Genomic DNA, 66937 nt, shown 5'->3' with positions numbered 1-66937 from the left:
TCTGACCCCTTGTCCTATTTTTACTACCCTCACACCCCACACAAAGAAAGTAACTAAGTAACTTTTACTTAAAGTACATTTCAAATGAACTACTTTTTACTTTTACTTGAGTACATTTTCAGATGAGTACTTTTACTTCTACTTGAGTAATATTTCATCAAAGTATTGGTACTTTTACTTGAATACAAAATTTTTGTACTTTTTCCACCTCTGTAACTAGTTAATTACTGAACTTTACAGTTTTGGAGGGTGGATTTTGTTGCCTTCAGTGTTTATGCTAAGCTAAGCTAACCAACTGACGTCTGTAGCGTCATATTCGCTGGACAGACGTGGGACAGGTATCAATCTTCTCATCTGACTCTCTGCAAGAAAGCAAGTAAGTGCTTTTCTCAAAATGTCACATCACAATTTCCTACAGCCAAATGTGACATTAATAACAGTCCAGTAGCTAAAGATTTATTAAATTTACAATGAAATAAAAAAAAAAGAGAAACAATGACAATACTCACATTTGAGAAGCTTCAAGCAGCAAATGTTTAGCATTATATCATATATCCCTTAAATGCTAGTTGGTTACTAATACTAATGTTGATTAATTTACTGTGAATCAGTTACATGATTGAAGTGGCAGTTGTTCTGCAAGCTGTAAAGCTCTTCACATAACAGATGTTGTTGAGCTGTAACTGCCTGTTTCAAAACTTTTGGAGTGCGTTGACTTCTCTCCAGATCAATTTCTAGACTAACAATTTACCACACAACTACACCAAAGTAGGTCAAGGCACAGGTAATGCTTTTATTTTATTGTGAATCAATGTACAAATGTGCTCCCTTCTTACCAGAAAATAAACACTATTAAAACTGTGGAGAACATAGTTATGAAATACAGCAGTTGAAAAGATATTGCTGCCTCAGTAAACAAAAAACAATATTGTGCTTTATTCCTCTGAGCTTTCCCCAAAACTTGTCCTAACTCATTTTTTCTCCCAGCTTTAAATAGCAGGTAGCTGGCTTCCTTTCCCTTTCCTTGGTCTCTTCCTCTTTTCTCCTCCTCCTCCTCCTCCTCCTTCCTCCTCCACCTGCCGCAGGCACAGAACACCCAGCAGACTGGATTTAAAGGGAATTTGCGACTGTTAGTCAAAACATTAGAACAGCCACACCTTCCTTTTAAGATCTTGCCTGCTGCTCTATCTCACTGCTTCCACTCCTGACTTTCTACTGATGCTTGATGCTTCCACTGCTTTTCCCTTTTACTCTCTACGGATCCTGGGCGAGGGAGGACACAGTGCTGAGGTTATATAAGTCTTTCCTCATACTTATTCATGCTGGAAGGTATCTTCAAAAAAGAACGAGAAGCAGAGTGAGAGGAAGTCTGAATGTGCATAACTCTGAACATCTAGAGTGGGTTCGCATTTGTGCATGCAGTTTTCTTTTTGTCTGTTTTATGTGTTTTGGTCAATGTGTAGGCATGTGCCAGGACAGTTTGGGAGTGTCTTGCCCCCCATGTTTTCAGTAACAGATCCATGTGGCGGCATAGAGAGGATTTATCAGTCCCAACAGAATCTGCTCCACTACAGAAATTCAGCTATCAATCACTCAGCATCCTCCCTCCTCTGCTCACAGCCTGGGTCCCTCTGCTGCCTCTTTCTCTCTCCGTGTAGCTGTGAGACTCACTCACTCACAAATACAAAGACTTTTGCCATCTCTCCATCTCATCCCCTTTCAAAGATCTAAATCTCTTTGTCTTCATCTGCTCTCTCCATACTTCTGTCACCACACTCAGTTTATAACAAAATCCTCTGCTGCCTTTGATTTTATTTTTCTCTTTCTCATCTTCTACTTGTTATCTGCCAGTGTTTTGTGCCAGGACCCACCAAAAGCACTTCACTTCACAGCCATTTTACCCCTTTTCACTTTGGATTAGAGGCTGAACTTTGCTGTGTAAGAGGTAATGGTGATGTGAAATCAAGGTTAAGGTGTGGAGAAAGAGAGCATTATTCATATAAATACTACTGTGCTGCACTGTACTGTTTGTCAAGCAATCGGCCATTTGATTGTAGAGACTTGGTTTGGGTTGTTGTTGCAGTGAGCTGAATCCAGACACATAATTGGCAAGTGCAGGATCTCCATATACACCACATCAAGCACAGACTACACGGTCTACACAGCCCTGTATAAACTATTTAGTGTGCTCAAATATCCAAATGCTATTTGTAATAGTTCTTATGTATGTCATGATCATGTCATGATTCCACAATTTCACTTTCTGTATATAATAAAATTAAGCATATCCTATAATAATTGACTGTTTTCTAAGCCCCAAACCCTTGATTACTGTTGCTATGCCTGTCAAGCTTTCCCTTTGCAGATGGCACAAAAGCAGCTGACAGTGATAACAGTGGCAAATTTACCATCAATATTCTCTGTAATTTAAAAAAAATTAGTGACTGATTTCAGTGGTAGATAAAAGAAACTTGTCATTTGTGGCCAGCATTCAACAATTTTGCCAGCTGAAATGACAACTGTTGCTGGCAGATTTTATGAATTATAATTAGCTAGCTAGGTAAGCTAATGTTAGCTCCAAGAGTTGGTTGAAAATTCCATCTCGGCCTCACTTTTAAATGTGTCTAGCTAAATTGTTTTAAAGCAAGAACCCTGCATTGTTCTTGTGTTGCTGTAGAACCAGCTAGTCCACATATTAAAACTATGATAAGGAAAAATACAAAACCAGACTGTTATTTTGTTATTTGGTTCCTTTTTACGTGACCTAAACTCAAACTAATTGCCTTAAGCATTCTTACTGCACTCTCAATTTGGTATAGTAATTCAACATGTAAATGTTCATGAGATTTGACATTTGGATTCTTAGAAATGTATAAAATGAATTCTACTTACACTACTAGCAGCAGCTTCACTATGACACTATGTGCTTTAGTTGCTGATGTAAAAGAAAAATATATATTTTCTGATATATTAATGACAAAGTTAAAGAACTGTGCCGTCTGTGCCGAGGCATATACTCACTGGGTGTTTTCCTGTATTAACAGAAAAATATGGTATAAGTGATTCACGGTTAAAGTTATTAAAGTAAAATACTTGAGTAAAGAGGAGAGAGTAAGGAGAGTAAAGTATGTGACAGCATTAACAAATATTATTAAACATTAACAGTGTTTTTCTCACATTAAATCATTTCTGTGAAGATGTGAAGGGCAGGGGACTGTGTATGACAGTGGCTGATTATTCCTGATATTTTATTATAACAACTGGATGTGCTACTCTTATACCAGCTAACGATTATTATCTGTTTTAAGTAATAGCTGGTTTCTGTGTGTCCTCAGTCTACTGCCTTAAGCTTTTCTCTGAGCTGAGCTCTGAGACTGCCAAGAAGAGATATGATCTAATGACTCAGATGATCCTCTGCGTGGACAGGACAGTCACCTCTCCAAACACTTATCCATAAACCTGCAAGCACACAGACCCATCAAAGCATGCACATGCATAACATTTGGGTTTAAACAGCAAAAACATAGTGAGTTGTTGGAGTAATGAGTGTTGATTGACACTTTGTTTTATTGTCTCATTAGACTGGATCGCAGCTGCCAGCCAGGGTGATAGGAGAAAGGCAAAACTGGGGCATGGTGGATTGCCAGGTTATTTTTGGTGGCATTTGATGTTCTGATGTGCTCGTATGTCTTCAGATATGCACACACACACACGTATGCCTGTAAGTGTGTGTTTATGTGTGCGTGTGCGTGGGAGGACAGGCACTGACAGGAGTTGTGTTGAACACTGATAATAGCGCTGATGTGCTGCTGCTGACGTAGTGTCGACAAAAACGGCTTTCATCCCTGTGGCAATAAGGTTGCCTGATTTGCCACAGTACATTTGTCTTGTGCCGGAGATAAAACTGCACTTGTTGTAACGGCTTTGTGAAAAATATGTGACTGCAGGAAACTCATTATACATAATTGCAGCTTTTGCATTGAGCATTTATGTTGCCATCGATCTGGAAATTAAAACAACAGGCACTAACATGGCCTGCCAGAGAGCAATGCAGTCACTGCCACTCAGGCAGAATTAAAAGAAAATAACTTGAGTGCAACCAGTCAGACTATCAAAATTTTTTATTTTACTCATAAGAACAAATAATCTAATAAATGTGGATGTACAGAAATTAATAGTTTAGACAGATATTTGTGTCGCAACTGTTTCATCTATTGTCATCATCAGATCATTTTTAATTTACCCATTACTTTGCTTTATGACCAAACACCTGCAAAACCAATGACATTCCCATTAGCATCAGCTGTAATCTGTGCTTAATGCTAAGCAAATGATAGCAGACAGCACATTAAGTTAGGATGGTAAACATTATACCTGTTAAACATCAGCACGTTAGCTGTCACTGTGCCTACTTACACCCTCACAGAGGTCCTAGCATGGCTCTAAGTCTTGTTTAATTACAATATGTAGAATCAGTAATTTGACAAACACAGTAACACCACAGTCTCACAATGTAATACCATCAAAAGTCAATACATTATAATGCCAAAATATTTACCAGCCCTGTGTGTTTCATGAATGTTGGTGTCTCCTCCTGTTTCTATTGATAGATTTTCCATTTTGCCTTTGTTTAGAGTAGTTGTTCCGATACCGATGCGAGTATCAGAAATGCCTCTGATACTGACAGAAACACTGTATTGGGTATTGGTGAGTCTACACACAATCCGATACCATGTAATATATTGTTAAACTTCATAGTTTCACACCAAGATGAAAAGGCAGTTTCCTGGAAACCAATTCTTCTTCACCACTCTAAAACAGTACCCTACACAGGAAGTTGCACTGTGCAGCAACTGGCAACTGTTTTTGAGGGGCTGTTTTAAGTTCGAGGGATGGCACAAGTGTTAGGATACCTAGTGTAGGAACTGTTATTTATTCCTTCCTTTTTTTATGACTAACAGTCAAATTACACAATAAAACAGAGATGTATCTGTTCATGTATTACAATGGGGTTTAGCCTGAGCCATGCCATACAACGACAGTAATCGTATCACATCCGTACAGGGTTAGTAGTATACAGCTGTTGAAAATTTTTTTTTAACGCAATGGTATCGGATCAGTTCTCTGTATCAGCTGATGCACAAGTTCAGCTATTGGGATAGGTATCAGGAAGGAAAAAATGCTATCAAAGCATCTTTAGTTTAGAGACAGTAGAGTATGTTATGTGACTTGAGGCGTGGTTGGGAGTGGCTGGGCAGGTAACTGAGGATGGTTGCTGTACTGACTGAAGCTGGCACCTCCTCCCTCTCCCTCCTCTCCTGGCTCACAAATGCCGTCATCCATCCCCTGCCATGTACGACCTTATCATGGCCTCAACCTGCTTCTTGGACTTTATAATGTTAATACATGGTTGTTTAGGATGTTTAGCAGGTTAGCATTTTGTCAAACCAGGATGGGATAATTCTTGTTCTAATTCTGCATTTATATGAAAAATCAGCTTATGGTCATATTGCTTTTTAGTGTTTTTTAGCCATCGACAGAGCTTCAGTACTGATACTACTGCCCTATTGGCCCAGTCTCTCAGGGGTGTTGTCAGTGAGTTTAATCTCCACTCCTGAGCCTGACAACCACCATTCAGTGTGCACACAGAGAGTGTTATCCCAAGATAAGAACTGAGGAGCATTTATTTGATAAAAAAAATTGGATTCAGGGACATAAAAAACACCTGGGATAAGAAAAGAAAAAACAAAATGGACTTCCTGTCTCCAACTCACCCTCTTTTCTCTCTCTGGAGACAGAAAAGGTCATTCAGCTAGTTTAAGGGTGATACAGAACATTAGTGAGGTTGTAACCTACATGGGTGAGCATGTAACAGCCATCATGTCTGATATGCAGTAATGAGCATTACAGGTCAGTGGTGATGTGGACAAGCTTCTTTCCCCTTGTCGAATAATAGAAATGTGTATTTGTGTGTGTTTTTTCACTTATTCTATTCTGATTTCTGTGCAGGGTGCCAAGCTTCCTATGTCCATAATCATAGTTGGAGTGGGTCAGGCTGAGTTTGATGGTACGTAGACACATTTCTTTTTAACCACTGCATGGTCACAATTCTCAAATATTCTGATAATTGTATACTGCAGGCACATTTAAGATGTAATATTAAAAAAAAAGACATCTTCTAAATTTTCTGCTGTGTTATAATCAGATATTTCTTGATACCATCTACATTAATAAAGTCAGTAAAACATATTAATACATGACCCAGTTATTAACATTGTAATTCATACTCACACTCGCTTACAGCTAGTACTTACCTCTGTAGCACTAATTCAGAGAAATACCCAAGAGAAAATTACTGTACAAACTCATTTGAGTCGGTAGAGAGGTGATTGCGTAGGTGGATGCAGGCATAATTGTAGAAGAAATGGCTGAGGTTAATTGCTGGGTTTGCAGTGTTTAGTGCGATGATTCTAAATTGCACAGAGAAGATAACAAAGGACTTATTAGTCGATTAGACATGCAATGAAGACAGATTACAGCTGCACAGCTCAACAGCCTTTCTGTTTTACTGATGCTAAAGCTAAAAGGTATGGCATTAATATGATACACTGTATAATATCGGTTCCCCTTGCTTGGTTATCATACTGTGTGTGTGTGTGTGTGTGTGTGTGTGTGTGTGTGTGTGTGTGTCTGTGTGTCTGTGTCTGTGTCTGTGTGTGTGTGTGTGTGTGTGTGTGTGTGTGTGTGTGTGTGTGTGTGAACTTGTGCCTTGCAGCTATGGTGGAGCTGGATGGTGATGACATCAGGATCTCATCCCGAGGGAAACTGGCAGAAAGAGACATTGTTCAGGTGACTGCCCTTCACAGTTTGAAAGAGACTTTGACTGTATTCCCTGCAGATATTAAGGAAACAAGACCAGGGAAGTGTGGGGTTAAAGTTCACTGAATTTAAAGGAATAACTCAGACATCTCCACCAAAACCACATCCAGATACAGTACTGACAAGATATGTTCATCAAGCTATAATTTATCAAGTCATATACAGTATTTACTGTTTCACGTTATGTGTTTTACATTCATACTGTTATCTCAGTTGGGCTGGTACATTAAAGTGCCTGATTCTGACTAAGCACCATCTGTTAGCATTTGAAAATCTGACAGATTAGGACATCTGTGTGGTTCCTGCAAGACTAAAAAGTTTGTATTATGTGTCACTCTAGGAAACTTGATGTGTCTTATTCACAAAACCATCAAGCTGTTTCAACCAACTCATTACCTTTCTGTTTTTGTGGTGTCAAAACTCAAGAGTAAGTGAAAAAGCGATGTAGTGTTTTATAGTGGAAGTGGGCCTTTGCCAAATGTTTTGGCCATCATCTACTAATTAGATTGATTGCGAGATGAGATGTGTCAGGGTTTGGGTGGCTGCTTAACAATTCCTTGATGTGCTATGACAAATAATACAAACGACGTAAAAATTCAAAGAACTGAATTAGTGGGGATAAGTATGATTTATCTTTCCACTTGGGCTGATTTCTTTCCTCTCACTCCCAAGGGAAGCCAGAGCAAAGGATTAGTGACAGAGCAGCGTCCTAAAGCTGACAGGATCCGCAAATGTTGACTAACATTGGGGCTTAAACATGATCCCTTTGGATTTTTCCAATCAGTATACAACACTGCTCCTAAAACCTACTTGTGTACATTGTTAAAAAGTATTGTGAGCTTTCTATGAATCACAACAGTAGTCCAAAAATCCTAGATGTGTTGTGAAAGTATATGTGTCACAGTTTCACCTCTTTTCCCTCAGTTTGTTCCCTTCAGAGATTACATGGACCGGACAGGCAACCACGTGTTAAGCATGGCACGGCTCGCCAAAGACGTGCTAGCAGAGATCCCTGACCAGTTCATCTCCTACATGAAAAGCAGAGGGATCAAACCCAACCCGGCGCCACCTCCCTACACACCGCCCGGACACACACATCACCACACACAGATCTGAAGCCCACCCCCCACCCCCATCCCGCTGAGGACTGACAGCATGCAGCGGCCACTCAGAGTCCAGGGAGAACTCGCTACCTCCTGTTTTTTGGTGCAAACAGGAGACGAGGCACCAGGAAATGGGTGTTGAATTTTGTGCCGTATCCTCCCAGTGACAATTGGAGAAGCGTTTTGTTTGTTTGTTTTTTTTATTTTTTTTGTTTATCTGTGATATGTTCATTTGGCTGGTTTCTCTTGAGGAGAGGCTGCAGTCTTTAAGGGACTCGTTGGTGAAAGCCTTTTAATCGACACTGAGGCAGTGACTGTTTCACATCTAATTCGACAGCAGGTTGGTTCAAAAAGGTCATGTTGTGGTTAAAACTTGTGCCTGTCTGTGGTTGTTTCTCTCTAAGTGTATCAGGACATGTGATCTTTGACCTAAGCCTTGCTCGTCAGTCATTTGTGTGGCCTAATGCAGTGATATTTTTTAGGCACCTTTTTCTCTTCTGGAATTAGTTTTTATACTTGGGGATTATCTACGTATCTGCTAATGCATCAGTTATGATGGAGGAAAAACTACAGGTGTGAAGTTTATAGTTTATTACGTCGAACATCAATCAGGCTTTTCATACCGTGAGGTATCACCTCCTATCTTCTTTATTATCTAAATGTTTATAAGAGCATGTTGTTTGAGAATTTAATTCCCCATATCCAGTATATTTATTCTCGAATGTTATTCAGAGTGGCATGGACATTTGATAGATCTGTTTTGAATACCATAAACTTTATCCATTTTGAAGTGGTCACCAATTATTTTTAAGTTATTGCATACAAGAAGCACAAACTGTCTTTACACTAACAGTTATGATGATGATACCAGGTTTATCATATTTAATCCCTTTGAGTGCTGCTATTCATTATACTTCTGAACAAGGTACTTAATTTATTCATGCAAGTCAACATAAAAATGATCGTTTGAGACAGGCATGTTTAGGGTCCTAATTCAATCCAGACGCATTCCCATCACAGGGGATGTTGCACAAATAGAGCATTAACTAATAAAACACTAGTAACACTTTTAACCTTTTAACCCCTTTAACCCTCTAAACATTGTATATTATTGATTTTGTTAAGTGAGGTAATACAAAATATATTACATCACTATAGCACAGTATAAACTGAAATAATAAGAGCCTGATGTTTTTTGCCATCTTGATGATCTGACCTGTCTGTAGTCAGTTATGTCAAAATCTAATACAATATAATACTGCTCTTATTTCAGGACAGATTATACATTTCTGTTAAATCAAAATATGACAGTCTAATCGACATACAGCAAACTTTGGGGAAGGGTGGCTTTACGATGTAGGAACACTGGTAAATGGGTTGGAAAAGTTGGTGAGGTGGCCAGTAATTTAAAGGGCTCATTGCTAATTTTTGCCCCATGGCCAAACACACACACACCACCTCAGCAAGCCAGAGACTTCCATGTCACTGGAAATCTGTGAGCCCCCAGCGGCCACACATCAGCAGCCACATAACCTCCGCTGTCATAAAGTTCACACTGTAAGTCTGTACCATCACAGCCAGTGCTCCTCTCAAGAATTCACTTAATACAGCTGCTGTCCTTGCCACAGTGTATTACAAGTCTCTGGTGAGAGACAGTTCCCACGTGGTCTCCAGAGCTTCACTGCATTCATTACAATAAGGATGTAAGTAATTCTTTCAAGTGTAAACACGTTAACAATCTGTCGATACCACCTTTTGTGCTAAACTTTGACTTTCTGCGGCCTCCCACCACCTGTGACGTCCGTTCAGTGTGAAGGGACAAAAGCGAAGTGGCTTCCACGTAGCAAATACAATTTTACTACGTAAGTAAAGAAGCTTTTGATACGAGATGTAGCTGTGCACAATGATAGCATATGACTCATGTGAAAGGAGCTCATCCTCTAGTTCAGTAAGGCCACAGGGTGCATACAGGATTGTAACAGCTACGAGGAGAGGTTTTGATAAAGTTAGAGAATACAATATACCACTCAGATCTCGTTACACTGTTTCTTCCCGTTTTGTTTTGTTTCTTGTTGTTTATATTGACATAGTACGTTACCTACATCAGTAGCCTTTCTACTCTAAGCTTTGGTTAAATTTAAGAGGAAAACTGAAAGCAGACACACGGCAGTGCATGAAATGGATTTCTGTCGGATGCAGATCCTTCATTTTCCACTTCCAGTTTATTCTAAAGCTGAAATATCTCAACAACTATTGGACAGATTGTTGCTAAATCTGATTCACACATTCATGGTTCCTATTGTGCTTGTGATTACATGCTTTCAAAACTAATGGCATGTTAACATGCTAAAGTAAGATGGTGAACATTACCTGCTAAATATCAGCACGTTGGCGTCATTATTGTGAGCATGTTAGCATGTTGATGAGTATTTAGCTCCACTTTTTCCATCGTTGTTGCTCTTTTGCCGCAGCCATTCTTCTTCTTTTAATTATTCCTGTTTCACTTGGTTTTGTTTACCTAACCTTCATGTTCCCCTCACTGGTGTATAGTAAATAAAAGATTGCTACAATGATGATAATGGACTGTAAAAGGTGTCCTTTCCTTTCAAACTGACAAAGTAAGGCAGAGGCAGAATTAGTCTGAGCTGAAAGGGTTCTAGTCAAATGTCTAATGTAGCAAACTAAAGGCCTTAATGACATGAAAGGCAGTCGCTCCATCTCATTTATTCCTGTATTGAGAAGCAGTTAAGGTGGACAAGTGTGGTTCTCGGGTGGAAGAGAGAAAATTAGTTGGTGTTAAATGGTGGTCAAAATGCCAAACAGCAATTTGCCTGAAGATCTTTATATAGTGTAAGAGAGGAAACAGTTCAGATTGAAAAGATAAGAGCGGGTTTCTGTTAGAATGAGAAGTGTAATGCTACCAACTGGTTTGCATAAAGATCCCATCAGCACTTTATCCTCATGAGGAGTGCTTCTTGTATATGTTGTATGCTATATTTTTGGGAATATCACTGTACTGAAGATATTTATTTATTTATGTATTTATTATTGGAGTGTGTCTGAATACGCCATCACTCCTGCTGTCCATGTCATTACGGTGACTTCATGCCCTCTTAAAGCCCCAGTTTATACTAGAGTGATGGATCGACTGCATGTTTTCTCGGGGTACAGTGAGAGTGTTTCACACACGGTGCCGCCATCTGTAAAATAGGAACCAGCCCAACCAGATTACATGCATGTCTGTGCCAAACATGGCAGTAAGCTCTGTGGACTGTTTGCTATTTCTTCTCTCTTGTGCCTGGTTCTTCCAACATTTCTTGTCTCACCAGTGGTTAAAAAACTGTAGCTAATTAGCATGTTACAGTTAACATATTTTTTACATTTATTTTTTGTCTAATCCCACAGTTTCTCTTTGTTGTTTATATCTCTTGGGTTCTGATTTGCATGACTCCCTATTTTCCTTTAAATGGGTTTTTATTGTACATGATTATTGTCATATGGTGGGTTGTGAAATGCTTTGTATTGGATTGCCTTAAATGAAAATTAATTAAAAAATGATTACTTTTATAAAAGTTCTTGGAGCCTTATACTTTGATTTCAGTGGGCAGTGTTGTTTTAATTTGTGACTCAGAAGCAGCAATGAGGAGGTTAATTTAAAAAAAAAAACGGACTCAGGCTGTCGGTTGCTGATTAGCTGAGAGGGGCTGAGTGCGAACAGCTCGAGGGAAACTCCTCAAAAATATTCACATTATTATCACTTTGATATCACATTCCCACAAAGTAAGAAGAAAAACTGGATACACAACAGTCTGTACTGTGTTTGTGTTGCATATTGTGTTTCACATTTATTGATATCTTTCCAGCATCAGTGGAGTTGAATTTCTGCAAAACCACATGGGAGAGAGCTCAAACACTAGAAAAGCTCAAATCAGTGTAATCCAGAATTGTATTTTACTTTTAATCTATGATGATGTTCTTGCAAGTGATACAAAAAAAAAAACCTGAGGTGTCATGAGCCTTTCAGAGTTCAAATTAAGTCACATTTATACTTGAAACAATTCATCCAAAAACAGAAACAGGCAAAAGTGAACTCGTACCAACTTGTTGCTTGGTAAAGTTGGTTTAAATCTACATTTTTTGTATTTGAGGGAGCAGACAAGGATTTTACAAAATGCATTTTTGATATCATATTTAAATTTTCACAGGAAATGTGAAAATCCATTTTATGTTGAAAATTCCTTCAGTTTCCCCTGAAAATCAAAACTTTCCTCTTCTTACTTCACAAGGACCCTACAGGGTTTTACAAGATTCAGTATCATTTGCCCTTGATAGTAACTACGTTCTTTATTTTAGTGTCTCTATCAGAGTAAGGTTCAGATAATAAGACAAGAGAGAGTGTGCAGTAGTTTTCCTAATATCTCATTACGATCGCTACAAAATGTTCAAGATGCTGAATGATGAGTTTAAACCAGCACCTCTCTAAGCTATTGTCACTGAGTAGTTTGATTAAAGATTTCAGTGTTTGCCTTTATCATATTCAGTCTTTATCCATGCTACCTACCGTAAATATGCTTCAAGGCAGACTTATGTTTTTGCAGTTGTCCATACTAAGCCTCATTTCGCTTGAGTAAAATGAACTGAACGAGTAGATGTCTCTCCATTGCAATTCACCATTCAAAAAGTAGAGAAACATAACGAATCAATGTTTCCTTACAGGACGCTGTTTGATCCCTTAAATTCCACAATACAAATCTCTGCCGCTGTTCTGGCAACACCAGACTCTTAATGTTGTTCTCTTCCCAAATATTAATAATATAACATCTATTAGACAATGTGCTGAAGATTTGGAAAATAAGGTTAAAATAAGTTAAAGACACACCTGCACATCCATATCGTCCATTAAACCTAAAAAATAATGCAGCTTTTAAAAAGTGGTCATTTGAGTTCTTTTTAAAAGACAGCAAAGGCACCGTTCTGAAAATGCAAATATCGTGTAACACATTTTTTTTGCAGGCTGTAATATACTGTTGTAAGTAAGTGAAACAGGCTGGTGGATTTCCAAGTTTCCTTAAAGTTCTTCCCCAACAAGATGGGTAGGAAACTTAGAAACGTCTTCAGTTTCTTTTCCAACTTACACTTTTCCCTTCTTAAAATATTCAGTTTGCATTATGTTCTATGTGCATGTCTTGTGTGAGCAGTCTGTGGTGGGGGTTGCCAGGGTGACAGCTGTCATAAAACTGAATCAAACATTCACTTCAGTTGACAGTGGCCTCTCTCTGCAGCTCTCAACATGGCAGGTAGTGTATGCGTGACCAGAAAAATGCCTTATTATAATAAACCAGATATACCATCCAATCAGCTTATAAACTTTTGAAGAAAGATTCTCATTAAACCATTTAATTTCTGAAAAGCGTGGTACTTCGCTAGGCTTTTCTGGCCACACTTCAGGTAGAATTTACTTTCTGAAAGAGATATACTTCAAAACATTCCAGGGATTGCTGGAGTATATTTAGTTTCTGGGTCAAAAAGAAATAACAGGGTAGTGCGGAAAAAGAGTAATTTCAGTAATTTTAATTTTTTTGATGTATTTTTTTTTTGCACCTGTCAACTCACTTTATATTGTTCACAGGGTGAGAGAATAGACAGACTGAAACTAATGAGCCTGAAAGGTTACCCAAATAACGGTTAGATAAAAAGGGAAACTCTCCTCAGAAGTCTTCTTAGTGTGTAAGTGCCCTTTGCTGCATTGGCCCTTGCTCAACAAGTCCACGCATTTGCTTGCACAATAAATTTTGTATATATATAGTTCTCAACAACAACCTCTGGTTAAAAAACTTAAAGAACTGCCAATCATTCAGGAGGAAAAATAAAACAGATGTGAAACCACACAAGATCAAAACATAATTCCACCAAATTATGTGTCAAGCGCAAAGTTCATATTGAATGTGCAAAACTGCCTATGGTCTTCGGTTTTGAAACTTAAGCCACACTTGGGACAGTTGGTTGTTGCTGACAGAGCACTGAAATTAGTAGTTTTTGGCAAATACGCTCATTGGCTTTCTCATGGAGAACTACATGAGAACTTAAATGTTTCAGAAGTGAAGCACTTCCTGTCTTTATGCTAAGCTAAGCTAACCAGCTACAAGTTAACCTTACATTTATTCCATATAAGGGTGGTGTCAGCTTTATCTAACTCTCAACAAGAAGGCAAATAAACTTATTTCCACATCCCGTTGCACAGACATACACACCCTCTCTTTGTTGCAACATCCCACAATCTTGTTTTGCTATTGCAACATCACCAATTTCCACAAGTGTTTTGCTGTTCCCACAACTCCGACAAAGTGATACATCTTCTCGTAACATCAATTTCAGGTATCGCGTTTTCCCACTTAAACTTAATTTATCAGTTCAGTAAATCAAACTTTTAACGTTTGCCAAATTTAGTCTGCAGCTGTTATGTCAGCGTGATACATATTTTATCAACATTTAGGGTTAATCAATGAATCAGCAGAGATTAAAAGGACTGGGAACAGGATCCAACCAACAGTTTTCATCCACTTGTTGGCACACATGCAGTCTGACAAACAGAAAAGCTCAAAAAGTGAGTGTATGTGAGGTTAAAAAAACCAAGAGGATTAAGAATTTACAACATTAACTCAGAATGTCACATCCCAAATGTGTTATCAAGGCAACTCCTAAAGTCAAATTCCTCTAAAAGATTTGTCCCCAAAGCCTCTACTCATACCACTCAAGTGTTTCACAGAAATGAACACCTCTGATGACAGTGCCCTGGCTGTGTTGTCTTATGCATGGCAAACAACACAGCATGTTGACAGCAGACTGGCCTTTAACCTTTCTGCAGCAGTTCTGTGGCCGTACTCAGGGACTGTCTCACTCTCCTACAAATGAGATGATGATGGCAGAAGCAGCTGGGATGTTAACAATCATCTGACAACTGCCAAAAAAGCAGTTATATGACTTGGCAGTCACTGGTGTCATCAAATGAGTGCCTAATATCACAGATGCTCATCTGAATTAGGCCCTGAGCACCTTAACTGAGCCCTAAACACACCAGTAGAAACCTCACATTACTATGAATGTAAACCCACTCAGAAATGTACCAGCTGATAAGTAAATAAAACCTTTTCCTCATGAACTAATCACTACTACAATGACAAATCAGGTGAGCAGACATTCTTCCAAGTCACAAGCAGATGTCAAACTCCCTGTTTTTTTCTTTTTTTATTGTAAAACACCCCAAAAGCATTGAAGCCAGCTACCTCATTGATTACCTGCCCAATAACAATGTAATTCGCCTAAAACACATCTAGAGTGGTCAATTACCACCTGGGTGCGAGTTATTCTAGTTTTAACTTCAGTGCTTTCACTACTCAACCTGAGCAGGGCATTTATCGACCATAACATCATAACATCTGCATCATCCTGACAAGTTAGTGTCAAAAACCTAGTGCTTCTGTGCTTTAAGTATTAGAAATGTTTCCATAAAGATACAAATTAAAGTTAATCCTTTTTCAACACTAAAGCTTTTTTGGTGCACCAGTCTGTCCTAGGGCAGATTTTAACTTAGTATGGATTCAAATTATCCCTGGGATCTTTACCATACGTCCATTTTTACCATTCCTGTCGTGATGACAACTGCTCCTAAAGTCTCTTCTGCTCTCTAATGTCTCATTCTGTCTATCTTGTGCTTGTCTTTACAATCCCGTGCTCCCACATTAGTCCTCTAAATGTTCCCAGAGACATTCAGGCCCAAGAGGTTTGGACAATGAATGGATAGATATCCTGCCCGTCCACTACAGACTCTAAGACTAATTACTGCTATGCCCTTTGTTTGGGTCCAAGTTCTGTGCATTAGTGTCTAATGAAATCACAAGGCCTCATGCTTCAGTGCTATTTTTCTTGGAAAACTTGCAAATGAAGCAACATAAAGAAGCAAGTCTTTCTGGATGAGGACACCAAATGAGGATAATTGGGAACCAACAGCCCTGATGCAGTTCACTGTTGTGTAAAGATGAGTGAAACCCCAGGATGTCACCGTCTATGCTCCTGTCCTCCTGACTAGGACAGTAGCAGCTTGAAACTTATAACTTTAGTCCCTGTAGCCGCAGCTCCTGGATAAGCAACTGAAAGAAACTGCAGCTACAATCCTTCAAGGTCAGGCTCCTCTGCAGAGGAACTGGCTTCTGCAGCTGTTCCCCTCAAAATAAGAGATGCCAGCTGAGGTGAAGGAATGTCTAGCATGACCTACATGGACAGGACCTCAGGTAGAACCACATGCGAGATGGTAGTGGAGTTGAAATTTTCAAAGGTTTTCAGATATCACACTTGATAGGGAACACCAAAATAAACACATAAAGATTTATGTGGTCGACCTTCCAGAGTTGATCATTGGGTTTAAGGATTAACCGGTGGCTTTTGTCTAAAAGTGTCTCGGTGCTGGAAGATACGAATAAACTTTATACAGCAAATAAGAAGATGTTTTGCCATTTGAAAAGGGCACTCGCATCCAAACAAAAAGGGCAGCTACTAACTCCATGTGGGACTGGATCATAAACAACATAATACATGTGAGGCGACACAGCGAGGTCACAGTGTCTGTAGATATTCAGCTTGAAGGAAACTGCATGAAAAACATTTTTTGTTCTTACTCAAAAGCTCCATGTGAGAGATACAAGAATAAGCCGTAGAGCACCCTAACTGGCTAATAGGCCATTTCCTAGGTTTCCATCCAATTACCTGGAGAGCTATACTGTAGTGTATGTAAACCGGAGGGGAAGTGAGAATTGTTATGACAAGGGGATAATTAGTAGCAGCAAACAAGTTGCAGACAGAGGTAAGAGCCTAATCCTAGAGAATTAATGAACTGACTTGAAAGTCCATGTCTGTTTCCTCCAGAGAATCAACAAACCAAAATACACAATTAAAAGATAAGCCACTTTACCATCAACAGTATGTTACTGTATCATGTAAATGTAACCTCACTGTCTGTCATTGTCCAGCCCGTGCTCAATAATTCATGAGGCACACCCACACCACTGCATTGGACTTTGAATGCAAAACAAAAACGGTATGCCTTTTTAATGTGTTAAATGATATACTGTATAAGCCTCATTTCTAAATAGGAAGTGAACAATATTTATGTAGGAAATATTTCAGTATCCGCAGAGAAACCGCCCAATATGGGACCAACACAGAAAAAATTTTGAAAACAAAATATAATTCCTTTTCCTTTTAGCAGCAAGACGTCCATCTGAGGTGCCAGTAGTATAATTTGGCGATAGTATTACTCCCCACGAGAGAACACAACCCTCATCACAACACAGCAGAGACTGGGAAGTGACAGAAATAAACAACATTAGATACAGAGCTCAACACCAGCTATTATTTTAAAAAAAAACTGGGCCAGAAACCATTACCATTCCCAAAATAAGCAACTCCAAAATGGAATAAAGCATCTAATGAACTACCATCAACATTGCATCAGCAGGCTAAGATGTTTGCTTTTGTGTAATCAAACACAAAACGAATTTTCATGCTCAACAACAAAGCGGGAGCAGCAGTCTTTTCTTATACTATGCTATATAGTGGGATAAGCCGCGGTGTAAACTGTAGAACAGGAGCTCAGCAGTTTACAGTTTACATGCTTCAACTGAATATAAATTGTGCGAAGAAAAATGTCCAAAATCTGACAGAGGCCATGTTGAGTATACAATAGTAACCTCTGCCAGAGACCTGAGTTTGCAGTTGACTAATAGAAAATTCCTCAAAACAAAGGCAACAACCTAAGGGAAATCAATTCAGCCGACAACATTCACAATAATCAAACATGAATATTTATATTTCACTATTAGGTTATTTACTGTAACAGCAGGGAAGCATCATAATGAGGCGTCGATAAGCGCGCGAGGAAAAAAAAACACCACCAAAGCAAAACAAGGTCATGCAATACCACACACACAACTACACGCATGCAAAAGCTGCACACAGGCAGACGACAGCCGCATTCACAGCTTCATACTCACGTTGAGAACACCAACCGAACAATGACCAAAACGTTGGCTGATTGCGACAAACACTTTCCTTGCTGCTGAGAAGCACTGATGGCAAGTGTCTCAGAGGAGGATAAATCCTGAGGATAACAGGAAACTTTGACCTCTTGGCTTGAAGTGAAGCCAAACACTCAGCATATGCAACAGAGTTAGTTATCAGAAGAACAATGCAGCCGCATAATATGATAAAACTGAGCTAAAGAGTGGCCGCTTGAATAACCAGCCTCAATGCAAAAGGTGCGTTTTATATACTGTATGACACAGCAGGTCTGACTGAACTGGCTCATTATCTAAGCACTTGTTTAGTAAATATCAACAGGACATACAGCACACAAAAGGAAGTGGTGTTGATACAATATATATACATAAAGTATATATTTTTAAGAAGGATCAAATTAGACGTTTAGAGCACAATAGGGATCAAGGGGGAAATTTAAAACCAGGACCATCATATGCTTTGTGAGAGCACAAAAGATCACAAGCACACAGGTGAAATAGGGTGGAATAATGCAGGGTGGCATGCTGGGACTATAGCGACAGCATTGGAGGGAAAAACATCAACACTGAAAAACTAATGAAAAGCAACAACACCTGCAGCTATTGATCAGGTATTTCATTACACAGAGCCTGAGGAGAGGATCCCAGCTAAGCTGAGAAGAATTGAAAGCCTTTCTTCGCTGGCTTCCCTCTTTCCTCTATACTGATTCAAAAGCCGCAGAAATGACTCCCTTTGGTCCTACAATCACGGACCCAGAAAACAAACTGATGTTGGCGGCAGCAGCGCTCCCACCATCCAATGCAAAACATCACTAGCTTCATTTTATGGTGACAGACATACGTACACAGTTAGGTTCCCTACCACAGCAAAGGCATTCACGAGCCATCTCTCTTTATCTCTGCGTATTTATTCATCAGCTCTGGGTTCTCTGGGTTACAGTTATTGATCATCATTATGGTGGCAAGAATTCATCCTTTCCCTGCTTTGTTTTTATCAATATCCTCTCACCTGGTTATTTACCTTCTGACCACCAGTCAGCCTGAGTGAGCTGCCCACTACTGCAAGTCACCTGCCAATCTCACAGACGTAAGATCATTATGTTTTCAAATATTTTTTTCGGCTGCATCTTAAAATGATAGATTCAATCAGCACCTCAAAGCTTTATTCATTCAGTGTCTGCCTTAAATCAAGTTTCTTCAAGATTTCTATCACATTTTTAAATGAGTTCACAGACTTTACATTTTACTTCTTGTCTTCTGATTTGCTTTTATCGCAGCACTTTACGACTGAAGTGTCTTTCCTTACACTAGCATATTTATTCCTTTTTTTTTTCATTACTTGCACGTTTGAAGAGGCTCAAAAAAATCCAAGTGATAGTGCTATAACTTCACAAATAACCAAACCAAATAGCTACATATCCTGCTGTGATCACCTTATGTTTAATGTAGTTCATGATACTATTTAAGAATCCTGGTATAAAGCAGGAAATGAGTTTTGTTGATTATTTCTTCTGCGACTTATGTAAAAACCAGTGATGTGTGTGTTGTAGTCACACTGACTTTAGTGTGTCTCATGGCACAAAAGTGACTGTGACATCCCTGCTGATTATCCTGGTGCATGATTCCTTATCAAGCCTTTATTCTTTCCAGAAGAGATAGCATTGCATGACTGAGCAACCCAATTTTCATCTCATCTTCTGACATCCCAGAGTACAACGTGCAGAGGAAACACGCTCTTTCTTTGTTTTCATCATGTGTGTCAGGCCTCATTTGCAAGGCAGCTGCCACTGTAGTGCAAAAAAAAAGGGACGCATTTTCAACAGGAATAACATCTGATGAGGGGCCAGCAGCTCTTTTCAATCAAAAGAGACAAGCTCTTAGATAATATAGTTTTTATAATATTCAGAATAGATTGTGAGGTCTAGTTGTACGGTCACTATGCTGTTAAACACCATTATCGGTCTGTTGCATGTCTTTGTCTTTATCAAACTGATGCTGAGTGGAGCCTTTGCTGCAGTGGTAGGCAGTAGTGTGAAAGGTTGTGGTTGGACGTTGGCATCACTGTCACAAGATGAATGCAGCATTCAACAAGTGGAAATAATGAAATACGGTTAGTAAAGTACATGATGATAAGTGATTGGCTCCTGTGTGGGAAGGAAGAGAGAGAGAAAGAGACACAGAGACAGGAATTCTAAATAGCGTGAAGATATATGAGCTAATAGGAATATGTTCTGATAGTATCAACATTGAGTAATTAATTTTTTTTTCTCTTTTAGCCTGAAATGCAGGTCACTGCATACACAGCTAGTGGCTGTCAGCTCAAAATGTAAAAACATCTGACCTGTGGTGACTGAACCAGTTTGATGGTAGAAAAACATATTGGTATGTATGCATTTTGTTATAATGTGGTCTTATGGTTCTGCTTGTCTGTGCATGTAATAATCCTGATATGTGTGCACAGCAGGCTCTTACATATATGCATGACCACCAGTGTACAACTTTTGTAATTAGGAATGTTAATAATGTATATGCTGCTAAAAAAAAAAATTGATTTGTTTCGTGTGTGTGTGTGTGTGTGTGTGTGTGTGTGTGTGTGTTTGTGTGTGTGTGTGTCTGTACCAGGGTGGGGCAAAAACATCATCAGTAAGTGAATGTCGCCACCTTATGGAGATAAAATGCACACACGGGTTGTGTGTGTGTGTGTGTGTGTGTGTGTGTGTGTGTGTGTGTGTGTGTTTGACCATCCCTCAGGTGATCAGTGTTCAAATTTGGGTCAAACTGTTGTCCAAATTAATTTACAGTGATAAATCAAGTTTAGAAGTGGTCTATTTTTATCCATATCTAGCCATGTTTTTACTACATTATTAATGTTGCCTAGGCTCTGCGTGGACTAGAGTCCCCTTGATGTGAGCAACAAAAATAACATTTGCATATGAAAGCAGTCAGTAGCATCTATTACAGTTTATCCTTCCCTGTGGTTGTCACCCTGTCTGTGAACTACTGTTTCTGTTTTACAAAGTGTCTGTCGCAGCATTTTAACATGCACATTTAACCAACAAAATGAACCCTTACCCAAGTATTTTCTGTTGAGTTTTAGAGATAAACACAGAGCTACTCTCTGAGCTGCACTTACAGAATGATAATAATGTTGTCTTTTCATCAGTGCCAATCCTCACAATGAAGCTAGTGTCTAGTCCAAATCCAGTTTTATGGTGATTTGTGATCGTTTTACAAATCAAACGGCGCTGACACATTTTGCTCTGCATAGCACTAGAGAAATGGTTTTGGAATGATGCTCATAAGCAGGGAGTGAATGACTCATTGACTATCCGAGGCATTTTACAATTTGCCTCGTGTTCACCCATTCACACACACACTCACTCACTCAAGAATGCCAGTGAGCTACTGTATCATGCAAGGTACTGGCCTAAGCACTGGGAGCAATTTGGGTATTTTGCCATAGTACACTGACATGTGGCCAGAAGGAGATGGGGATCGAACCACCAACCCTGTGATTAGGGGACGACCTGCCCCTGTGTGTATAAGGTCCTGTAAATGCTAGCCACTGCAACTAGCTGTCGCACCAGACCACCAGCATCTCAGACCAAAACAAACGCCTCATCGGCCACACTCAGCCTTCGTTACTGAGCCCAGTGAAAGCCTTACCAACCACACAACAAGAAGCACAACTGAAGAGTTACCCCATGTGCACGAGAGCGAGCAGAGAGCAATTTGGCCACAACAATTGCTCCGGAGCAACGCCAACAGTAACAGCCCTTTAGCAGCTTGTAGAGCTCTCCATCTTGGTAAAGCCTTGGTTCCACGGACGGACTGGTGAAGAAATTCAGCCTTGTAGTTGCCGTGCCGGTTGAGACACTCATGAGCTGTTAAAAACTTTGAAAACTCTATGAAGGTTTTTGATGGGCCCCTGGTGGACTGGGATTGGCCATTCTGTCTGAGCTCTCTCATCTCTTTCTTTATCTGAGGCCTTTTTAGAAAAAGAACAGTTTCTTCAGTGGAAGAACTTCTGGAAGGTGCCCTGAACCACACTGTGCCACCTCGGCTGTGGGTGGTCCCTATGTGTTCAAAAGGGTAAGGAGGAAGGCTTTCTGTTTAACAGGGAGGGACTCACTTGAAATAACATGCACCTATACATGCACTGACATGCACACACTTCCAGGGTACCAACACAAAGACCAGAGAAACTCAGATTGCAACACACACAGTGAATGTGACTTCATTCTGCTCAGGACGCAATTATTCATCCATATCTTTGCATAGAAAATAGTTGATTGCTGCTTTATTATTGTTTTAATTATCAAATTTTCTGTCTGTAAAACAATTGTTTTTCTCCAATGTCACATTTTTGTCATTCCTGCATTCTAGTTCTTTATTCTTATCATAGTTATTATTATTATTATTATTATTTCCATGTCCTGCCAATCAGGATTCTTTAATCGCCTGTTTTTTTTTTTGTTTTTTTCAACCTACAGGGGCTTCTATTTTACATACAGCTTTTTCTTACCTTATGATCCACTTGTAATCCAGTTTTCTCATTACCTCCACTGTAAATATGAGCTGATACTGCCCATCAACACCACAATAATTAAATAAATAAGGCACGGACAAGTTGATGAGCGAAGATTTCAGGAGAAAGGTGTGGACATGTAGGTGTGATGTTTGATGATACTTAGGTGAAAAGACATCACCAGGGCAGATCTGGTTATAGAGTGCCAAGTTTTGACAACCAACTCATGAAATGTTTGCAACACAAGTCATTTTGCATCTGTTTGTCGTCATTTTGTTCCTGGTCTTTATACTCTTCTTACTTAAAGTTGTGTTGTTGTGGTTTTGCATCTGTTTTAGTTTGTTTCTCTTTGTTTTCATTTTGTATCTAATTGTATTGTATTGTGTGTGTGTGTGTGTGTGTGTGTGTGTGTGTGTGTGTGCGTGCGTGCATGCGTGTGTTTCTTTCTGGTCGTTTTGAATCTCTTTGTATCTGTTTTGCATCAGTATGTCTCTGAGATCTCTGTGTCCACAACACAATAGATGTAGAAAATATTTCCATGAAAACTTAATTCTCGATATTCAATGAGGTACAGATTCATGGCAGAATATGTTGCATTTTATATATATATATTTTTTAAAGCTGTAAGCACCACATGAAATTTCATTGTCTCTGCATGTGTGACTCCTTAGCTAAAGCCATAGATTTTCTTTTTTACTCTCCGGACGTGTCAATGAATAATTACTGGGTGCTGAGACGTGGAATTACCAGATGTTTTCGATTCTAAGCAAAACTGGATGAATATATTCAAATCAATAACGTCAGGTGGACGGTGACGGAAGAGCACAGACCGGAAGTTGCATGTCTCCGCCCCCGCCAGCGCCTTCACTTAGTCAGTGAGGAACGATGGCGCTCACCGATCAATTCAAAGTCGAGAGGCAGACGAACCAAATTATTCAATGTCTTCTGGAAGATGATGATGATCTTCTATCTCGACAGTTAGATGCTTCGGGATGTCTGGAGACTGACGGCCCAGGTTTGTTTGTTTTTTTTTCTGTCCACGACTGATATGACGGTAATGTCTCGACGTGTGTGTGTGTTTGTGTGAGACAGCTGTGTGTGTGTTGTGTAACGACCGTTACTGTACTTTCGTTTTAAGTGATCTATATGTCGAAGTGCTGAATGGGCGTTAGGCTATTTTTAGTTATGTTTTCTTCTTCTGTTGTCACGTCTGAGTTCAAGTCCAAGCAAATATGTCTGACAGTGTTGCGTTAGTACACGCATGGTGCAGGTGTTTAAGTCACAGGGTGTGGTGTTTATTTGTTAAACAGTTTATATCGCTGAGTTCTCTGTTCACCTGGGCAGCCGAGTGGGGGGAAAAAAGTCCGCGCCAACCTCCGAGTTGCAGTCCAGAGTCGTTACTATCTGGTTTCACTTGGCTAGAAGCTACTTATGCTAATTTAAGCTGTCACTGACTAACTGACATTATGTGAGCTTCTCATCAGCTGCATCTGTGTTTTGGTTTGTTTGTTTTTGCAGATGATTTTGACCCAGTTCTGATAGCTGATAAACTCAGAACTGTGGCTGATGCCCTGAATGACGACGTCGTATTTAGAGCTGCACTGGATGAGCTGAAGCAAGCTGTAGGAGGACAGGTACACACACACAGAGTCTGAGTCGCCAGGATCCATTTCCTGAATGTCTGCACTACCTTCCCTAAGCAATGTCCATATAACCAGTGACATGACCTACAATCCTGTATCCGGACCTGACTGCCTGAGGAATGGATTGGACACACATGCAAACACATATATACACACACACACACACACACACACACTTAAGTCAATGGCTCTGCATTGCAGTCAAGTCAAACATGACGAGATGCATGTAATGTAACTCCCTACTAAGTGGTCGTAGTTAAATTGCTTCTGGCTTGGAAGTTGCACACACACACTTTCTTCACTTTTTGGGAAAGACTAACTACGACTTGCCTAACCTTAACCACTGAACAAGAAATCTACTTTTTCCTATTTGGCAACACAGCCAAAGAGGAAGTTGAATAACCCACACCCAATTCACTGGTCTTTTTTTATCCCCAAAATTAAGTCAGAACCCAAACTGTGTGTAAACCTGACAGTTCAATCATGAAGCAGGATCCATTCAGAGGGCAGATGGTTCTTTTGGCTTCATCTCTGCTGCACATCCTGAAAGGTGTAGTAGCTTTTCAAGATGGCAGCGGGTTTTTATTATACGTGATGATGCTGTGGAAAGTAGAAAACATTTGATATGCTGTGTATGTATGCAAATCCATCTGCTTCAGAAATGGTGCACGTGTCCTCACATGGTCTCTTCTTTTTTTTTCTTTTCTTTTTTTTTTTTTTTTTTTTTTTTTTTTACAAATTAATTAATTCATCTCCTCACATGTACAAACTTGAATTCCCCGTGAAGATTTATTTTACAGGCTTACAAAGGTAAGGCTGGAAGCCTGTAAAATAACCCTAACCCACACATTTTGGAATATGTGTGGACTAAACTTTACAAGGTTGAGCCCACACACTTGCTACTTGTGTTATCGTGGCCACACAGCTGGTGAGTGAAATATCCAGAATGAAAAGAACATTGTTCCTGGAAAGACACACTGTGAGCAACACAAACAATTTTCCTCCATTGTACTGGGGTTGATGGCAAAAATCTCAGATGTCAAAATTTGTCCAAATGCAACCAAATTAACTTGAATTGCCAAATACCAGCCAAGATATTTTTCTAGTAATTTGGCTGAAATTACTTAAAATGTACCTTCTCACTAAAGTAATAATCTACAGCTTGAACAATGACTAAAACATGAGGGCGGCTGTGGCTCAGGAGGTCGTCCACTGATTAGAAGGTCGGTGGTTTGATCCCCGGCTCCTCCGGCCGCATGTTGAAGTGTCCTTGGGCGAGATACTGAAACCCACATTGCCCCTCATGGTTGTTCCATCAGTGTATGAATGTGATGTATGGCTGTGAGTGAATGGGTGAATGTGGCAAGTATTGTAAAGCGCTTTGAGAGGTCAGTAAGACTAGAAAAGCGCTATCTAAGTGAAAATCCATTTTCCATTTCCATTTAACATCAGCAAGTCTCCCTTACTTAGTCAGGTTACCACATGTGGCTATTATAGGAATAATAAAATCAAAGTCTTCTCTACTTTATAGAGGTAATAATAATTATACTTGGAATAATATAAAATGTCTCATCCACAAGGGCATGAAGATGTTGTCATTTATTTTATATGTTACTTCGTTTCAGATGTAATCCTTTGACTTAAGTGTCATCAGGCTAAACTGGCTTTACATTGAATTTGTCTGTAGTGTCTTGACTCTTGTGTCTTCCCTCCCCAGGCTGCAGAAGCAGCATTTAGCCATGGTGTGGAGGCCTTGTGCCAGGCTCCTGTCGTTCAGAGGGCTGAAGTTGCTCCAGAGATGCAGATCATCAAAGCCTCAGTGGCCTTTGTGCTCTATATCAAGAAATCATCACCAGATCTGAAAAACAAAGTCCAGAACACCATGACAGCATTCCTGAACAGGCGTGTTGGCTCATGGGTGGCTCAGCAAGGTGGATGGGTGAGTATGTTGGTCAAATAAACTGAGATCGCTTACAGCTGATACCACATCAACACCAGTTAAACCTAACTGCATAGGCTGTGTCAGATATTTTCTTTTTATTTAGACAACGTGAACACCATAATATAAAAGTTAGAGGAGACTCCGCTGAGATAAGATGTTAATTGTTGCAAGGGTCAAGGTTTTGGACTGCTGTACCAGCCCTTATACGCCAAACCCAGTGGTGCAAACATTGTAAATACTGTGCAAATTAAATGATGACAGTTCAGAAGGTAAACCTTTCACATTATGTTCCCACAGATCAACTTAGGGTTACAGCATAGTGAAATATAAAATGCACTACAGAAATAAAAGTATTCAAAATATTGCACAAGTCAGAGCTCAGAAAAGCTGATTCAGATCAGCCATTTTTAGTCATCGATTTTCGAGAAAAGGTTTTTATTCGTATTATCATGATCATCATAGAACAACTAAATTTAAAGTTTCTCTTTCAGTTCTTTACTCTCCCTCGTTTACAAGAAATTATCGTTTTACCACACTGCTTCCAAACACTGAATCACTGAATGTGCCCTCATGCTTACAGTTTCTCTGGGTTACACTTCCCTCAAACTGCCAGCTAAATTCTTATGAAATGAAACGGCTCTGAGAGTGTTTGACCTGTTACGCATGAGGTGGATTTGACTACACCATACTCCCTCACTTCAATGGAATTAGCAGACAAACTTTTTTATAGTTTTAATACTGAAAATAAACTCTTGTCCTGGATGAATTTGCAAATCACACCAGAAGTGTCTTATAAGCTTTACTTATAACTCATCTAACTGGATTTGCTGCATCATATTTCTTTGTGTCACCAGTACCTCAAACAATACGCCTCACAGTTGAGGGCTTTTTTAATGTGTATCGTTAATCATTTTAGAAACTGAAATTGACAGATGCTGCTTTAGAATTTGTCTTTGTATAAACCCTGCATTGATACTGCAGCCAATTACTACCTGAATACAGTAAAACCATCCATTAGCATACTGCAGAACAAAACTGCAAGAGCAGCATCTGCATTGTGCCCTCTTAACTTCGGATCATGTGTCAAGACTTCAGTCACATTTACAGTTTCATTTTGAATGAATGAAGGTGACAGTTTGTAATTTTGTGTTTGTGAATTTTTTCTTTTTTTCCCCAGAATAAAGTGTCATGCATTTGAGCCTGACTCTTGCCAAACCACCCTCTCAGTAATAAAGTATGCCACCACGGACAACAATATTTCATCAGATGACATCATGGAGCCACTGCATCAGTCTGTATTCTGTCTGTTGAGGGTCATCACACAGCCAGACGTCTCACCACACACTAAGCCTCTTCATTAGACTTGCAGAGAGGTTTCACTCTCAAGTTTCCATTTACGCAATCTGACATTAACCCCATGTTCTAGTGATGCAAGTGCACGGCACAGGTCAAGGTAAATCGTGTGTTAAGACAGTTTATGGAAGATGATAAAATGGATTACAGCTGCTATTAAGAGAGGTAGTTTAATTTCCTGCTCGGTTGCACTCCATGTACTGCATGGGTTAATAAATTACAAGAAGTTATTGATAAAATTGTCAGAAAGTAATCAATGATTAAATAACTTTCAGTGTCATTAAATGAATGTAAAACACTTAGTATCAAAACATTAAACTTCTAAATTTACTCTCCACTACATTACTGTTTGCACTGGTGTAAAAAATCTTGATTGACGAGTAGTCCTCTGAGTGGTCAGTGGTTTGTTTATTCATGTGGGTTATTCCGTTGGGCTTCTGCATTACTCATTAAATTAAACTTTCATTTAATGTTTATTTAAGTTAAGTTTTGTTGAAGTGCCTGCTGCTTGCACTGTCTTATATACAATTCACACTGCCAGAACAATTGCCATTGATTGTAATTTCTGAAGTGATAAGTTACAACATTTTAAACCATGTTCCAATCCATATGTATCTAAACTGTGGGTATTTGATCAATGTGCTATTTTTGGGGCTCAATCAAGCTGTGGAAAATACTTGAATTTTTTTTTTTTTTTTTTTTTCATGTACAGGTATTCTGATATGTCTTGTCTTTTTTTCTTTTTTTAAACAATCTATTTCATGACTCAGTCGAATTATGTTCAGCTTCTACGTTTCCAACATCTTACACAAACTGCAAAGTGTACTTTGTGTGAAACATTCAAAATGCAGTAATTCAAACCCAATTGTACAGGTGTCATTGTTTTATATGCCTTTGTTAATACTGAAGTTGTATCATATTTGGTATATTTGGAAACTTTGATATTTTAGCTACAAGTCAAAGGTTCATCAACAGCAGCTCTTGTCCCCACGTGCAAGACGGAAGCAACACAAAGCGAAGGCATCCAATCATTTCACATAAATGATTGATAGGGTTCTTTTTTTTTTGTCAGCTTTTGTAATAATTTTAATAAAAATGTGAAAATAATGTGTGTATCATTAAATTGATATGATGCTGACATTTTATTTATATATATCTATATATAGATATATCTGTGTGTGTGTGTTGTGGCATTTTCGAAACCTTTGTATAATATTATCACTATTACTAGAAACCTTTTTATATAGCACAGCATTTTCAAAACAGTTACAAAGTGCAAAGTAAATCATACAAAGATTGAAACTACTAAAACAATCAAATGAAAATAATTCACTGTAAAGCAGTCTTGTGAAAGCGATTTAATTGAGGGAACAGTTTGCAGTCCTGCTCTGAAGTCTAAGGGAGGAAGCAGACTGAAGGCCCTCTCACTTTTATGTTTGAGTCTCGCCCTTAAAACAGCAAGACGAGAGGCATCAAGACCTCAGGGATGGAGCGGGGCCGTAAGGCAGTAAAAGGCAAATACTTATTGATTTAGATTTTAAAAACCTATAATGAGCATATGGAACATGACGCTGTTACACATTACACAGGAAATTAAACCACAGAAGAGTAGAATCAGCTCAACCAACCACAACATTTAAATGCCATTTGAATGTTAATGCATCAGAAACAATTATCCAATAGTGTATAATAATATAAACCGGACAGAGACTATTTATCTGCACAGTGGGTACTTCTATACTTTTACAAATAACACTTAAGTACTTTTACTTAAGTACAGTTTTGAATGCAATACCTTTACTTGTAATGATCGGGTGGTTATTGACTTATCTAAAGGATCAGAATAATTTCTCTGTCAATATTATGCTATAGTGTTAATGCAGAAATTGACACGTGCCATACACAACCAAATACTGACAGCTTTGCAAAGGTGCTGATTTACAACCAGGTTCAAAATAGGTCAACTTAAGCATTTTAAGCTCTTTGAGCAAATCACAAGTGTTTACTGGTTGTCAACAAGGCTTTAGTTAATTATTGTTAGAGAGCCTTTTGATCTGTGATCTTGAGAGACTTTATAGAGACTTAATCCAAAACAAGATGAATGGGAGATGTGACCATTGTTCATGAATGCCTCCCAGACTGCAACATTTCAATTAGACGGATTATGTGGGATACAAGTGAGCAGCTTTAACTGGAAACATTATTCAGAGGAGAAAAATAAAGCCAGCAGATGCCCAGAGATGTGAGAAATGTTGCCCAACAAATAGTTTCCTGTCTGAGGAAAACTTATCTCATTTGGAGAAGTTCGTTCTTTCATTTTGTACTTACTGAGTACATACAGTAAAAGATATGTACACATAAACAGAACTTTTGTGAAAAACCTATAACCTTAATGTGGCAGATTCCAAGCATGAATTCCAATTTAAATGTGACATGGTCTTTTATGAAACTTCTACCACCGTCTCATAATCTCAAACCCATTTAAAACCTCAGAAATTGACTTATTATAGTGTCTGTAAAGACAAAATTACTTAAGTAGATACAATGTTTTTACCTTACACTGACCCTGATAACTTACATATTTATATTCTCCAAAACTGGATCACATTAAAAATTAGCTGGTAGAAAAAGCAGTTCATCATAAGCAAGATTAGACAGGACAGTATTTGCATTACTTTCTTTTGCACATACTCGTAGTACACAGATCTGAATTTTTTTGCATCTGAACTTCAATGTCTTTTGCCAACATATAAATAAAGATAAAGCTTTTCTTGGGTTAACATTTCTCCACTGACCTGTGTTACCTCATACGTTGTTTCATTTCTGGTCAGTAACCAGCAGAGTGCAGCACTGTTCACTTTCAGTGACTAGACGCTAATGTGAAAGATGCCAGATGTGAGTTTGTGGTGGCATGGCACAAAAAGAAGAACCAAACAAGGCCACATCTAATTGTGTGGTGTTGGCAAGTTTCTCTTCCTTTTGCAGGAAAGGACGTATAAAATATCCTTTTTTTCATTGTGTGTTTTCTGTTTTTCTCTGTTGTTGCGATCACAGAGCCTGCAGCTCTCTGGCTGCAGTTCACACTGGGATGTAAAGGCATCTGACTGTAGATTTTCACCTCTGTGAGGAAGGAGGAAAGTCAGGGGTGCACATAAATATGTGAAATTCTTGCTGACAGTCTTGACACACACACCAAATACTTTCTTCACAGAGCAATGAATCTGAAGTCACATGAATTTGCTTATCATGTATTTATTTGAACTGAAGTAATATACAGCTGTTGCCTTCTTGGTCCAGAAGATATTCACAACCACTCCCAAAGTCGAGCTGTTTGCACAGTAACACCTCTCTGTGCTGCTCTTTGTCAGTGTGCACCAACTCCACACTAACTCTGTGAGACATGATGAGGGAGTTCTGAGGCCACCAGGCATGAAACCAGCTGGGCGGTGGACCCAGAGCCACAGGCTTTAAAGGGTGATGGGCAAAATTAAGTTTCAATCTCTCTAATTATTGGACGACTATTTCCAACAAACACTGTCCGTGCCTTTAAGTTTTCATTCCATTCCACAAGTACCAAAACTAAGACACTTAATTTAGAATAAATACAAACAAAGCTCATTAAAGGCGAAACCGACATGTTAAAACTGCATAAATGCAACGACTCCCAGGTTTGCATTAGTCACAAATTCAAGTCACAGTTCTCAGTAGTACAAACATACTAATTATCATTGATTAAGGCAGTTGTAACAAATGTAGCTCATTGGTTTCTCTTGTACAAATTAAAAATGCTAGTTATACTTTCTTTAAACTGCCAGTGACTTTAGACACAAAATACATGGAGCTTGAGAGCTAAAGAGGCTTCTTTATATTTTGTCAGAAATCCATCACAAATTTTATTTAAAAAAATAAAAAATAAAAAAAACACCAACATAGACCTCTTTGATGTCAATTAATTTTTGTATCATACACATTGTGACACACTTTACAGGGGCCCAGGGGGAAACCTGTGATTTCGGGCTATATAAATAAACTTGACTTGTCACTTGTCAGAGTGTGGGGACTTGACAGGAGGGAGCGGCAGAGAGAGAAATACTCTGGTATTTGTAAAGTGACTAATGACTTTGACTTACAACCTCCTCCAGAATTTCTGTTGAATTTCAAAACGAAACCCACTTTGTGTCATCAAATTGTTTGTAGTCAGCATCCATGATGAAAGCAACTTTATTTCTTTTCTCCTGTGTTTAATGTAAATGTATTTTCCAACAGCACAGCAGATAACGCCAACTTCACTGAATCAATGTAATAAATGAAATAAAAAGTCTACCTTCTGTGTTTTGACTCCATCTGCTGAACTATTTATTCACTTGTTCCTTCATAATTAGAAATGGACAAAACAGCTCACCATATTAGCACTTACTGCTGTGAGCACTTCTGATAAACATGTCTACATGTAGGCCTATAATATCTAAGCTATAGATTTTATTAATGTACTGTATATCTCATATAATTTCAAAAATCAAGTTTCATTTATCACATGGGTTCAGCAAAAGTAAACAGATTAAAAGGTAAAGCCACTATGAGTATAATTAAAAATGTCCGACTTTGACACCCCCCTTATGAAAAAATTCACTATGTTAAATGGCATTTTGTTCACCATTACACACCATTTAATTCAATGAAAGGTTATTCAGCAAAGAAAATAAAGTTCCACAAGCTAACAAGCTTTGTAAACTTCATTAGCTTGTTAGCTTAGCTCTGCCAATAATGGAGCAGTATCTTCACAGTTTATTAAGAAAGATATATTTGTGCCATCAACTGTTTTTACTCTGGATTTTAAATAAAAGTGAATGGTCCAACACAGCTAATAAGCTATAAGATAAATTCCTCAATTTTGGACTCTCTGTCCACTCAAAGGTCAGTACTCTCAAGATAGCTTGTTATTGGTCAGAGGTGCAAATTCACACAGAAATTAATTTCACCTCCTTGAGCATCTGATCGATTGATCGTGGAGATATCACTGAGGTGAACTGATATCACTTTAAAAGTTTTCTGTTTCAGGTCTTTAGGCTCCGTGCAATACTACACACAAATATTGGTGCAACCCGAAGATTTGCCATCATAGTCTTTTGCGATATGCTAATTCTACACATAGTGGCTTTAAAAGGATTTCACATGGGCAGAGAATCAACAGATTCAGCAGCACAGAAATACAATGATTAGACTTGACTGATGAAGAAATGCAATGGGTGAGTGTGAGTGTGTGTGTGTGTGTGTGTGTGTGTGTGTGTGTGTGTGTGTGTGTGTGTGTGTGTATTGTAATGTCGCAATACAGTGCAACAGCGTGGTCACATTACCAGGCCTGTTGTGTTGATGGGAGAACATCACAGTGGCCTTGATGTTGACCTCACCAGGGGTGTAAACTCTATGAATTCCTCTGCTGCACCCCCACCCTCTGATTCCCTTGTAAATGGAATAATCCTTCCACTCTTCCTGCACCCTCCTCACTTACCCACACGAGCACACTCTCTGCCGAGTGACATAAGATCGATGTGGGTGCAGAGAAGTGACTTCCCACCACTGATGGCCCTGATACAGAGAAGCATGGAGGGGAAAGTGAAATGCTGTCATAAAGCGCAGAGTGGATTTTGATGTTTCCACCTGCTAATGCACATACAGCATTATGACTTTAAATCAGAGCTCACTATATGCTGTGACATTTTTTACTTATTTGTCGTCATAAAGAAAATGTAATGACTTGCTTGGAGGGTGGATTTCCCAATCTGCTCACTCTATCAACAGCTGTAAGAGGATACATCAGATAACCAGCTGTTTGTCAGTGAGGCGAATTTCATTTCAGACTTATACAATCTCCCAAATAACATTATTTATACATATATTAGTTACAGTGCATTTTTATCGGTGTTAGCACTCGTGTCTTTCCTGTCAAATCTTGCTCATTTTAAAGGACAACGCTGGTCAGTTTAAGTCAGCACTGTAACAAAAAACAACAGAGGATGTGATGAAAAGGAAACCTACTTCATCACAAAGCATCGAGAGAAGCCGTTTGAAAAAGTGTGAAAACGCCTGCGAGCATTGGAAAGGGCCTGCGGATAAATGTACAGAAGAGGTACGTTATAGAGTTAAAAGGATTATAACCAGGATCGAATGAAGCTCATTGGATGGAGGAGCTCAAACATTCTTTAGATTCACAGTTTTCTATTGAACAACACTGATGTAGCTACAGAGTTACAGAGTTACTATAGGTGGCTGATGGTTTTTACCATTGTCCATGTTCATAAATATTTAATGAGGAACATCAAGTAAATTTTCTTTAACACTGATGCTGTTTTCAGGTACAACTATTAGCTAGTATCAGTCATTCTGTTGGTCAAATGGTGTCAGAAATTTCAAAAAACCTTTACACGTGCAAATGCACCACAGGCCATGTGTGAAAAGTCCATGAGTCTGACAAATTACGGCGTAACTTTACCATTAACACAGCTGGTAAAGCAGATGTTCATCAAACCAAAGATCCTGGTTTTTAACACCAAGTGAGTCAATTTAGCATTTTTTTTCATCCATGCAGCCAGCATACATCCTGTATCCTGTATCCTGGTCCTTCTCGAAGCACCAAGTTGGTTGCACAGACTTTTACCAGATTCCTAATATTAAATGTTTCCTCTGTTCATCTTAGTTCCTCTTCTTCATTTCCTGTCCATAAGGCCACGGAAATTAGCAAATTTCATGTAGCACATAAGATGCTTAACTATTTGAGATCATTCACATGAAAAAGGTCATGAGTTTTAGATCAGATAAAAAAAAAAAAAAAAAATACAGGATATACTACTATTGTACCATATGTGCTACGGATCCAGTATACACTTACTGATTCAAGTTCAACAGGTTGGTGTTGAAACTGATGAGAAGCCCCTTATCCCCTATGACATCATCATCATTTTGTCAGCCAGTGGAGAAACAATCAGTCTTATCTAAATCAAAGTTTATCTTGTCTCCATTCTGACTTGTCGCCCTGTCCTCTCTGAGCATGTTGGATGGATGAAATCGTTCAGTCCACAATGGAGTTCTATCGTCTGTTTCATCACTCTGACATCCTTCGATCCCATTAAGGCCGGTTTGACCAGTAATCCCTCAAGCGTGAAAATAAAGCCAGAATCCTTTCCGTTCTGTGAACCCTTGGAGTGAAACTTTACAGTTATAAAGCAACACAATTAGTTGCCAAAAGTCACACATCATCATCGTCATCATCATTCTGCCTCAGCCTCCTCTCATGGCTCTGTCCCCTCTGGCTCCCTCTTTGAGGAAGCCGACCGACTGGATCCTGGCAAAGCACGTACTGTTTCCAGATTTTCCAGAATGCTGTGCGGAATTTCTTGATGCGGAAAGCGTATACTATGGGGTTGACAGCCGAGTTGCCATGGGTGAGGATGATGGCGATGTAAATGAGGAACACTGGCTTCTGACAGGCAGGGCAGAAGAGGGTGATGCAGTTGAGGATGTGAAGAGGGAGCCAGCTGACTGCAAAAAGGAGAAGAACAAGGGCGAGCGACTTGGCTAGCTTGAGCTCCTTGCCGAAGTAACGCCTCGGGTCTGTGTGGCTCGCTGTCACCTATAGAGAGATAAGAGAAGATTGTCAGCGTATAAATTTACTTTTAGGCTAATCAATTCACATTAAGTCTATTTCCATAGTGAATTGTCTTTAGATTGCTGTATGTCAAACCCAAGAGGAAGAAAATCTCACCTTCTTGTTGAGCTGCTTGTGGATCATGTAGAAAATCTCAGTGTAGATGGCCAGCATGAGTAGGAGAGGGGGCAGCACCCAGCCAAAGAAATTGAAATAGACCATGTAGTCCATGCTGATGACTGTCTCAAACTCGCAGGTCACCAAGAGGTCATCAGTGATCAGGGAGCCGTTGTCACGGAGACGCTGCAGGTTATTCCAGCCGAACATAGGCGCAAGGCCCACTATGATGGACACCAGCCAACACAACAACACGGCCGTGCCGGCTCGCCGAGGGGTCACAACTCGCTTGTAGCTATAGCAAAAGGGAGAAGATAAAGCACTGAGAAAAAAAATCTCTGTTGACAGACAATGTGACAGTGATACTGTGCTTTTTTATTATCAATTAATCTGCTCCATATTAAGTATTAATGCGTAATCTTTCAAAAACCTTCACACTCTGAGACTGAGGTTAGACACAATGACAGGAAAGTCTTATCTGGTTGTATCATATTTTATAGGCAGTTTAATATACAGCCAAATCGTTATCAACGAGGAGGTTAGTAAATCACTTTGTTTTGACTGAATCTTGGAGTGTTGCTTTAACTTTTGAAGCAAAAATGTGTAACTTTTGTTGAACAGTGTCCACTGTTGCCATATGTAATGGTAAGTAATTAAACAATAAAATGGTTTAGTAATGTGAGTTATTGAGCAATATCTTACTTTGCTCACATAAGCTAATATTTAGCAATCATAAGCTACTCATGACAGAATTATCAACAAAACTCCTGAGTGTGTTGAACTGAGTGAATTATTGTTTATGAATTAAACATTTTTTTTGTTGAAGGAGGAATGTGTTATTCTTTCTTTCAAAAGTTACACAATCTTGCTTTAAGTTGGCAGTTTGCTTGGTTGGACTGAATTATATCATAACCTGTTTCATTGGGATCTCTCTGGCAGCAGATATCTGTTAAATCTTCCTTTTCCCTTAATCACTGCTGTGTTCTTAAACAAATGAAATGTAAAACAGAAACCAGCTCAAGACATTTCCACCTGGGACGTTAGCAGTCCTGTCTCTCCCACACAGTAGTCTGCTATTGGACAGGTCCGTGAATTAGTCACTGTTGAAGGAACTATGGTAGACTGTTGATTTTTTGAGTAAACCAGCTGACTCAAGGCTGACGAACATAGCTCTGTCTTCCTCTCACATTTTCTCTCTTATCAAGCCTGCTCACTGGTTGACACGAAAACACACACCACTCACTTATGTGCCAGAGCCAAACTTTTATATTTTACCACACTTATTTCTCTCAGTTGGCCTTGCCTCACACACGCCGTCATATAAAGTGCACACAGTTTAGCCAGAGTGAGGCAGACACAACACCGGATGAATGAATGATACAATATTTAAAGAGACCCTGCCTACAGTAGGTCTTCCCAGATGTGACGTCAGTTTTTATCTCAATTTGTGTACTCATAACTCTCCATACAGCTGCTTGTAAAGCTTGGTTGTCAGCCTGCATAGAGATTACCTATCTGTTATTTCCTGGATTGGACTGTCGTCCATCTATCCGTGTTTTCCTGTGGGATTTAGATCCTAGTCACCCACCTGTAAATCCTATCCAATACTTGGGACATTTTCAAATCTCAGACAGACCAACGTTATTGTGACAGTGTGCTTCCAAACCACTTCTGCTATAAAAAGCAATCAGTGCTCGTTATACTGTGCCCCTCCAGAGTCCTTGGGGTGGTTTAGGGAGGGGAACTCAATTTGTGGCTCACATTATCACTTTACCACAAGACAACAAAAAACAATTCACTGCTGTTTGAAATCTGAACTTCTCCAAATGGGAGGTGCTAATAAATTCTCCCAGATTTGTGACTCTATAAAATATGTTTCTTTTTTTGTTTTCCTTCATGGTGAAGCACCAACACCACTTTTTCTGCTACTAACACCAGTTCTGAAGAGAAATATATCAGGACTTGATACAGACATGATTTAAACAAATATTTTCGCAGGAAAAAATTAAAATAAATGCAGCTTTTTACAATTCATACATATATATATATATATATATATATACAGTTCTGTTTTGGAATATGGCAAATTTTGAAAAACTTTCCCTCATATTGTCACCACATGCAGTACATATTCACCACTGTTTGATAAAAACTGCCAGGAATCCATCAAACCTGTAGAATTCATATAATACACAATATATTTTGAATGTTTCCTGGCATTGCACCCTGTATTAATGTTCTCTCAGCGGCAGTGTGCAGTGTGTGTACATGTTTTTATGTGTGTGTGTTAGTTGCCAGCTTAAGAAATTATGCAATCTATCAACCAGCCACCATGAGGCTATTGACCAGTCATGCATTCTCTGCCAGACTCTGCCAGGCTTATTGTTAAATGAGCCAACCTGAGGTGGAAACCCTAGTTTTGAGTTAAATCACGGTGAGGCAAGGCAAGAACTAACATGCAAAAAAGATGATGATATTCACAGTTTTAAAATCTCCTGTTCTGCCACCACGCAACAGAAATGCCAGTTTCCACCATGATGTTGCCTCTAACTGATCCCCACCAGAGAGGACAAAGATCAAGTGCAACATTTATGACTTCCAAATGCTTCTTCCACATGTTTATGTCCAGTTGGGCAACAGCTTGCGTCCCCACAGATGTGAAATTCAACCGTTTTAAAAGTGACAAATGGAGCCTTCTTTGGACCTTGAGCATCCTCGTGTAAATAATTACAATAAACTGTCTTTTGTCTATCTATCTATCTATCTATCTATCTATCTATCTATCTATCTATCTATCTATCTATCTATCTATCTATCTATCTGTGGCAAGTATGTTTGCAGCTTGTCTACATGTTTAGACTTTCAAAAATCATCTAAAAACAACCCCAAGTCAGATCATCAATGCTTATGATATTTTGGGGTATTTTTTGGAAAGAGGACATGCAATTAATAAGATTTTTTTTTTTATCAAAATTGATTTTTTGTTTTGTTTTATTCAGTCATGATATGCTAGTTGTATGACGTTAGGGGGGAAATTGTAGGCTACAATTAAGTAATTAAATATTAATAATGGATGAATGAATTAATGAATGATTGAATAAGTGAAACGTTTCCTGTTGTATGAATCATAAAGGCAAGTGTCACAGTCTTTATCACAGACACGCTGTAATTTCCAGCAGAGATACTACAGAGATGTTAAAGCAGATTAATGCAGCCCGACACTGAGGTTATTGTAATCTAATTAAAATGATCACACAGCCTTTTACCCAACACACACTACAATCCTTTCTGAAAGGACAAGAAATAAAAATCCCGTTGACACTGCACGCAGAACCGTTTTGGTAAGTGCCCTTGGTCCGAGCAGCGGTCCAGACACAAAGGGATTTCTGTAAACGAGACAAGATATTGAAAACTAGAGGAATTCACCTTTGGGCCTACCTCATGGGTATTTTGACTCTCAGATAGCGGTCGATGGCGATGGCCAGCAACGCCAGGATTGAACTTTGAGTCAGGACGAGCACTGTGCAGGCGACCAGCAGGCAACTGTAGAAGTGCGTCTGGAGTCCGATGCTGATTGTTATGGCGAGCGGGATGACAAGAGCCCCGACTGCAATGTCAGCCAAGGCCAGGGAGACGATGAAGCAAAACGTGGTGTCTCTCAGAGACCGGTTAATACGCACAGCCCAGACCACCATCACGTTCCCGATGACCGAAGACACGGCGATCACCACCTCCATCCCGATGTAGAGGGCTTTAGAGGGAGGCAGACCCGAAGTCATGATCACAGATGCTGGATGAGTGTGCGCGCAGCGGAGAAAGAGCCGAAACACGTCGAGGGAGTTCCCTGTTTGAGTTTGTGGGTGCCGACTGAAACCCCCTGACTGAGGCTTCGCATGTTTTATGTCCCGCTGAGGTAGAGGTAGTGTCTGTTGCTCTGAAGTATTCTAGGATCTGTTCCAGGACATCGAGCTGCGCGCCTGACGCAGAACTTGGTCTCCATACGCTCCGAGGCGGTGATTCCGAGAATGAAGTGGTCCCTGGAGCCCTGCTGGCAGGACGGACCAGGGACGGACCAGGGATATTGAATGAGTCACAAATAGCTCCCCAACTCACGGATTAGCACTGTTGCTTTCCTCAGCGTGAGGTATGTGTCAGAGGTTGGAAAAATAACTACAGATAATCCCAACACACAATTCCCTTCCACTGACCGTTCATCAGAAATTCTAGTAATTTGATAATTGCGCCATCAGTCTCACTCCATCTGTTTTTATCCCTCTGTCTAGATTTAGTTGGCTGACGACAGACCAGTGTTTATTTCCCTTTCGAAATAATCCCAGTTTAGATACAGTGTCATGTGCGACTACCAAGCAGGGAGTTCACATTATTATTAAAACACTCCTTATCTTTCTTTCCGCAAAGTCATGTGTGACCTGAAAGCTCGCCCACTATGGGAATAGACAAAGTGAGTCACGAGGATAACATCAGACATAAAGATGCATCTTATCACAACTTTCATTATTTAGACTCACTTTTATGTGATAAAAATGCTGTAGATGCACCAAGCTGCCAAGAATGTGATTATAAAGAGGGATTATACCCCACCGCCACTGCTCTATATGCCTGATGTTTCTCCTCAGTGTGACTGCAGTTACAGGCTGAGATGAGGAGCATGTGGAAAGTATAAGCTTGTGAAGCTTTGACACTCTGGAGAGGGCACCAGGAAAGCAAGCTGGATGAAGACAAATGGTCGCACACTCTGTGTTAGAGGGAGGCAATAAAACAGGACTGGACAACGTCAGCTTGGTATCAGTGGAAAACAGCAGGACTCAGCTGCAAGACAGATGCTCACAAACAAACCTATACAGATGCAAATGAGACTCAAAAAGAAGCTGAATGAAAGCATGTGTTTGTGTACACATGGGCAGGATGCACACTTACTGTACACTACATGCTGTGCCTTCATCTGTATTGTATTTGGTTGGTAAGGAGACTGCAGCGCTTGAAAAGGCACTTTGGACCAACTCGCCGTCGTCTCCAATCCTACAAAAATACAGCTCAGCACTCTGACAACCTGGTAACAGACACAAAATGATCAATGATCTCTCTCTCTCTCTCTCTCCTTGACTACTTTGAAGGTCTTCCCCCTGAGAATGATTTACGTATGACTGCACCCACAATCATTTTTCTGTGACTCCTCTGTGACTTTCATCAGGATCGTTTCCACCACTCTGGATGAAACCATCAGAGTTGTTCAAACCAGGGGAACAGGCTACTCTGAACCAAATGTACTTTCATATCCTGTCCTATAGTGTTAACAGCTGCTTGCTGATAAGAAAAATTCAGCAATTCTCCCTCTTCCTTATTTTCTCTCACTGTACTTCACATAATGTTTTAAGAATCTACATATAGGCTACAGTACCATTAGTAGTTATCCCTTGTGTGATCTAAGACTGATATACAGTCAATACACACAGATCTTGCTTTTAATCATATAGTCATGATAATAGAGGTTTATACATTTTTCGACTTTATGTAAACAACATGCCTTATTTATTTATCAGTTGATTTACTTATTGGCAGGGTGAGGGTTATTGGCCTGACCTGTGTACAGCAGTATGTCTAGCTACTATTTTATGTCTGGTGAAGCTGGGTAAAGTGACTTGGAATAACCCAAAAACCAAAGAGACAATGTGTTACAGCTCTCATAGCTTATATTTTGTATTACAGCATAAAACTGCAGACCCCTTGAAAATAAATTCTTTTAATATTTTATTGATGAACAACAAAGAGTGTCAAGTGAGCCAAGTTTTGAACGAACAGTAGGTTTTCTGACTAGCACCCGACAACTGGGTGACTGTACTGTACAAGGCTGACATCTCAACAAACAACTATTACATCATGATTTTACATTAATTACAATTATAACTCTAGAATTAATTATTATCACTGAATGAACTTGGATGGGTTCAGATGTTCATTCAGCACCCGAACAAACACGTGATGTTTCATTCGAGAATGGACCAAAGCATGTCTGACATTATTGGGATGGTGATAGGTAATTATTCTGTCCTTTTTTCAGTTTATGATGAAATGTTTGCACACGTCTTTAGTTGCTGTGATCACAATCATTTAAAAATCAGGCTTGTGCAACATTTAAGAGGATTAAATTTAAAGTGTTTCCTTGTAAACGAGGGCTCTGGCTCTGCCTATCAGCTTTTGGATGGTCTGTATCAGTTGTCTCCATCACATTAAATGAGTGTTTACACTGTATATGTAAAGCAGATTGGCTCAAATCTTATCTGAATGACAATACAAACTCTGAATAGTTCCATGTTTGGCCTTTTGTCTTAGTATAGCTTGTGTTTCCATCCTCCTCTGTTCAGTTCGACAAAGTGCATGCAAGTGTTTACAAAATGAAACTTACTGAATTTATGATAAATAACATGATTTATAGAATAAGCTAGCTTTCTTTTTAGCTGCAGAGTCATTGAAGAAACAGCAAGTGTTTATTTTCCGAATTCCTTTTGCATGCATGTGTATGTGCACCACAGCACTGCATGGGTAACAAACAGGAAGGAAGGTCACCTCCCACTGATGTTTGCTGTGTAGCACAGTGGTCCAGATGTTACAACAGAAACTTTGAGCAACAGTAATCCCAAGAGCGTCAGACAGTATCTGGAAGCTGTTTTAATTAAGACACATCAAGGCAAGGACTATTTTTCACAATGGCCCACTTTAGCTGCAGGCTGTCAGCCCCAGTCTGCGCTCCCAACGCTGAGCCAACAGGTGCAGGCAGGCAGACTGAGCGCGCAGGCTGGATGAGTCTGTCAAAGACAGATGTGTGACAGAGAAGCCATAACAGAGTTACAGGTCAGAAGATGCAGTGATGCAGTGTATTTGGAAATGGAGAAGTTGTTATACTGTGTGTAAGCACCATTTTTCGCACAGTATTAAACTACATCTGTTAACAGTGACATGATCACTGAGCTCAATATTTTTTACGTATGTTGAATCCGTGATTGACATAACATCCTTTTCCAGTGCTGGGTGGGTGGAGATGTCACTGGACTAAAAGCTAATATGATCTTAATGCAAGTATGGAAGCAAAGTAGGTCCATAATTAAAGAAACTGGTGATGCAAGATTATTATTTCACTGTGTTGTAGCCTCATCAATATCAATTATATGTGTTATATGTATTGTTGATACACCCGCCTATAAAGAGAACTGAACTGACTTGACTTGACATGGCCTATGTTCTTATTTTTGGATCTGTTTTTACTGTATACGTCAATGCACTATACACAGAGTGTCAAAACAATACGTTGTTTCTGAAAGCGAACTTTTCTCTGTGTTTCCAAGAAATGAACCTCCAGAGGCTCGGGGAATGTTTCCCAGCTTGCAGTGAGGTCCATTGTTTTGAATCTGTGTGGTGGCTGTTGAAGCATGATAATTTAGGGAGAGAACGTGCAGCTCCTCATCAACCCTCTCCAGCGCTAAATGGAGGCAATTGTTCAGACAATTTACTGCTGGGATGAGCCTCATATCACGAGGGTTTCATTTGGGTGACCTACCGGATGCAGCGCAATATGAGCTAAAGCTGAAATGTGCAGTATGTGCAATTCTGAAGTCAGTGTTTGTGCTGTTCAGCCAGTCTCGTCATATTATCAGGCGATAGTCTTGATCTCCAGGACCGAAGCAATGAACGACCAAGAGCTCAGGGTTCACTGTATCACAAATTTGATTTCACTGCATATTTGTGAGGGACTTTGATACTACAAACCTGTACAAACCGATAGGCTTGACTCAGCTGCTGCCGACACCAGCTCTCATACTCGCTCGCTCGCAGATTAACTCATGTAGCAGAGTCAGCCAGTGCACTCTGTGCTTGCCTGTGGATATTACTCCTGATACCTGCTGCCTGCAGACTTTGGAGAGACTTGCTGCTGCAGTTGAGATGTGTTCACAACCTTTAGTGCTTGTGAGTGTAAATAACTGTTTTGAATTTCGATTTGAATACTTTTATCATCTCCAGGTAATTTTGTATTTCTGCTACTGTCATGATACAGCATACATATGAAATGGTAGAGTTTTGTTGACTTACTGTTAAAGCAAACAGGAAGCACCAATACAGTATTATCTGTATAAAATATCTCTTATCAGCTGTCTGGGAGTCTTTAATCCTATAATATATTCTCTTGAGCGGCCTGTTGCTCCTGTCAGGTATAGGCCTTACTCCACCAACACTGGCTCCACAGAGATAATCAGATGAAAACGTTGTAACAATTCATAATCAGCAGGTCAGCATCTCCTCAGTATTACAAGTCCATCCTGTCATTAAAAGTCAACGTCATAGCATATCATGAAGCCAGGATGTGTAGTCGGCTGTGTGCACTACACGGCACTCTATGGGAGCTTTGGGATGAGAGGGTACATACACAATGCAAAGGGACCAGGAGGTGAGAGGGTCTTTAGGGACCCAACAACAACCCTTCCCCCCTGGGCCCCTTAACAGTTTAATTTGACCATGGAATCTCAAGGGGATACAAGCAACAACTTGTGTTTTTCAGTTTGCACATATGGTTGAACAATTGCATGACATCAAGTGTCAACAAATCACAACAAGACAGCAAGGGAATAACAAAAAAGGGTCTAAATGTGTGTGCAATACAATACATTTATATGTGTTCAGTGTAACAAAGAAACTGGTTTAAAAAAAAAAGAAAAAAAAGGAGTTTGGTCCATTTACATCAAAAGAGTTTAAACCCACTTTGATTTATTTGCAATGTGAGACTTAAAATATGTTAAGCCTCCTTAAAGTTAATGTGAAATTATACTGTAAAGGTAGGCAGTGTTATATTTTATGCAAGTGTGTCTGAAAATGTCAAGTCAACCAAAAATTAATTTAACAGGATAAGCAAAGGGAGTTTGGTTTATTCTAGATGTGTGAAAAAATTGGCAGACAGATGGAGAAACATACTCCTGGAACAAGTTATTTTTCCTTTCAACTCAAAATCAAAATGTTTTGGTACCCAGTTACATGATGAGCCCAGAGTCTGATGCTACCCCCATTATCTCTCATATATTTCTGCTGAACCCACAGCAACAGACAGTCTAGAGTCTCACACTAAAGTGCTGCATTGTGACTGGAAAGTTATCAGTGAAGAAAATCAAAATAATGATGGTACAGCTTTTCATCCACAGACACTTAAATTATATAGTGCAATATATCTGGACAGTTTTAATGAGCATCTTCTGCTTTTTTGACATCACCAAGACATTCTTATCGATTTCAGCCGTTTCTAGAAAATAGAGCACTGAGTCATTTAGTTACCCAACAGCCCTCGTCAGATAGACACAGGTATGAGACAGCAAGGACTGGACTGTTATTTCATGATAAATCACTGTCCACTAAACGAATCCCTTCAGTGGGATTTTGAGGAAATTGGTTCCATGTTTTAAACGTAAAACTATTTCCTGTGTTCACGGTAATATTTCACAACTTCGTCTTCTCGTGTAAATGTACACAGCTTTTTAAATCATTCACAGTCATCACTGTTCCCACTAAACACTGAATCATCATCTCACCACATTGCTCATCATGTGGCCTTCAAACAGATTGTTATGTCCCATTTTGGAATTGTGCATGGGATGCAATGGGAAACTGGTCTCAGACATTTGAACTCCATTGTAATGTTGTAATGGTTTGCTTACAATGAATCCTGAATCTCCTGAGGCCCCCAACTCCCATTCGTAGCGTTAAGTCAACACAATCCACAGAATTTCAATGTACATGTTAAGTATAATTCATTGATAAATGCCCTCTATCTGTATGTTCACATTTACCTGCACAAAATCCCCAAGTCAAATTATCATTGAATGTTTATGTGGTGTATCTAACCAGGTGAAACTCTGTGGGACGGAGGACACGCAATTCCTTCAAATACATTTGAACTTGCCACCGGTCAGTCAGAACTGAAGAAGCCTCTCGGATGAGAAGTGAAACATCTTCAAGTATCTACAATCTATGACATCTATGACCTGGACAAGAATCTTCACAGACATGGTGGACAGTTTGCTACTGTACTGTTTTGCTTATGTTTTTTACTTTTTATCCTTTCCTGGTTTTAATCTGTTGCTTGTGCTTTGTATTTTGTGGTTTAGCATACAATATATTTAACTTATTTTGTGGCATTGTCCATTTCTGTTTGTGCCCTGTGAGACAAATCCACTGTGCCCTCTCAATCCTTATAAAATGTTTTAATGCTGTGTCTGTGCTCCCTCAGTTAGAGTTGATATTCGAACTGTGCTGTTGGAGGGTGCTTGCCATTTGGTTTGTTGCGCACCTGCATGCAGATAAGTATTGCACAACACTTAAGGGTAGTTGTTTGCAGTGATAGAGTGTCTGTTGATGTGCACGTGGTGAAACAGAATGGGATAAAGGTTAGTCCTTCAACATTGAGCCTGCTTTATTAATTATATCCTTTTTGTTTAGGGTAGAGGTAGTTTAAGAATCTCTTTTACCCACCTGTTGCCCAGAGCCAGCTTGGTATTTTAGGATCACAGCATTGTTGTTATTTTAAATCTGAGTAGTTTCTTGGTATTTTAGCATTAATTTTATCACAATAAACTGCAATCTAGTTTATTGTAATAATCTTGTCCATATTCAGGCCAAATCATATTTTGTACAATTGCACTCAAAGCTACGTCCCTGTCTAATTTTCTTTACACTTAACTTTGTGTTGATCTGTATATAGAAGCTAGTCTTGGGGTCTAGCTACGTTGTGGCTTAGCAGCACCTAATCCTCAAATTGGGCAAGTCACACAGGGTTTGCTGTATTCACCAAATTAAGACTTTTTAAGACCTCTTTAATACTGAAGAGAATGCACTTCAATAGCTTTTCATTCTCATAGAAGAATGATGGAAAACAAACATCAAGGGCTACAGTTATTTATTAAGTACACAAATTTACTGACATTTATATCACATTTTTGTCAGTATGTCCCAGCTGTATTCTATATACAGTATAAGTTCTAGTAATATACTGTATTTAATCAATTAACATAACATGGATCAATTATGTATTGTTGAATAGGCCTACAGGGCACAGGCCCAGGGGACACAAAATGACGTGGCCATTTGTAGTCAAGGTACTTATGTGTATGTTTAAATTTTTACTATTATGAGTCAGTAAGCTTTATAACTACTCTCACCCAACAGCCAAAAGTTCAAACTAATGTTACTCTCCATGGCAAGAGATAATATATAAGAGTTTGTGAATTAAATTTATGACCTTTTAATACCGTCTTCTTGCCTTTTTTTGGCAGGAAATGGATTAAGTGCTTTGAAAAACTTTGTCTGACCTTTGTCTGTGGTATAGTTTTAAAAATGTCTGTGTTTTGTATGATGTAATTGATTGGTTGATGTTACTTCTTCCATATTTTTATTGATTCAATTTTGATTGAACAGGTACACCTTACTGCAGCATCAACCCTGTCTGCTAAAAACTGCATTTAAACTGTATATTACTACTTTGTCAAGCACATTTTGGAGAAAATGTTTATTCTTGTACCACACAGAAGTCATACTGATGTGGAAAGTCAGGGTACAAAGTGCAGGACTTTGTCATTGGAGACGAGGTGTCCTGCATCCCACCTGAGGTGAAGTTTAGGCTACTAAAGATAAGGAAAGATCATGTTTTTGGTCAAATGAGTATATAGAATGAGTATACAGAGTGCCTAATGTCCATGTACATTTTTTCAGTATTTTGACCAAGACTATGATCTTTCCCTAACTTTAGCCAAGTCCTTCAAGTTGCCTCAATATAACTGTAAAAATGTGAATAGACTGTAGGTTCCATGAGCAAATATTGTAAAGAAAACAAAAGAAGGATGTTATCACATTTTCTCATTATGTTGATAACAAGACTAGGTCAAAACCTACAGCTGGACTGCATATGGCCAATGTGCAAAATTGAGGATGTACTTTAAATCTTTTGTGGAACCTGTAAACAACTGACATCAGCATGTCCCATTCTCTCCTACTCTCTGTGTTCACATATACAATATTTTCATACAACTGAATTCCCAGTACATCTGTTAACATCTGTTTCTGTTGTCAGACAACAAAACAAGTATGAAATAGCGACTGAAACATGCCCATAAAGACTACATGTTAACTTCTAAGTCATTTCTAAACGGCTGATCTGCAATGCTAAAATCCTGATTTTATAACCAAGACAAAAACCACCAAACACATAAGTTAAAGACAAAGACTGTGCTGGGTTTTTGGCTGTATTTACTTATAAAATGATCACCCAGAGAGAAAGTTAGAAGTGGCAGAATATCTTTCTTATTTTGTCTCTCACACAGTGCACACAGCCTCTGTCCGGGATCCACAATAGTTTTCAACTACTGTATTTCCTAAAAAAGTGGCCGGGGACTTAATTTACCTCAACTGCAGAAGGCAACAGGTCTTTATTTGAGGCAGGGTTGTATTAGAGGCAGGCCTTTATTTCTATTTAACTCTGTTTTATATGCATAATTTGTCTTGTTGAAGGCAGTTCAGGGTTAATTTGATATAGGGAACAGGTGGATGGCAAGGTGCCCATATCAACAAATCAAACAGTCCACTCTTTCAGGGTTTTCTCAGCATGGTTTCACTCAAAATCTCAACAGTTGCTCCTCTGATGTGTCCAAGGTGTGTCACACCAGTGGGTAACCAGACCCATGTGTGCTGTCAGGTCTGACCCTACAATATCTTCCTCTACGCTATAAACTAAAAGACTTATCATCACAATTGTTCTTGCATCAGGGAGTCCTTCAAAAAGTCCATAGGTTAAAGGGGCTATTTGTAAGTTTTCTCTGCCGCTGAACGTGGTTTCTTGCTGGACGTGGGTGGTGGTGATTCAGTTTCATTGTCTTTATAGTATAAGAAGATATAATACACCTTCTGAGCTGCACTACATTTTCAGGGCGGATTGGTGAGACAAGCTAGAACATGCCGGGGCTGGCTGGTTAGCATGCTAACTTCATCATAAGAAAAGAAGTGATAGATACAAGAGTCAACATTGGTGTTGCTTTCCACTGCTGGAGGCAGCTCCTGTCAAGTAAAGGAATGAAGTTTGAGGATGAACTCACAAAGTTTCTTCTAGACTGATAAATGTACAGCTGTAAATGCTAATGTATTAGCAAAGGCAAAACTTGATACAGCTCCTTTAACCCCCTCATGTTTTCAATATTTCTTTGTTTTCAGTTTATTGCTCATTTTCTTTCAATGGAAAGAACGAGTCCTTTTGTCATTGATGTAATGTTTATACTTCACAAAACATGCGTCTCATCTTTTTCTAAGTAAGTGCCCACACAAAAATAATCACAGAACAGTTTAACATAGACTTACTCATCTATTTTGATTTGAAAAACATGCCATTTGTTTAGTACTTGTTAATTCTCCAAGGACATATATGACTTCTAAATAACTTATATGACATTGACCTTCTCCAGGAATGAAACTTGTAGTTTTTCAGAGGGACACATTTTCAGTCTTTTGTGGTTATGCCGACTTACTGTACAGAGTTGTGTTTCTGTTCCCTTGTTGTCTGGAATTTTGTTGAAAGTGACTTTGTTTTGGCCAACTAGCGTGAGAAAATACCAAGTCTGCTAGCCATAGAACATTTTCAACTCTTACCAGTAAGACACAAATAAACAAAGCATGTCTTCACTGTCAAAACAGATGCAGTTTTTCATCATGTTCTACGAGTGAATCAGAACATTAGTGAAAAAATGATAATTTCAGTTTCACAGGAAACTGACCAAAGACATAAATGGAGACACTAAACGTTACTTTTTCTTGGTGGGTGCTGTAGCAGCTAGCCATCCAGGAATACTGTGTGACATTAGTTGAGAGATACAAAATGAAAAATAGCCATTTCTCCTAATTTTTTCCACAAGCTGAAACATATGAAAATTATTCGCTGTAAGATATAGTGCGTATTTTCATGCTGCACTTCAGAGAGTGGGAAACTTTGAAAGAAATTTATCAAGTGCCACTGTGTGACCTTGACTGTTGCAACAGTGCAGGTGCCCACAGCGAACACTTTGCAATATTAAAGAGGAAGAGAGCAGATAGTTGCATCAAGCTGGATTAAAGTGAAGATGGAAATAAGATTGAAAATGTCAGTGATGGGAAGAGCGAACAGGTGCAGGGCAGATAGCGAGTGAAAGGTTCAATGTCAGCAGATGCTTGTTTGTCCTGTTGATTGATTGTGAACAGAAAGACTTTATATCTATTACAGTCATGGTACATAAAACAGTGGCGTGGCAGGTGCTTGGTGAAGTTTTAGACATGAAGCAGAAGAGCCAGTGATGTTTGAGGAGGCAGGAGAGGCTTGATAATCCTGAGAGGAACATCTGCTGTACAGGTGATAGAAAATGCTCAGATGACTGAAATACCAAAGCTGTGACACATGCACCGGTGGTGATACCTCACAATAAAGCTGTATTTTACATTTACGGGCATTAAACAGGCATTTCACTGAGTTTATTAGCCATGTGGAGTACTAATCAGCCCGTACAATTTACTCTGTTGCTCTGGAGGAGATATCTATAAAGGAAAGTGCACAGTATTTTCTCTCTTCTCTTCTCTTTAGCTGGGACATAACTTCCTTTTGCTATAGAAGAGTTCTTCTTCTGCTTTAAAGTTTACTGTTTGACTGTCCAATTTGAGAAACATTAGAGAGAATCAGATATTAGCACTTGGAGTCTCCACTTGAAAAGAAGCCTTAAAGAAATGTCTCGCAAGACACCCCAAAACCAGTATCACTGTATTTTGCAAACATTTTAATATCGATGATTGTTGATGACAGTTTTCCTTAGATGCTAAGTTGTGCATCTAAGTTATTTTCTCTATATGGAGACACATAACTTTAAAATTTCAAGGTGTAATCAATGACATGTTAGTTTAAAAGAGAAAAATGGGAAAGTTATTGCCAAAAATTACAAGCCTTATGCAATTAGTGGATTTTTGACATTGTACGCTGAGGTCCTGAAGGGATGCAATTGATTATATTAGGATTTCTCAGAACTGCAAATTCTTTTTTGCAAATTCAAATTCCTATTTTGCAATGATTACACATCTAGCAAGTTTCCCACATCCATCTTTGGTTATTAGATTTCACACAAAACCACAGCAAAAGTATGACACAAACATAGCAGAGATTGCAATAAAGCATTTTCCAATAAAAAAATCAGTTAAATGATATTTAATAACAATAGGTCACATTTTATTACATTCAGCTTCAACATCTGAATATTAACTCGCTTCCCAAGGTTTTACATGAGGTTCACAGAACTGTATCATGGAGAAATAAGTAATAAGTAATATAGTTTAGATCATGTTTGTGAGGGATATACGGGCCCATGGGTGATGCATTTAAGTACTAAAGGCCTCACAAGATGAAAGAACTAGAGAGTGAATCAAATTTATACAAAAAAATAGGACCAAGAAGAGTCTGCAGCCACGCTAGCAGCTCTGTGAGGCTATACTAAAGGCACAGGAGTGCTTTGAGCTAAATGCTGACATCAGCATGCTAACAAAGACAATGCCAACTGCTGGCATTTAGCAGAATTATTGCTTACCTTGTCAACCATTTTAGTTTAGCATGTTACCATTGTCATCGCTACTGGACAAATTAAAATGTTGACCTAATGATGGTTCCCAGATTGTATTTTACACACCATCCAGTAATTGTTAAGACATTTCACTCAGATCCAAAAATGTCAGCCACAGTGGCGCTAGAGAAAAAGGCAGGGGATCACCAGAGTCACTAGGATTGAGCTTCTGAGCATCATGAATGTCTGTACAGAATTTAATGCCAGTCCATCAAATAATTGTTGAGGTATTTCAGTCTGGTCCAAAGCAGTGGGCCAACCGACAGACATTCCACCCCCACAGCCATGCTACCACCGAGGCTAATAAATCATGTTCCAGTAATAATAGTACAACATTTTTGTTGCAATGCCATTTAATTTTCATTAGTTGAAAGACTGGGTCTTAATCCCTGTGTCTCTGTAGGTGCTTCAGTCTCCTCCCACTGTCCAAACACATGTGAACTGGAGGCTCTAAACTGCCTGAAGGTGTGAATGTGTTTGTCTTGTGATTCATTGGCAACTTGTCCAGGGTGTATCCTGCCTCTCCCCCAGTGCATGCTGGGACAATCCAGCCCCAGCCCCAATGACCCTGAATATGATAAACTGATTAGAGATTGGATGGAGAATTGCATTGGACTGACATTGGTATCCTGCTGCTTTACGACTTTAAAAGATATGGTTGTTATTGGGCAGGTTTTAATGTTCAATCATTCAGAACATGTGTATTTATCAAATACACACCAAGATGCTTTATCATTAAGTTTCCAAAATGCCTTGCCTGGTAACTAAATTTCAGACTTCCTCTGACAAAATTCTCATTAAATATGTGCAATATTTGCACATATTTCAATATGTGCAATAATAGTTCAATAGTTCTTTGTTCCTACATTTTGCAACTTTTACACAGTAAATGAATGATGCTCTTTCAACCAAGCTGTTAAATGATCAGCGATGCTGAGAACGTTCAATAAGATCCTAATTAGGTGTTTGAATGTATTTAGTTGTTCATACAGTATCTCTTTGGCATTTTCAACACAAACATTATTCACAGACACTTTTTTGTTTGTTACACAGATTGTTTCATCTCTCAGGTTCTGGTAGCAAAACAACATGATAATTATGCATTTTAGAGGCATGCTGTGTTTACAGAACGTCTTCAGGAGAAGCAGATCCCTCCAATAATTAATAAACACTAGCTTTTACTTCAGTTTTTTTTACACAAGAAGCGTTAATTGTCTGAGTGTGTCTCAGACAATTTACACATCTTCATGCACCACAGGTCTCCCTTGTCAACCCTGTCTCCTCTTTATATACTACTAATTTGTTTGGCTCAATATGCTTTGGGGAGACAGGGTGGCCTCGGTGGAAGCTGAGGTAATGTAACATCTGTACTGGAGAGGTAATTGATGATTTAGGACGAAGCAGCTGGTGGGCTGCCAGGTGCTGGGAGCCAAAACATTGAGCTTCACCGCTAGTTATTTATCAGTGTAATTTAAGTAGTTAATTTACCACTGGAATATCGTAAAAACACAAATGTATCCATCGTAACAAGGGTACGGCCATGCATTTCAGTAGATATACACCAAGCTCTCAGTTAAGTTGGTGTACAGTCTGACTTGCAAATGAAATTCACCAGTGGTCTCTCTGGGCCATGAAAAGCTAATGTTTTGGATCAACAGTCCGTGAAAAGGTGATCTTTAAATCTGTTGTCACGTGTCTACTGAATACCTCCTGACAAGATAAGAGATATCAACATACCTATCTGCTCATAATCATTGCTCAAATACTACTGAATGTCACGGAAATCGACATTAGACTCTGAGGAAGAGATTTCTTTTAAAAAGTATCTTTCTTTGCAGTACTGTGTAAGTTCTTTAATTAAATGTTCATGCTATTTTATTTTTTTCTCTCTTAAACTTGTTCTGTGTTCTTTACTTGTTTTTTTTTTAACTAATTAACCGCACTCCTCATTGCTAATATATATTTTTTATATCTCATATCTAATTTGGTGTGCAACACATAGTAACTCTCATTTTTAAACATTTTACATAGCTACAGATTTGTGTATGTTATTTCCAATAGAAATGGAGCGCATTTGCTCACAACATGGAAACTATCCCATGTGTTAATGTTGCATAGGGTCTCAATTTTACCTGAGTCAACCTCTTTCACAGCACTGTGACAGAGCCGAGCAGTATTCAGATACAGACTGCCAGCTGAGCTCTCAGCTCTTCTCCTGGTGAGAACGAGGGGTGTTGGGTGGTGTGTCCTCCCTTCATTCTTAGTCTCCCTTAGCAGAGTGCACTGCCGGTGACCCGTCCATCAGTCTATACCATCTCAGTCCCGCAGAGGCCTTGTTGAAGTGATAAACCTCTGATGGAGGGGGCGGGATACATAATAATCAGACTCTGATAGTCTCAGCAGGACCAGCAGATTATTTGAAGCAGGACTGCGTGTACTGCACATATTACATAATACAGTAAGATGTCTCACATATCACCATCATCAATGTGATGATGATGCGATGGTTGGTAAGCCAGAGATGTAACGGGCTGCATACAAACTAAATCTGGGCAGCTGTAGCATGATTCATTGTGACAGGTGTGCTGTTAGCATATGTTGTCAGAGGATTCAGATGTCACTGATGTGACATACTGATAAAAATAGCTAATTTTAAATATGTAATGCCAGATTCTATGCAACATAACATTTTTGAATTTAATTTTGTGGTTACAGATTTATACATTTAATGCATTAGTTCTACTGATGTTGTGACAAAAAAAAATAATATTGCCTACAATGGCAAGTACTCATTTGGTCAAAATTGAGTTAAGACACAAATCTGAATATCTGGTGTCTATTTTATCAAACTATTATGCTGTAGAGATTTTTGTGAAAACAGTTACTGGCTAAAAAGATAAGGAGATAACAACAAAACACAGTCAACTAAGAAGCTAAATCTATTGAGCTGTATCAAGTGAAAGCTAATTGAGTGGATAGCCATGGCTTCTTTTTCTCCCTAGCGCCCTCTGTAAGTGAAAAATAGCCATTTTTATGAACCAATATCAATTCAGTTTTTTTTATCTAAACCATGATGATGAAGAAAAAGGTAACTAGCCTAGCTTAGCAGAGTAGCATTACCAGCCATGTCTTTTGACTCAAAGTTCATATGAGTATGGTTAAGCTACCTTTAATTGACATATTAAATTGTATTATATTAATATTATTATAATTAATTTGAGCATAAATACTAATAGTAGGCAGCTAGCAAACAGAAAGTTAATAATGAGCTACAAACTGTAGTCAAAATAAAAAGAATGAAAAATTAATGAAGAATAATAAAACGCCTTTTACTCAATTAATTTCACCACTACTGTAGTTACCGTTATCCGCCTTTGTAAGGCAGAACATATATGCGTATGTGTGTATGTATGTACTTCTCTCCTCACTGTCTGAATACACTTTAAGTCGGAAATTAAATGTCATGGTGACCATGATTTCACACTTTTTGTTTCCTCAAACTTCATGCATTTTACCTTGAAGTTTGACAGGAGAGTTGATGACTCGCTCTGACAGAATAGACCACGGGTAAAATGTGAGCTTTTTCAAAATCCCGATGGCTCACAAGGTCACATCTATTACAGAGATTGCTTTTAATTTGGAGAGTTGGTATGGTGCCACAGTTTGTCAGGTCAGGGCCCACACACTAACCCACACAGTAACTTTATTTCTTCCCAACAGAAAGTGCAATCTGGAGGCTCATAAATGCCCATAGCTATTACTGCGGGTGAGTGGGTAAGTGTGATGAACCGGCAACTTGCCCAGCTTCTCTCTCTACACCAATTAAGATCATTGAGGAAAAACTATAAAGGTGCAATAAGAATGCTGGTTTTGATGATGCCCATTACGTCATCTTTGTTTGGCTCATTGGGAAGGGAAAGTGGCCCTGGCCAATCAGCCGGCCCTGCTGGGCTTTGAAAAGGCTCTCTGACACCTGCCAGCCTGTTTCTTGTTTGTAGTTGTAGCAGATATGAGGTCTGCTCCTGTGCTGTGTCCTGGAAAATTGAAAAGCTTCAGCATCTGCTTCTGGTCAGTAGTATGGAGTATGGAGTAAAATGTTTATTCTAGTCTTCTTGTTTTTGCCATTTAGCTTTGAATTTTAAACTTTTCTCAAGGCTTTTATTTACATTCAAATTTTCTGCTTATGAAGCAGACATCCTCCTGCTTTTTTACTTTATTATGCCAGAGTTTTGTTTTTGGTGAGGGTTATGTATCAGTGTTATTAAGAATTAGACTCCACAGCATCTACCTTTATCTTTGCCTAATTACTATAATATCATAATTAAGTGGCTCCATGGCTATGCTTATAATGAGAGGCAATGTGTTATCAAAGCATTTTGAATAAAGGTAGAGAATCATGCCACGATACAGTCTCAGGATCCCTGTGTGTGTGCATGCTTTCATAAACTGAGCTGCTCTGTAGCAGCCAAGCTCTCACTGAAGCCTGATCAGTTAATGAAGCCAGAGAAACCCTTTGACCTCAACAATCATCTCAAAGTAGCCAGTACTTGTTCTTTCTTTTTTAAAAGCTGGTGTGAGAATGCGTTGCTATAAAATAAGAAATGCCAAGAAAAGTTTATGCATTTGCAGTTCTGAAATAGATTTCTGGGCAGTTTCTGTACCTCTCCGTCCTGTCTCTCTCTCTCTCTCATACACACACCCAGAGTGAGCTGCGAGGCTGTGGTTTACCTTGGCACTGTCCATTTATCATTCTGATTAGTCCCCAGGGAAATGAGTTTGCTCACAATAAAGGATGCTGGGCATTAGTGGTTAAATGTAAATACATTTATATTCTGATTGATTTTGTCTCATTTCTTCACCGTGCTTCCCTGAGTCTTAATCTCCAAACCGCCTGCCACAAGGCTTTGAAGATCCAGTGCAAGACATCTCTAATATGTTCATATTAAAATGATGGAAAATTATTGCTTCTTACAAGAATCAGATCATTTACACACAATTAGGCTAATTAACATTGTCAGCACTGTAATTTGTGTTGTAGTCTCAAATTAACATGACTAATGTGTTAAAGTTGAGGCATTTAAAACATCAAGCAGACTGTTTCAAAACAAAACAAAGAAGTAATTCAGCTACTTGGAAAAGTCATTCAAATATTTGTTAGACAGCTAGTCTATATCATAATCTGCTTTTTGTGATGGCTTATCTCGTTGTAATAATAATTATAAAATAAAAGAGATTAGCAGGCAAGCTCTCTCATTTCATGTTGCTGTTTGCTTCACTCATGACTAAAAATAGCTGTTTTCTTCTCCCTAAGACCAAATCACAAAATTGTTTCCTCCCAGTGGTGCACTTTTATAGCCCTACTGCTGCTCCAATATTTTGCCTCCTGGCTTAGGATGAACTCCTGCCACCATCTTTCTCCTTTGTGTCACTTTTCTCGCTCTATATTAAAAAAAAGCACGAAGCCAAGCTTGATTTTCTTGATGAACAGCAATGTCTATTAAACTGAGCAAATGGCTGAAACATTGTCCTGTCTGCTTGCTAATTCATCTGGAACCGCTGGTCCATAAAATAAGCAAACATCAAACATGATTACTGAGACTGTCACAGTTCATTGTTTATGTTGCTGACAAGCTTAAAATCCTCTGAGAAACAGACTGAGTGTTGCCATTGTAATTTGTGGCAATAAAAACAAGCTAATACAACAGATTGTTCTTAAAAGCTCTGCTGATACAGCATCAGTTGTAAAGACATGTTAAACTTGTTAAAGGCAAGAAATCAAAGCACCATTTTAAACTAAATCAGTCAACTGGAAGCTTACAACCTTCAGATTCATACAGACAAATCTTTGTTTGTCTGTTGCTTTAACTATTACCACTGACTTTCCATTTTAATCAGAAATGTATGTGAATCAAGATGTAGCACAAACAAAGTATCGCTGTGCACTACACTATCTCTACTCAATCACACCTCACAAGGTCATTCTGTGCACAGCATCCTTGAGCTGAGTCTAAGGGCTGCCAGAATATAAATGAATCAGCCCCCCCCCCACCCACCCACCCCCCAAAAAAGCATTTGAGTGTATTATATTTCCCTCTAAAAGATATTGCAGTATCGAACAGAGTAATAAGCTCGTCCTCAATTCATTATGCATTTTAGTACACAAAGTGACAGTCCCTTTGATCATTGTAAAGGCTGCGCTCCATGTAATCCAAACCTTTTACTGGTTGGAGCTTTGAATCGTTTCTTTTCCCTCTATCTTTCACAGACAGATCAGGGTTTTTGAAAGGAAAACACCCTTTCAGCACCAAACATACCACAAATGTTAATTCTCTGTATGAAATTCAGAGTTAAAAGGTATAGGAATAAAATAATTAGTCAAAAATCAAGTTGTCATAAACATGAACTCTTTGACTTTAAAGGGGGAAAGTGCAGGGAAAGTGAAGTATCATGGAAAATAGGATTACAGGTTCAGATGCCTGCAGAGGCTTTGAAAATGAGTTGAAGTTCAAAGAGAAACCAGTTGAACATTCTTCATCAAAAGGAGACCTGATATATCAGTTTTTGTGTGTGGCTTTGTGACTTTAAAATTAAATTTTGACACTTGACACACTGGAGAATAGACTTATTCACTTTTTTTTGCAAGACTTAGATGAGAAGATCGATTATACTCTCATAACTGCGCTTTAAAGCTGGAGCAGATAGCTTAGCTTAGCATAGACCGGAAACAGTGGGAAACATCCAGCCTGGCTCTCTCCAAATGTAAGAAGATCCACCTACCAGCTCCTCTAAATCTCACTAATAGAGTCAAAGTCCTGCCCTGTGTTCCTCTTGCTTGAAGCAGCACATTTATAAACATGGTTGGTGGGCATACACAGTGCATGACTGTCACACCACATTTCATCGGTTAGATTTAGGCAACAAAAGCCCTTTGTTTAAAATTAGGGAAAAATCGCGGTTTTGTCTGTAATCACTGCGAACTGTAATAAACCAGACCACAACCTTAACCAAGTGCTGTCAGTGTCTAAACATAACCCTAAAAAAGTTTAACAATGCTGCAGTCACGACAAGGGGATATTGTAAGATGTGATATTTTGGTGGAAAACAAACATGTCATCATTACTTGGTCTCATCTACACTGTTGTCCATAAAGCTGCAATAATTTTGTTTTCAGACACAATCCTCTGTTTATTCCTATTTAAATGCATCAGTAATCACGTTGGAAGAGATGGACTACTAAAGTTTTGAGAAGATATACACTTTATCTGTCAAGAATAAATCACATTGTCACAATCATTTCATGGAAAGAGGTAAAAAATACTTTATTCCAACTTTATGAGCAACAGTGTATATCAATATATCCACCAATGTTGATCTCTTCACCTGTAATCTCTGCTGTCTAAAAAAAACCTACTTCATTCAGTCCTCTCTGTCCTGCTATACAGACATGACTGAACTCACCACAACCCCTCCACTTGCCCATGGACTTGCCTGAACAGTCATACTGGTTAGGCTTAAACTGCCGTGGTCAAGGAATGATGGGAAATTGTGTTAGGTTAAAAGTTAGGTTAGGTTAGGTTTTCTTACTTCTTCCAGTTTTACTTTGGCTCATTATCAGTACTACTACAGTATAGTTGTTCAATCCATACAAAAATACAAACGGAAAATAACAAACTATAGTTTTTACAGTGGTAATCTTGGCCCGGCACATTTCCCTGAATTCCTTAAAAATCCACACAGTAGTGGAACTGATTCAGGCTCATGCTGAGGAAACAGTGGGCTTGCAAAAAAAAAAGCAATTTTGCTGAAGGTCAGTTTCATTAAGAAAACTGCTCACCTAAGAGCCAACTGCATCAACACACTGCCCTGAGTCACCATGTTATGGCACTCTCATGTGAGATTAATTGTAATGCAAACGTCTGGCAGCCTCGGCCCACACAAGTCGATTATGTCAGCAGATAGTTTAGAGGCTTTGTTATGGCTGTTCGCTGGAACAGTTACTGTCTCCAGTGGGGTCCACCCACATTCAAGACCCTGTCAGAGCTGGCTGAGCACGTGTTTCATAGAGTGACAGGGTGAGGCAATCTGTGAACTGAAACAAGATTTAATGAATTCATCAAAATATTTATGTAGGTGAGAAAGGAAAAGGTGTGACATCATAAGATTTGATTACTCGGTTAATTTGTTGTTCAAAATATTCTCAATAAAGGTCTGAAAATAACCCCATAAAACGATCAAAAAGAGTTTGATAAGTACATGAACAGAAGTCAGATAGAGGGTAAACAACAACAAATACGCACCTGTTTCTTTCTCCACCTCTACTCAGCTCTCTGAGTTTTCAGCCACTAATTTACTTTCTCCTCTCTCACCTGTCCCCCCTTAATTTTACCTCTCGCTTCTTCTATTTCTGTCTATTTCTTTCCCCTGGTTCAAGTATTGACTTGGATAGACTGAGAGCTGAAGCTCATTGTAATGCAGCCCACAGCAGTGCAGGAGCAGAACAGTGTCTCTCCTAACTGAACTGTTGGAGTCACCTCCACATATATCTGCAGTGTATGTGGATACCATTTGTTATTTTTATCCCTTTATTTAGAGTCAAACACCCATAGAATCACAGATTTCTGATTTCCAGTGGACAGAGAAGCTTATGTGCATGCTTGAATTTATGCCATCAACTAAGGTGATGTAGCCTCACACCTTGAAATGAGGGTCTAGAATCAAGCAGAGATAGTATATCCTCTTGAGATTAAAAATAGGCTGTTTGTATTTTTTTTTGTATTTGTCACTCACTGAAGCGAGCTTTGCTAACAGCATACCATCACTGATGTATGGCGGTGGCGGTTTGAAAGGCCTTGTGTTATTTTTTTATTTCAAAGGACCTTCCTAAATGTCACTGTATGGACTCTGTGCAGGCTAAGAGCTCATCTAAGCTAAGTGGATTTTTGGCATGTTGACATTCTGCTGCCACGATGTCTTTTTGCGGCTTGACAATGAAGTTGTGTCACTCAGCCACAGTTAGCTTGTGAAAGCTGTTCGAGTTAACCTTAAAGGCATAGCTAAACCTCTGGGAAACGCACTTCAGCAAGAAAGCCTATTCTTGCAGAGAGTAAGGTGTAAAGATCAATATCATTCTCACATGTGTATGCTAAATATGAAGCTACAGTACATCCAGGAGACTGTTCACATAACTTAGCACAAAGACATTTCCATCTTGAATGTGTTATGGTTGTTACATTGTGTCAAACCATCAGGAAGTCTGCTTTATTCTGATCTGTATGCATTGTCTGAATCGAAATGAATTGTCTGAGTCCCTCTCCCCACATTGACAAATGTCGGCACTGCAGGGTTTCAGACACCATTTTGAGCAGGCTGGGAAAAACTTGCAAACAGAACATGAAGAAGGCAAAATACATATAACATCCATCCAGGTGACCTTTAGATTTGAAAAGGTTCATTGGAAAAAGAAACAAAACATAGTCATGTCTTTTTTTTATCTACATACTTTCACAAAAAGGTATATCTCAAGTGTAGATGAGGGTAAAATTAGCATTTCAAGGTTTAAAATTTTAGTTCTTGAGAATGGAAAAAAAAAGTTAAGTACTACTTCACTTTCTGTATTGTGTCTCTCTGGAGCTGTACATGTTCACCTTGTGCAGTTTGGAGCACATGTCAGAGACATGGGAGCTGGAATCTTGATGGTTTGGACAGCTGTGGGCTCCAACAGTGTTACTGCTATCCATGCGGTGGTCGGTGCTCTGACATGTGTTTGATACGTCGCTGACTCAAACAACAGCCTGGCCATTCATGCAGAAACACACAGCCACGACTGACCGTTCCTCTCTGAGCAACAAAGATGCTCACTGACTCAAAGGCCCTCGTGTGTCTGCTTCAGATCGCTGCCGTGTTTCTCTCTGACATTTTGATCGACCCATCGCAGTGTCTGACTGGACTAAATGTAGGTACCTTTGAGGATACACTGAGGGACATTTCTATCGTTGTGACCCTGTTAACAAGATTGTTTTTACATTGTCAACTTGTCATGTTTTTACTCTGTGCTCTTCATAAAAAATGCTCATTTTAAAATGTCCCAGAGTTTATGATGTAACGTGCTTTGACAGGTTTGTTGTCTCATTTTGGGTTTGTTGGGTCCTCAAGGCTTTGAAGAAATACTGCTTTGACAGGTCAGTCTGTTTGCTTCATAGGTCAAACTTATCAATAAACAACAGGAAAATGTTAAAGTGTAATGTGAATGGTAAAATATGGATCTGTCATGTTTAATTATATGGGGACAAAAACATTCATCTAAGCAACCAGAAAAGGTTAACTGTTAAAAATACATTTAGTACAAAATATAATGAATCACATACTGAAGTTGCCCATACATTGTAATATAAAAGTAGCTATAGGGTTTTCATATTTAGTTTCAGCCACACAGCAGCTGGAAGAAGCAGATGAGAGATCTCTCAGGGATAACAGCAGCACGGAGACTGAATGCATGAAGCACAACCAAACTGGATTATCTCCATTCATGTTGTCTGAGGACTCCATCCTGAGCCAAGGTCACTCTAAACCGGTTGTGGGTGAGTTTATCATCTCAAAACAGATCTCAGCACAGCTCTTAATAGAGTAGTGTGTAATAAGGTATAAGGCCAGGGTGCCTGGAAATGATGCAGTAGACTTTGAAAATGAGATGATGGTGTAAGAGAGACGGTCGTTTTGATAGTGAGTGGAGGAGGATGAGCTTTGATGATACACTCAAGTGGAACTTATTGATCTTATCAGTTGTTGTGAATATTTTCTAAATGGCCTCTCATTGCATTTCATGCTCCACAGATGTGTGACTTGCATGAACCCTTACTGCAAGCTAAACTTAATGAAGTCTCAACAGTGGAAAAAGCTGCAGTCAGTCTCTAAGAAAAGGTTAAAAAACACTGGACCTGATATTGTAGAATTTACTATTAAGTAAAGTTAATGACAAAATAGTACATTCAAAAGAGAGAGGAGCCTGTTTTCCCTAGATAAAGTCTTAAGATACAAAGCTTCTCTCCTCAATTTCAATTTGCTTTTATGGTGGAGTAAGGAAGGAAACGGCTTTATGCAGAGGGTGGATATCTCGTTTTAAACCATTAAAGCTATATGTATTGTCTCCTATTTGTCATTCAGCTCTCAATAGTTTTTAAGTAGCCAGCTTTTAGGAGGATGCTGGAGAGAGAGCAGTAAATCATCTCTATCAGTTATGTGCCTAAAGTCCTTTATCCCTTCCTGGAGCTGGGCCAGTTCATTTAACGGGTTAGTCTATTAATCGTATTGATTTTCAGGGTAATTCTTTCATCAGAATAAATAACTTTTAGAAAAGACAGTGGATCCCCAGCGACCCGAGTGGGGCACCCCTAATCCTGATGTATTCATTGAAGCCTGTCCTCTCTGAACCTCGTCGCCCCACTAGGGTCAAAGCAGCAGGGTTGTTAGTGAGTATCCTCTATTATGAAGCTTCATCTCTAATGAGGCCCAGTAAACTCAGTGCCCTGTGAACCAAGACTCCCTCACACTCTCATTTGCTTTGTCTTTCTTTCTCTTTCTTTTCTATCACTCTCTCTCACTCTCTTTCTCTGTAAACACAAAGTAGTAGATAGCCTAAAACTGTATTACAGTAATTCCTGTAATTGCCTAATCTGCCAACATTAACTTCATATAAACCATTGCCATGGGAAAAATGACTCTATTTATAAAAGTTACTGAAAACTATATTAAAACTGATAACCATCTTAAATTAAACATTGCGGCTGAAGCCAAATTCAGTACCATTTGGGAAAAAATTCTCAGATAAATGATACCAAGCTAGACCAGAGAAGCATACATTTAGAGAGAGGGGTGTTACTGCGAACCCATGACTGGCTTCTGTGAGGGACTCGTATGATGCGTGTCAACGGCCCCTCCCTCCTTCACATCCCTAATGTCAATCTCCACTTAAATCTGTCCAGTGAAGCAGAAAGGCCATAAAATATCTTGTAAAAAACACATTTTGCAGCAGCAGGATGAGATCTGGTAATAGTTCCAGTATGGACCAATAAAATGATGATGTTGAAGCCCCCTTAGTCATTCAGTTTACAATGGCAAAAGTGGCAGATTGACCGCGGAGTGAGTTTTATATAGATATGGTATTTCACAGAAGGAAAAAAAAGCGGGCTTCTCATTTTCTAGCTGATGACTAGATTTTGTAAAGTCTATCTGAAATAACAGCTGTGCTAACAACTCCCTGAACTGGCAGACAATGCTGTTGCTAGCTCCAGGTCTCTGATAGGCCTTTCACGGCTTCATACACAATGAAGTACTAAGGAGGCTGAGGAGAAAGTAATTTTTCCCAGCAAAAAGTTAGCATTCTCAGGAATTAATGATCCATTTAAGACTTGGAGCATTGTTCATGTATGCGGGTTAGATCTGGTTAGCCCCAGCATTATAGTCTTTATAGTATTTACATTATAGTAATTAAATTGTTATTCCTTCTTGATTAACTGGATTTTTTGGATTCTTTGAAAGCAAACTTGGATAAGCAATTGATGTTTTAATGTTTGTGTTTTCGGGCAGTATGTTTCACTTTTACATGGGAAAGGGATTACAGGATGAATAACCGATGAGTTTGGTAAACAAAACACAATCTAATACAAGTTTAGCTGGAGCTGCTGGAGCACAAGCCAAAACCAAATAAATAGCAGGATCTGCTATTGTTACTCTAGCTCGGCTATAGTAGGCCTAGCATGTTGGCTCCCATGCAGTGGATGTCCTAATCGTGGTGTTGTAACTCTGAACAGGATTGAACAGGGTTATGTAACCTGTAACCATACTAAATAATATTGTTTTCTAATGATATGCTCTTTGGCTTAGGAAATAAAACTACTGTAGGTAGTAAGCTAGTTAGCCCATTATGCTAACGTTTGCTAGATAAACACACAGTTTAATCAATTCCTCACACTGTTGCTTGTGTTTTTGGTTTCATGAGTGCTAAAAAAACAAATTTTAAGATGTCGATTGTCACTCTTAGTAGTGCCCCATAAGCTCCACTTCAACATTTCAACATGTGGCTGAAAGTCATAGCTTCACAAGTCTGCCATGTTACAGGTTCTAAGCTATGATTAGACGACTGCTGTTCAGGGACAGAGTCATTTGTACCAGGGTTCACTGGTATGTTTGCTACGTGAAACATGCATTTTTATATGAAATAGTGTGAGAAATGTTAAAAGTTATGTTACATTGTTAAGAGAGTGTTGTTTTTATATTATGATGATTACTGCTGCTATGCGTTAGGGGGCGCTAGGGTGAAACTCAAGGCAGTCACGCACACTTAGGGAGACACCAGAAGAACAGGATGTCATGTGACCGCCTCAGTTGATTAAAGTAAACAACAACTTCTAGCATGGCGAAGTGGCGGGTACATGAAAAGGGAGAGTAGGTTTTTCTCCAGGTGCGGTCAGATCAGAAGAAGGAGGCACTGTGCCAAGAGGCTGGGACCAGCCTGTGCACCAACGAAGGGAGAGCTGAGTCTAAACCAAGGCCTCTCCCCAGCTTTTCACCATTCAGATAGTTACAAAAATATATACAAAACTCTGTGTAACTGCTAAGATAGACACTCTTCTCTGAGACGTTGGCCACAGCTAACTGATTGCAGACTGTGGTTTTCAGATTGGAGGAGATCCATGTACATGCTGATTTTGATTCTCTAATAGTAAATAAATATTGGTTTCAACGGATAACTTCGAGTGGAGAACTCAAAAACTCATAAACAAATGCGCTGAAAAATTTGGTAACCCCGACGTGATTTGCAAAAGAGAAATTGGATCCGGCCCACGACTGAAGATTTTCAGCTGGACCTGACCGGAGCCCCAGACTCCTAGTCACTCACGAGCGCGCTCATGAAATAAGGTAAGCAGAAGCCTGTTGATTTAAGAACCAAAATTCTGTACATTGGCTACATCTAAATTCCTGTGAGTGCATAGGAGGTAAGGTGGCTTACGGAAAAAAAGTGAATAGAGTTAAAAGATATATGTCATTGTATTGTGTAATAGTGGAGAATCAAAATTAAAGATAAAAAAGAGATAAAGTAAATGAGATAAGATGAGATGAAGTATTGAGAAAACAGATACGTGAAACTGCACCTACAACTTTAAGTTGGGAGGATAGCAATTGGAATAAACGTTTTTGACATCACTGTTGACTCACGGCCTAAGATCGTGATCAGTGGATGTAAAAGTTTGGAACATATTTGATCTCTGTAATACCTGAGATGTGACTAGTGGAATAATATGAAGCAAAGACTGGAGGAAGACTAAACTCTCTGGTTCGTGAATGGTACCTGGAGCCAGCTGACCGGATATGGGAAACATGGGAAAAACAAGGCCTCCTCCCCAACAACCCTGAAGCTGCATGTCCATCCCCACAAACAATACTATGTATCATTACAGCAGCCACTGCAGAACACAGAGGAGCTGTAGCAGATTGGGAGGCAGCGGAAAAACATTCCTTGGGCTCTGCCTATGCCAAGATGAAGAAAATAAGAGATAAAGAAGTAACAACCACAGCACTGTGAGAGATCATCACCACCATGGGAAAGCAACAACAAAGTCAAAGAAAGATAAGCGAGAGGAGGCAGGAAGGGAAAAGACGACAGTCATGACTCCCATCATACCCACACCAGAAGAGGAAAACAAAAAGGGCCAAGGTCCGACTATGGCACCCTCCTTGTACCCGGCCCTACAAGTCGAGCCTCCCCCATACCACGATTGTTCAATGAAAGGACAGACCAAAGAAAAAGCCATCCAAGCACCTCTATTACATGTTAAGACAGGGGTTTTGGACGTAGAAATGCCAACTGATGGGAAAAAAACAGAGTTTCCAAAAAGACATGACCGCCATGACTGAAAGAATGGTCAAAGAGAGACGTTGGCCCTCCCCCACTAGTGGCTGAAATGGGGGCATCCGGAGTTCAATACACAGCTGACAATGAAGAAGAAACTACTGAGAATGAAAAAGGAAATGAGGAGGAGGAGAGACAGGAGCCATGGTCACTACAGGGCCCTGACCCGAATGGCTGGCAGAGTGTGAATCTGAAGCCGGTAGCAGGCGTAATTACCAGACAGTTCAACATCTGTTGACACATCTTGAACCCAGAAGGAACCTTCATCTACCCACCACATGCAGCTCCGGCCCAGAAACAAAGGTGGTTCAAAGGAACCTCCTACTTGGGTGGGCAGTTATCCATTAAGGGTCACGACTACTGGAGCCCTGGCCTATGTCCCTTTCGCACACCGGGACATGGAGGGCTTATTGGCCAAGCTACCACCATTAGGAAGAGGAGCATCTGAGTGGATCACTACCTTAAAAATGCAAACCATGGGAGAGACCCTGTGTTACGGCCTCCAAGAATAAAGCTCAAAAGGGGCCAGAGGCTGCAATATATGTAAAAAAGACACCAGACAAGAATAAAAATTTCACCCAAGCTTTATTGAAATATCCCCAAAATTTGTCATAGATTATCAACCTAAACCAACGAAAACAAAAAAGGACTGGAGACCCCGGCCAAAATAAACAAAAGACAGGTAAACGCTGGGCCAACCACGCAGTGGGCCGTCTCTCCCAGCGCTTCCTCCTAAACTACCTAAACCCAATTTAACCTAAAACAAAAGACGAATAACATGATTACCGGTAATCTCCAGCCTGAAAGAACATAAACAAAAATAACAAAACCCCACCACACCTAACTGTGCCTGGAGGAACAAACCCTGCTTGGAGAAGGTAGAGAAGACAAAAAGGACCCTCACCCAGGTACTAAAAGAAGGGGGAGTGACGAGTGGAACACCTGATAACACTTCTCTGAATGCTGTCAGAAACCGAGTGTGGAACGCCATGAGAAGGGAATATCCTACGGAAAGAAATGTGGACAACGTGGGAGAAGTTAAAATGACAGAGGATTAAGACATGTTGGATTATCTGAAGGGGGCAGC

The 66937-nt window shown here is 39.3% G+C and overlaps 3 protein-coding genes across 3 annotated transcripts in view; 2 read left to right on the top strand and 1 right to left on the bottom strand.

The window, feature by feature from the left end:
- cpne5b (copine Vb) overlaps nt 1-11557 on the top strand; it is a 118773-nt gene extending 107216 nt beyond the window's left edge. The window contains exons 18-20 of the mRNA XM_087178605.1: nt 6010-6067; nt 6776-6849; nt 7804-11557. Coding sequence (XP_087034731.1) covers nt 6010-6067; nt 6776-6849; nt 7804-7995 — 324 coding nt within the window. The 3' untranslated portion in view covers nt 7996-11557. The remainder of the gene's footprint in view (nt 1-6009; nt 6068-6775; nt 6850-7803) is intronic.
- Nucleotides 11558-23436: 11879 nt separating this feature from the next.
- On the top strand, nt 23437-28625 carry LOC147818123 (uncharacterized). The gene is made up of 4 exons (XM_087178611.1): nt 23437-23595; nt 24099-24214; nt 25941-26162; nt 27343-28625. Exons 1-4 carry the CDS (start codon nt 23466-23468, stop codon nt 27361-27363), a joined length of 489 nt encoding a protein of 162 aa, XP_087034737.1. The 5' UTR covers nt 23437-23465; the 3' UTR covers nt 27364-28625.
- A 2129-nt stretch (nt 28626-30754) lies between these two features.
- On the bottom strand, nt 30755-39446 carry LOC111667704 (adenosine receptor A1-like). The gene is made up of 3 exons (XM_023423464.2): nt 38716-39446; nt 35278-35572; nt 30755-35145 (listed from the first exon to the last, which is right to left on the bottom strand). Exons 1-3 carry the CDS (start codon nt 39054-39056, stop codon nt 34762-34764), a joined length of 1020 nt encoding a protein of 339 aa, XP_023279232.1. The 5' UTR covers nt 39057-39446; the 3' UTR covers nt 30755-34761.
- Between the last annotated feature and the right edge of the window lie 27491 nt (nt 39447-66937).

The sequence above is a fragment of the Seriola lalandi genome, unplaced genomic scaffold (genome assembly GCF_002814215.2).
Source record: "Seriola lalandi dorsalis isolate HSWRI2012SDOR001 ecotype SW California unplaced genomic scaffold, Sedor1 jcf7180002054692, whole genome shotgun sequence".
Lineage (NCBI taxonomy): Eukaryota > Metazoa > Chordata > Actinopteri > Carangiformes > Carangidae > Seriola > Seriola lalandi.
The sequence above is the reverse complement of the archived record's forward strand: the minus strand, read 5'-3'. Positions and strand labels throughout refer to the sequence as shown.

Coding starts and splice junctions, on each gene's coding strand:
- LOC111667704 (XM_023423464.2), bottom strand. CDS start 39,056: ATGACTTCGGGTCTGCCTCCCTCTAAAGCCCTCTACATCGGGATGGAG. Junction 35,573..38,715: donor AGAGTCAAAATACCCATGAG/GTAGGCCCAAAG, acceptor CTTTTGCTATAG/CTACAAGCGAGTTGTGACCC. Junction 35,146..35,277: donor ACAAGCAGCTCAACAAGAAG/GTGAGATTTTCT, acceptor ATCTCTCTATAG/GTGACAGCGAGCCACACAGA.
- LOC147818123 (XM_087178611.1), top strand. CDS start 23,466: ATGGCGCTCACCGATCAATTCAAAGTCGAGAGGCAGACGAACCAAATT. Junction 23,596..24,098: donor TCTGGAGACTGACGGCCCAG/GTTTGTTTGTTT, acceptor TTGTTTTTGCAG/ATGATTTTGACCCAGTTCTG. Junction 24,215..25,940: donor AGCAAGCTGTAGGAGGACAG/GTACACACACAC, acceptor TTCCCTCCCCAG/GCTGCAGAAGCAGCATTTAG.